Raw genomic sequence first — 64228 nt, 5'->3', positions numbered from 1 at the left:
CTCCATGTCACACCACACCTTTACTGCACCTCAATACACCATCACTCCATGTCATACCACACCTTTACTGCACCTCAATACACCATCACTCCATGTCACACCACACCTTTACTGCACCCCAATACACCATCACTCCATGTCACACCACACCTTTACTGCTCCTCAATACACCATCACTCCATGTCACACCACACCTTTACTGCTCCTCAATACACCATCACTCCATGTTGCACCACACCTTTACTGCACCCTAATACACCATCACTCCATGTCACACCACACCTTTACTGCACCCTAATACACCATCACTCCATGTCACACCACACCTTTACTGCACCTCAATACACCATCACTCCATGTCACACCACACCTTTACTGCACCCCAATACACCATCACTCCATGTCACACCACACCTTTACTGCACCTTTGCTGCTGGCGCTTTTGCATCCTTGATAGTTGTATTTATCATTAATTGTATTTTATACTTTACATTGTTTATATTTTGAACTTATTGCTTAGATTCTGTACTCTTTTTTTAATTTTTATTTTTTATTATTGGTGATATTTCATATTTATACTTTCATATTTCTTACTTTTTTTGTAAATATAAATGCACCGATTGAGGTTGACACAATTGCAATTTTGTTGTGCTTGCACAATGACAATAAAGTTCTTGAATCTTGAATCCACGTCACTCAGGTGACTCTGGAAGATCAGCCCAAAGTCCTGTCTCTGACTGGAGGTATCGTCAGTGCTTCAGGGGACTTTAGTATTTCTGTCAGTGAACATGAAAAGACAGTAAAACATGACCAGAGTCTTCAGTTAGAGCAAGATCTGTCTGCTTTTTTTTTACTATTCTAGACCCCCAGTGGAAAAAATGGCATGAAGCCAGAAGTTGTCAGAGAGATGATGAATTTCATCTCAACAGGTCTGTCACCACATCAGGGAGAGATGAACACAGATGTGTTTGCTGCTGCTGAGAAGGTGAGTGAGGCTCAGGGTATGCTGTACAGGTCTGTGTGATCTAATCACATTGTTTGTTTTTTTACAGTGAAAACACCCTTATGAGGACAGAGGACAGCACTTTGAACTGGTACAAAGTCAAAGAGACACTGATCTATGATTAGTCGAGGTGTCCCTCTTTCACTGATCTGTGATTAATCAAGGTATTAGTCTTTCACTGATTTGTGATTCGTGAACGAGTCTTTCCAGACACTTTTAGTACACTCTTTTCCCAAAAACCCAAAGCCCACCCAGTTCCCCCTCACCCTCCCCATTTCCCCACTCACACTATCACACCACACTAAACCCAACACCACCCAATTCCCCCTCACCCTTCTCATTTCTCAGTTTTAAGTCAAAGCATACAGTCAGTAAATTAACTGGTGTCACACACGAAAAAACAAAACATTTTTTTACATTTCCTCCCAAGATACATAAAAATTTTTCTCTGCCTCCAGACAGCCCAAAAGTTCTGAGTAAAGTACTGAACTCATTGTATTAAACCTTTGATTATTGTGGAGTGAAAGTATCAAAAAGTAATTTGCAAGTATTTATTGCATCATTAAATTGATTGAGACAAACGATCACTTGACATTGTCTGTGTCTGACAGCAGATACAATAATTATCTGTTAAGTTTTGTTACTTTAAACAATATCACAATATTTGAGAGGAGTTCAATTGTGGATTTGGGTCAAGGTCCAGTTTTGTTTGCTTAGCAGACATCCCTATCCAGAGATACTTATAAGAATGGGAGAAATGTGGAATAAAAGAGAACTAATGACATGTCCCGCGACCCTAATCAAGATAAACAGATTAGATAATGAGTGAGTGAGTGAGTGAGTGAGTGATGACATGTCCCCATCAAGTTTCAAACCCTCCCGTGAAAAAATGCCCATAATAAATTGTGATTTTTTTTTTAATAGTGAGAACTATAGCAGTTAGGGATATTCTTGGCTGAGGAATCTACAGCGACTGTCCTACCTGTTTCTTTGAGCCGCTTGTTTGGTTGTACAGACAACTTCTCAGGCTTGTGTGAAGGACATTTCAAGGTCATAAGAAAAAAAAACACCACGTGATCACCAAGATCAGGCAGGAAGACACGGAGGACCTTTGAAAAGTGGTTGCAGTCTGTTGACGGAGGAATGAAAAGGCACAAAAGTCCACAACTGCCATTTTGAGTGTCCTGGATCCGAGAGGTAGACCAACAGCCCTTCTGGACACTGACAAAATCATTTCTAAAAACCCAGGGAGACATTTACGTAAAGAAAAATTATTTTCTGCCAGGGACAATAAAATCCTATTTGACCATCCTCAAATACTGTCTACAATAAATGTTTATTATCAGTCCTCTATAGTATCAAACATTTATTATCAGTCCTCTACAGTATTAAATGTTTATTATCAGTCTTCTACAGTATTAAATGTTTATTATTAGCCCTCTACAGTATTAAATGTTAACTATCAGTCTTCTACAGTATTAAATGTTAATTATCAGTCTTCTACAGTATTAAATGTTTATTATTAGTCCTCTACAGTATTAAATGTTTATTATCAGTCATCTACAGTATTAAATGTTTATTATCAGTCCTCTACAGTATTAAATGTTTTTTATCAGTCTTCTACAGTATTAAATATTTATTATTAGTCCTCTACAGTATTAAATGTTTATTATCAGTCTTCTACAGTGTTAAATGTTAATTATCAGTCTTCTACAGTATCAAATGTTTATTATCAGTCCTCTACAGTATTAAATGTTTATTATTAGCCCTCTACAGTATTAAATGTTAACTATCAGTCTTCTACAGTATTAAATGTTAATTATCAGTCTTCCACAGTATTAAACGTTTATTATCAGTCCTCTACAGTATTAAATGTTTATTATCAGTCTTCTACAGTGTTAAATGTTAATTATCAGTCTTCTACAGTATCAGATGTTTATTATCAGTCTTCTACAGTATTAAATGTTTATTATCAGTCTTCTACAGTATTAAATGTTTATTATTAGCCCTCTACAGTATTAAATGTTAACTATCAGTCTTCTACAGTATTAAATGTTAATTATCAGTCTTCTACAGTATTAAATGTTTATTATTAGTCCTCTACAGTATTAAATGTTTTTATCAGTCATCTACAGTATTAAATGTTTATTATTAGTCCTCTACAGTATTAAATGTTAATTATCAGTCTTCTACAGTATTAAATGTTAATTATCAGTCTTCTACAGTATTAAATGTTTATTATCAGTTCTCTCATGTTCTGTCCCATGCTGCACACTGTAAGCACTGGAAAAAGGCGACACATATGGGAGGTAATCCCCACCAAAATTACAATGAAAATTAATGCCATGAAATGAAAGTTCAGAACCCAGTTTGCCGTTGATTACTATTCATGCATTGCTGGGAAGCATATTGTTCTCGCTGTGTTATTTTTCCTTCTCTTTTTCTCCCAGGCCAAACTCATAGAAATATAGGTCTGATTTGCACTAAAATTGATGGTGGGGGTGAGAGGGATTGAAGGCCCAGGGGTGTATTAATCAAATTGCACGGGGTTTATGGATGTCTGCCATAAGTTGGGAATTGTGTGGATCAAAAGCTCACCTGTGCCATGAAATCATAATTTCATATAGTTCCCATGGCTGTAACTCCAAAATGGTAACTGTTTTTTCTACACCAAATTTGCTAGGTCTGTGCCTTATATGTGTCAGCGATTGTGTCATAAAATTTACAGATATGGGGGGCGAAGCCTCCCCCCATAAAAAATTCAATATAAGATGACATCAAAATATAATGGGAATAGATGTACTAGAAAATCTGCCACAAGAGTGCACACCATACCCCCGTGTGGAGCACACAAACAGCCAGAAGCAGAGAGCTAAATGTGGCAGAATACCCAACCACCTCTAGAAATTAAAGTTTCTTCAGCTACGATTCTCAACTTGTCTTTATAAATGAGTGCATTCTTCTCCTGAATATACGTTGTGTAGTGAGTTTAAATCAAGTTCTTTTTAAACTATTCGCAATGTAACTATGTCATATGAATGGCATGGTTTGTGCCCATATATAATTTGAAACTCAGACACTCCGATACTCTTTCAGTGATCCACAACTATGTATGACGCAGTTACTGTACAAATAGAAGAATCAGATCCACAGAACATAGTCTACAGCAATTCAGTTCTGTCATTACATCATAAAGAAAATGTTATACACTAATATGACATCTGCTCACACTGTAATCTAAGTTGAACTGGACAGAACGTAAATAATCAGAGAAGAGCAAAAAGCCAAATGACTGCAAACCTGAGATGTAGCATATTGGGAAACAGTACACTTTAGTGGAACCTTCACTATTTGAGGATTCCCAGTTGTACCAGAAGTTTGTAAAACATAGGCTAATGGCTCCCTCTGCTGGCCCTTCTGTGTCAAAGACATGACGGGTTGGAGAGTGGTGCCATGATCTGTTTCTCCTGTTGTTTTTGCTTTAAGTGCCTCACTGTTTGATTAAAGTGATGATAATTCTTTCTTCATCCTCACTAAAATGAGCTTTTGTACTGACCATGTTGCACACAGGGCTATGGACAGGTGACATGAAAAAGACCATTACAGAACCCCACTGATCAAAGGGAGCTGTAACATGGTTGCCTACAGCACTACAGAGGAGGCTGTAAGTGGAGATTTATGACTGTCTGCGATGCTAATAACTGGTTTTGGGGGTGCAGTAAGAATATGACGCGAGCCTAGCGACATGTCAAAAGGGGCTCCGACAAAGGTTTTACATGTAATATAGTGGACAACATAAATAACTCAATGTCAATGAATGAGAATTTTGCCTACTCTCAAAGATGATGCTACTCTCCGAGATGTATATTTAAGCACTGGTCATCAAAGATGTACGTAGTTCTCTGTGAAACGTACCAGTTCCTGATTTTAGTCCCTACAGCATGTCTGCACTATCCTTTCATTTAACAGTAAACAATCCTGCTATCTTCACCTGAAATAAATCACTTTCGATACCACAGAGTGTCAGATCACACATCTCCATAATTCTCAGGGTGAGTAGTGGAGGTGAATCAGGGTTAAGGGGTACATATGCTGCAGGTAACTGAAGGATGCTGTGTATGGGGTAAGAAACACTGCAGGTGAGAACCACTTGTAAATGCATATCATAAACAAAATACCAAATACGTTGTACATAAGAGATCTAGACGAGGAACTTGTCGAGGAACAAGAAACCATAAAAGTGGCTACAGAATTATTGGCAGAATCCAAGGTTTGACATCAGAAAACAATTTGGATTACTGCATTGTACCCTAGGATCCAAACAGGAAGATTCATATCCGACTGACAGTATAACCCTACGGTGTATTCACTCAACATGACGTTCTCTCGAGAAGCGTGGTTAATCAGTTCCCTGCTGAAGCCAGTTCCTCATGTTAGCGATGAACTAGCTCCTGTACTGCTGTGAAACATCACAGCCAGACTGCTGTCATATCCAAGGGATGAATCGTGCACCAATTCATGAAGACCCCTTTATTTAAATTTTTCTGAAACTCTGTCTTAGACATAAGCGGTTACCCGCTGTCGATCTGATCACACTTACAAATTCTCTTCATTATTGTCATTGCATACACTACTTCAACTTAGTAGAGAATCTGAATTCTGCACTGTCGCAGAAAGATGACGATACACATGACGACAAACGCGAAATGTCCAATCACATTGCACTATTCTGTCACGACAAGCCTTTTAAAATTCTTGTGACTGAATTATTTTGCGTATAAACAACAATGGATACTTCTTTCAATCAAAACTGCACAACAGTAGCTGCAAAGAAATTGAGACGTTTTCAGAGCCACGATGGAGGGTATTTTTCGGAAAGGTGGGTCAGATGTTTTACTTTCTCGCAAGTTTGGAACTATGATAACTCGGAGATGGTTCTTTACGGAGATGGTTCTTTGCACAGATGGTGAGCGGCAGGGAACAATAATTTAAGTGGATCATTTAGATTCAAATAGTTATGTTACATTTACCTTGCCGTTAGACTCACAATATGAATTGTACCTAAATGAAGAAAATGTTAAGGAGATTTGCTTGGTCTGCTCTGTTTTATACTAGTATTCGAACCTCGATGATCCAGGGGTTGGCGTGTGCCTGAAGACGATGACATGCGGAACATCAGAAGGTAAAATAACGGTATAAGCCTGGATTCATAGCAGTGCATACCACCGTAGAGGATTCGCGCATAAATGATTTCTACACTACTATGTGGGATTCTTGCGTGGGTAAATTGCCTCACAGACAACCTAAAGCTACGAATGATGTTAAATCAACTGAACCGAAACAGAGTAATAAACACCATTTTAACAACATTTAAGAACTTGCATTGTATGAAATCGAAAAAAGGGCTGTGGAACCAGTTTCATCGGAGTGTTGTTCTGTAGGTGCTGACCCACTAGGCACCAAGGAGGCAGAGGAGAAGCTGGAGTCATTGCGGGTGAGACAAATGTGAACAAAGATAACAATGAAAACTTTTCGTGCAACTTTTATAAGGATAGTTGTACCTTTTTCTGTATGTGCTTTGAATAGAGAGTCTTGAATAATTCAAGAGTGAGAGTTAATCAGAGCAAAGTCCCTCTGCCATCATCCATAAACATATTTTCCTTTAATTACATATCGTGTAGCCCAGTAGACAAAGGGGGAAATTTGGACAAAGCCTGCATGCGCAAGAGAGTGACACAGACAATTTAGTATAGAAACATCCATCTGAGTGACCAACATGTGATACTTTGGTTGGTATAGCATTTGGTATTCCTCACCTAATCTCATTTTATCTTGTAGAATCATGCCAACAGGGAGAAGTCATATAGAGATAAGGAAAACTAGTCTTTCCCAACCAGTCTGGTGCTTAATGTTTTGTTGAATGTACCTCAACTACAGAAATACTGTGTTGCTAAAATTTGTATTCACTTATATCTTATCCTGTGATTGTAATTGCATTGTCATTCACAGACCTGAATAATTCTGGGAACGATCAGGGAGTTATAATGTAATGAATCTTAAAACATTAGGTATATTTAATATTACTGCCTTATTCTCAGTCTTAGATTTCTCACTGATTTATGCTACAATTACCAAAGAATATAAATGTTTAGAATTATTATTTTTGATGAGCCTCATGCAATCTTGCAATTTGTTTTACTTTTTCAGAGGGAAATCACCCAAGATCAGTCGGATTTCTGTGACAACATAGAGAAATTAATAACTTGAACGTAAGAGTTCTTTCTCTGGAAATCAGTCCCATAAACTAATTTCTGCCCAAAGACCAAAATCTTTTTCACGGCCACACTATGTCTGTTTACATATTTGATTGAGATTGCAACAGCTGTTCAGAAATCTCTTTTCACATATAAAACAAGTATAAATAAAGGATGTCATGTCAGATGTGTAAAATTTAAAATACTTTGCTCAAGTCGTTCATTTTTGTATTTGATTTTTCATTTGTGGTTTGTCACTTGTAGGATATAGTGGTTGTGAAGATTCACAGCTTCCCTTCAGCTCCATGAATGAATCTCTTGCCTGCCAGTGGGAAGAGCTGTCACAGCCTGAGGAGGAGAATGAAGAGCTGGGGAGAACACCGAGCAGCCATGGCACAACCCTCTCAGATGTCTATCCCAGCATGCTCAGCCAAATCAACAAAGCATACTGTTGACAACATGTCAATGACACCGCCGGTGCTGTGCTGCGGAGGTAGCGCTGCTACCACTGACATGTTAATTGACTAGCCAAGCGCAACAAGAGTTACAGCTGCAGACCAGCAAAGCTATAAGAGACCTCCACCACAAGCCAGAGTCCAGTCTATAAAAGCTTGGCCAGTCATGGTAATCCTAACTTCACCTTCCTGAAAACCTCTCCTCTCTGTGGGAGTGACCTACACTCGCCACTCAAAAGTCTCAAAAACACACCCCATTAAACCAGTGGTTATTTCTATAGTCCTTAGAGAACTTCCACTGATTGTTTATCAATAGGAAATCACTGGGGAGAGATGAAAAAAAAATGAAAAAGTCACATCCTGTTCTTGTGATGGATTCCTCCACACCCCCTTCCACATCTACCAATGACTCCTCTCCTATGTCCCCCATCTACAGTATCTTCATGCCTTCCAGATCTGAGAGTCATGCCCCAAAAAAAGGAGTTGAACTCTTCTCACTAAGTACCCGAAGAGGTGGGACGTTGGCATCCCCGTCAGCTCTCAGGACCATTTTTTAAAACCTGAGGCATCAGTCCAACTCACCTCATCGTGGTCAGACCCAGACTACCAAGCTCAGAGGTACAGTGTTATACCTCTGCATCTCGTGCTTGCAGTGTGCAGATGTATTCCGAACAAGCATCGCCTGTTTGTCGCGTAAGCAGCTCTGAGCTGTACAGAAAATCCCCCTTACCAATCCAGCAGGGGACATTCTCATCACCCAGACATCTACTGCACCACCACTCTGATCATCAGGAGACCAGCATCATGAATGAAAACCAGAGAACCAACCTCAGGCCAGCAAAATGCCGGTGATCATTCTCTAGGTCTCAGGCAACACCTGCCAACACCGTCTCTTTATTCTTTGAATGTCAGATTGACACAGAATTCTGAAAACTTTATCATCACATTGTCTGCTGTGGCACGTCACCTCCATACCCTACCTCTTCCTGTCACTTGTGTGAGAAAAGATTGGAGGAGCCAATCCGAAGCCCAACCTTTACCTCCCCCAGTCTGTCGGCCCTCGCTCTAATGCCTCTTCAGGCCTGTGTGAAGAAAACTCCCCAGCAGTCAGAGCCAGAACCCTCACTGTCCTTCAAAGGCTCCAGGGAATGGCACAGGAGCCCACTACACCATAGGCACCTCCTCCAGCAGCAACAGCCGCAGCAAGCAAACCAAGAAATGGCCTGTGATATGATGGATCTGTCTGAGGATCACTGCACCAGGAGCAGGGCCTTCCTGCTTCAATGCCTCAGCACTAACTTCCTGAGGGCCACTGGAAACCTCAGGAAAGCTCAAGAAACCAGATCTGGCCTATGTATCCACAGTATGCTTTATTCAGTGTAAGAGATATATGCTGGGTAAAGGGAATGTCTGCTGTTTGTTCAGAGGTTTTTAATTGCTCTTACATTGTTCTTTCTCAGAACACAATTAGTGCATATGAAGGTTTATTTGGTATTATGTTTTGTTTTTTTAGCCTTGATGAACCAGTGTCTACTCTGTACCTGTTGTGACTTAAGCCATTTAAGTCAATTTGTCAAGTTCAGTGGATGAATAACCTACACTTTGACATTTTTATTTTAAACTGTATTATATTTTAACTTAAACTGAATGCTTTGAGATACATAAGGTGGTATGTTGCAAAAAAATTAATGTTTGAGGCGTATATGTAAATAGTTCATAGGAATTTGGACGTCCTATGCATGTTTAAAAATGAGACTTTATTAATAAGGTTTTTTAAAAATTTAAAGCGAGATACAATTTAGACAAGATGAATACAGTTTTGTATTTTAATGAAACTGTTTCCAAATCAGTGAAAACATAGACATAGAATGTTTTCAACAAAAGAAATAAATCATCAAAAGCATCAAGGAAAAGAATGAGAATTTATTGGTGGGTGAGCTTTTAATGCTAACTTGGATTGTTGATTCACATATATGCAGTGTATGTTTTGTGCATATCCTAAAGACATACAACATAACTGGGATGTACAATTCTTTCTCCCTTTGATTATTTGGCACTTTTCATGTCTCAAACTTTTAGACATGTCGCAATGTGTGACATTATCACAAGCCTCAGAGGGCTGTTTGTAATTAGATACATTTTTACGTGGTTAAAAAGTAATATAACCAAACTGAGAAGTGATCAATGTGCCCAGCACTGACATACCCAAAGTTCAAGTAATGCAAACAGTGGTTTGAGATGATAACATCACTCAAGCTCACGGGCAGTAATGGTATTCCGTGTAAGTTCTAATGCACCTTTTAAACATTCCATCACTCATCTAAGTGACTTCGTCTGTCTCAGCTGACTGCAAGTATCCCCAACCTTATAAACAGCACAGATGCATAACGATCAAAAGGGCATTTAGGGGCAACAAACATGGACCACATGTGTTCAGTGTATGAAGATCACAACTGTATTGTAGCCTTAATCATAAAGAAACACTTTACTACACTTTGCAGGTACTTTGTAAGGAATACTGCACATGCTAGCTTAGTGTAAGGGTAGTTAGACTTGAGTGAGTGAGCACATGAACATTCAGGAGAATTTCCCTCAACTCAGTAGCACCTGCCTCCCTCAGTAGTTTAATAATGGGTGATATGTTGCTGCCTCTGACAGTAGAGTCAGCAATGAACACTACTCGTTCCCCTGCAAAGTTGTGTGTCAATGCTCCAAACTTTTTGGCCATGCCCCGCTGATGCAGCTGTGTATTGGGTTGAATGAAGGTTCTGCTGACATAATGGTTCTTACACAAGACCTTTAGATAGGGCAGGCCAGACTAAAACCAAAAGATAAATTTGATTTAATCAGAACAGTGTCAGAAAAACAGCACAGATTTAGAAGACAAAGGCATCAAGAATACAGATGAAACATGCAACCTACCATCAGTATTAAAAGGCAAACTTTCATCAGAGAATATTAATGCAATACATCATAATGAATGGCAGAGAATGAACATGGTAAGGAAGAGTGAGGAGTTTGCTTGAAATGGTCTCTTTGACACTCACCTGTAGTGCATAGCGCAGTGCTGCAGGGGTGGCAGACTCGGGTACTGTGATGACCACATCGGCATCAGTGGGGGCCTCAATAGCCAGCTGGTGTCCACAGCGCTGCCTAACAGTATATATACCATTTGGCCTGTATCACAAAAACAAATAGTAGGTATCATTTCAATAGTTTTAACACACCAATGAGGTTTCCTTCATGATCATTCAAAGTAGAAAAACACCATTTGTGCTATAACCATGAAAGCTAACAATAATAAAATGATAATAATAGGATATTCTGAGCCTCAAAAATTGAATCTGGTCTAGAAAAGTAAACATATTCAAATATGCAGAATGTAGGGGGGTCTCCCTCAGGCTGCATTACCACACTAAAGGTCTTCACTCCATACTTGGAGATCTGCACAATTTTTCCAGACTGCACCTCATGGTAATATCTGAAAGTGAAAAGGAGATCAAATATCTACACCCTTGTCCAAAAACAGTTACTTTCCATCCCTTTTGTCTGTCTAATTTGTGCTGGCTCAAGAAATGCAATCAAAATGACTCAATATATCATTGGTTTCTCCACTGACTTGGCTGAATGACAGGCTTGTTGATGTTATGCTTGAATGCTCAGTTCAGTGCTCAGTGAGACAAAGCTGTTTGAAGTCTTACTTTGGGTCGATTGACTGAAAACTGCAGCATTCTGAGGATACAACCCAGGCTTGTGTGTCATCTTCTCCAATTCCTGAATGAATACAAGAAAACGAGCTTGATGCATGTGAAATGCTACAATGTAAAAAACAGACAGAAGTGACAGAAAATCAAACATATCATGCACTGTGGAGGGGAAGTACACCAAACAAGCTTTTATATTTAGCCCTCTGTCCCTTTCTATTTGTCAGTTGGTTAGAGCCTGCCAACACGCTCTCTCTGGCCCCATCTCACTCCTTTCTATTCTTCTCTACCTTAGCCATGAAGTTTGAAGATGGGGACTAAATGCCCAATGCAGAGTGGTCTGTTTCCATATGGGTCCCTCACCGCATAAATCACATCTTTGTGCATCACCAGTAATGAGTAGGATGTGGGTGTCTCTGCCACAAGGTTCTTAATAGTGCAACACAAATGAACCATGGTAAAACATTCAACTCAAAATCATTGTACTTTCAAAGTCTATAAAAGGGAAACATCTAAAGTGGAAAATGGTTCTTATAGTTTATCTGTTTTAAAATAAATAGTGCCAGATATCTTTCTTTTCTCAGTTAAAAAGCATGTTATACACTAATTTTTATTGTCTTGCTTTGTCAGATATTAATTATGAACAATGACTATACCAGTAACAGGGAGAGGATTTTAAAGGCAAAAAACTTAACTGACAAAGTTTTGACCTAGACTCAGGTGGTACGTAACCGACTGGGCAACCAAATCAGGAGCGTCAAACTCCTACATGGGCAGTGTCAATGCCATCAGCTGAGTGATCAGCTCACTGTCTGAACTGGTGGAAAGGCTCAAACCATGACACATTACCTGCAACAGAAACACACACAAACATAAAATGTAAATCTCCATGATCAGTGAATTTGTCCTCTGCATTTAACCCATCCCACACACCAGTAGTGAGCAGACACCAGACACAGGACTGTCTGTTGGCTCTGGGAATCAAACCAGCAACCTTCTGGTCATGAGCCCAGTTCTCTAACCTTTAGGCCACGGCTGCACGACCCATGACTTTGTATATCAGTGGCTCTGAATATGAGTATATTTAGGATCTAAATGGAAAATGCTTTTTAGTATTTTAGTATACTAAAAATATAAGTGTCAGCATTTAATAACAGATTTTGAAGTGCACTGCTCTTGAAATCGCTTCTTTTGTCAATGGCACTCAAGCTGTTTCAGTGAAAACAACATCCCGCCTTCTAGTGTAATGCAGCTGCATTAAACAGTTCTCCATTGTGTGCTACTGCAGTTTTGCCGTGCAGAGTGTCTACCACAAAAGGTTGGCAGTTCTGCAGCTCTGACATGCCTGGTGTGTGTGGCTGATGCCAAGGTTACCATGGCGAAGCTTGAGCAAGTCCCCTGGCTTAAAGGCGTTGTTCACCAGCCCCATGCCCTGAGAAAGAGAGTGAGAGAGAGTAAGTGAGTGAGAGAGAGAGAGAGAGAGAGAGAGAGAGACCTTGTCGCTACACAAGACACGTGAAAGAATAACAAGAGTGTGAAAAAAGGGTTTTGAATGGTTCAATTCACAAAAAAAAAAAATTATATGTCCAGACAGAAATAATGACTACACATTTTGAACTGAATACATTGTTGAAAACATAATCCAGGACAGTACTGATGTTCACTTTCAATATGAACGGTGTTACAATGTAAATGACTAGTGCACCAGGTGTTTTACTCAGCTATGTGTGTTCTCAGCCCCTCTCTTTCTCAGTGATGCTCTGTGCTGTGACTGACTGTCATAAAGACACAAATCCACTAAAACAGTGAACTTGCATCGTTAACTGTGTGGCTCTTTCCTCTTGTGAAGTCAGTGGGGGGACTGAATCTATCACTTGTGACTATACCAGCCCTCTCTTGTCCTGTTCAGTAACAGAGACAAATGAAATGTAAAATTAGTACAATAAAGCATTTTTTATGACCTTCAAGACAAACACAGACATATGGTTTGAGCGTTCCTGTAGGGATTCTTATGTAGACATGCTGCTAATCTGTTTGTCTTCATCTCCCCTCCTCCATTCTCACTCCCGCTTCTCTCCCTCTCAGACACATTGAAATGAAACCAAACTCCTCACTGTGCATTTGTTACGACACTATGGATCAGAGGGAAAAAATATACAGGTTTGTAAGATGATCATTTCCATTTCCATTTCCACAGACTGACAGAGAAGCAGAGAGAGAGACACACACAGAAGAGAGAGAGAGAGAGAGAGAGAAGCAGAGAGAGAGACACACACAGAAGAGAGAGAGAGAGAGAGAGAGAGAGAGAGAGAGAAGCAGAGAGAGAGGGCGAGAGGGAGAGGAGAGAGAGGGGAAGACTGGAAAAGACTGGAGTCTGGAAAATCCTCTTAATTTCTCAGCACACAGACAAATTCATCTGAGTCTCCTTCAGTTGCCTTATTTGGAGGGGTTCATGCTGCGGCTACCGCTCATTCGCCAAGCCACTTCTCAGATTACCTTATACCCCTCCCCCACATCACACAGCTTAAGCCAGTAGTAAGGCTGTTCTCAGTCACGTGACACCCCTCACTGGCTCAACCGTCTGGTTGCCTAGGGAACTAAGCTGAGAGAGGAGGGGGAGGGGTGTGGGGAGAGTAGCAGAGGAGAAAACAACAGAAGCGATTTCCAGGGCAGCTTAAAACCATGGAGTCTAAAACAGAGCTGCAAATAAACATGGTAGATGAGAATGGGAATGGAGGAGTGGTAAGATTATGGAAGGAAGAGGAAGTAAAAGCTCTGCTCTCTGTGTGGAGGGAAAGAGCAGCATGGGGAGAGGTTGATGGTAGGGCCAAGTTTGAGGGCATTGCAGGCCGACTAAGAGAGATTGGGGTGTGCCGTGACTGGAAAGATTGCCAAACACAGTGTAAGGCCATGGGTCTACAAAACTGGATGCCCGAACTGCCAGGGACATGTCATGTCATAAAACAAGAAACAACAGATATGGAGGACATGAGAACAACCAAAGGGCCATTTGATGTGGAAGAGGAGTCAACCTGGGAGAATAATGAAGAACAACCATCTACTCTGACCAATCCTCAGGAAGGTAACAAAGACCTCTGGACTAGTTAGCTTAGTTCAGCTTGTGTGTGTGTGTGTGCATATATACTCTCTCTCTCTCTCTCTCACACACACACACACAAACCAAAAAACACAGGGTGAGGAATGAAGAAGAAAAGTAGGTGACTGCAACAATGGCTTAAGTCAGTTTACTCAGTAGAGCCATTATCTAGGAGTCAACATTGTAGAGTGTGTGTGTGTGTGTGTTAGAGAGACAAAGCGAAATATACAGACTTTATCTAGTAGATCAACTGAAAACTGGCTTCTTGCATAATGTAACTAAAACATTAAACACAAAAACATGAGGCAAAGCCTCTCGAGGGAGCTGAAATACTATGCTTGGCATGATACAGCCAACTAACACACAAAACACTTGCTTTCAAAGGAATACATCTTAAAATCTGTTTTACAAAGATTGAATAAGCATGATTTTCAAGATTTCTTGGATTAGTAAAAAAATATATGTGACTCCTTACCATAGACTTCAATCAATCAAAAATGATACCTAGTCAGTATTATTATTATTATTTTTTAATTTTTTAGAAACTTTATTAATCCCAGTGGCAAATGTGGCCTCTGCAATTTAACCCATCTAAGTAGTGAACACACACACACACACACACACACACACACACACCAGGAGTAGTGAGCACACACACACCCAGAGCAGTGAACAGCCACACAGCCGCAGCGCCACTTTGAGAAGTCACTGCCAACAGACAACAGACAATAAGTAAATAACAAGTCATTTCAATTCAGGTTGAATGCTTCAGTTTTAAACTGAATGATCTGTGTTACATCAGAAACTCTCCCTTTGTAAATTTCACAACCAGATTGCTTACTATGCTGGTAAATGCTGGTAGTATTAACTACACCTGGCTCCCCAACTTCACTTTGTTTTCTGAGTTTCTAAAGCTAAATTATTATGAAAATAAGTTATGGACATTTTAAATGTCTTTTAGCTGTACAAATTACAATCTAAAATTGCCTATTTTGTACCGATCTGAGCGAGAGAACCTGCAGATTTTCTTCCAAATTCCAATTTATATCTACTGCTGTTTTAGTTCAGTTTTGTTGAGGTTAGCGTCATGACAGAAACAAGAACATTTTGACTTTGACATGTGATGGCAGCCTGAATGTGATTTCTAGTCGTAATTCAGTTGTAACTGATCTTGATCATCCACCCACCAACAGGTTGTGCTGCAATGCAACATGGTCTTCAGTGTAGAATGACAATAATGGCTGTCCAGTTTTAATAATAATATCTTTACTAGATACTGCATTGTCTGGGATTTTCTTGCTAATTTGTAGGCCTTTCCCACTGAAACCTAAACAACGCATCGACTTCAGTGTAAACCAAGAGCACACAGATTAAAACTCATCTGGTCCCTACCCTTACTTACATTTAAGAGTCTTAACCCACCCCATTACTCACAAAGGCACATGTTTGTTTGAGAATGACTCATTATTATCTAAACACCATAAGTTCAAACACTTTTCAAAAACTAAGACAATAAGCTGTCTTGATGTCATATAACACACAAAAGTAATATTTCAGTATGCAACAAGGTGGAATACTCTTCCACAGTAGGGACACCTTGGAAGAATATTCTACACTAACTGATGCATCTTCCTCTGCAGGCCCCCAAACTATGATGGGCGGGGCACATCCTTACATAACTTACACAGGAGCTAAGGGAGGCCGACACTGGACAGACGAAGAGGTCCGGGCACTCCTCTGCATCTGGGCCGACCGTAAGGTCAAGGAACGTCTGAGCAGCACCCTCCGAAACAAGGCCATATTCCAGGAAATGGCACAAAGGCTGCAGCGGGACTACGGCGTGCTCAGAGACTGGGAACAGTGCCACACAAAGTGCAAAAACCTCAAGTATGAGTACAAGGTCTGCAAGAGCAGCCGGGGAGTCCCAGGCCAGGGTCGGACCATGAAATTCTTTGAAGAGGTGGATGCCATACTCCAGGGCAAGGATAGCGACTGTGTCGAGGAACCAGAAGTTATGCAAAGGGGAGGACATGATGGAGAACAGAGCGCTGTTAAAATAGAACCTGAAGGATGCCAGGTCATTAAGACTGAAGATGGTAAGAATTTAAAGTCAAGACAAGGATTGCGTTATTAAGTGTTTTGAAGCATGTCAGAGTGGATTTGAGCATTTTTATATAGCATTATTTAGTCTGGTCACTATTTCTCTTTTTAGATGAAAACCTGTCGGAAGTGGAAACAGAAACAGTGAAATCCGATGTTAACCATAATGATTCCAATGAAGCTGGTAAGTCCAATTTAACGTACAGACTCTGTAGAATATGGTAAAAGAATAATTATCTGTGTCTACATTTGCTTTTTAGATGTATAGAATTAAAGAAGTCAATAAAATATGAACAAAGGAGTTTTATAGTTTATAGTTTTTCAGACAGAGCCCTGGCAGGGACGCTGTGAATCAGCCTTCATCTCCTTTGGTTCAAGACATATGTAAGGCTTTCACTCTTCTAGCATCAACTGATCAAACAGTTGAATATCTTATGGTAAAAAGCAGAATGGATCTTGATGCTGCTATGCTGTTATCATTGATTCAGTATTTTTATAGATCTGTACTGTCCTTGGAAAAGAGCTCTGAGTGATCCATGTTATGTCATTGGTGGAGTAAGTGAAAGAGAAGATAGGACAGTGTTGTGATAAAGTCTCCAACGCTGCGTCTGTCTCATCTCAGGTCCTCATTCAGTAGCAGTGGACGCAGTCACAAGTGATCAGCTCAACGTGATCACAGTTTACGACTCGGTACGTAACTGGAGCGAGGAAGAGATGGCAGCTCTGATTCAGATCTGGTCTGAAGAAGAAATCCAACAGCAGTTGGAAAGCTCAACCCGTAACAAGGGCATTTTTGTGCAGATCTCAAAACGTCTTCTTCAGCTAGGAGTGGAGAGGGACTGGAAACAATGTCGGACCAAATACAAAAACCTGAAGTACATCTACCGCTCTCTTCAGAGGGGAAAGGCTGACATTGGAGACCCTCGTAGGATCATGAGGTTTTACGACCAGTTGGATGCTATATTGACCCGGTCAGGTCGAGCCTCTGACACAAGCCGTGACGAGTTAACTGAGACAGGGACTATGACAAGGACATCTAGAATATTCTGCCCTCTAAGGTCAGAGGAGCTTTCCTTGATGGACCCTCTTCCAGAAAAGGAGCTGGACTTTGAAACCACAGGTTATGAGCAGCAAGATGGCCCCAATCTGAAAGGGTCAAGTGCCACTGCTGCTTGGGGTTTTGATAATCAGTCTATGACTACTGCCACTCTGAGAAAGCCAGAAGAGGACACTGAAACTGTCAAGAAAATCATTTTTGATGAGGTGCCTCCAAATGAGAACCACACAGGTAAGCAAAAGAGAGAGATTAAAAAAATATTGAGTCTTTCTGAATGTAGGCCTAACCAAGAACTTTTATGTTTTATGCCTGTGACACTACACATATGATGAACAGATCAATGTTATTAATGGGATACAAAATTTAAAATATTCCAGAAAGAAAACATAGAGCACAATTCAAATTGAGAGACTGACAAAGTTTAGTTTAAACATTATTTTTGCACTCAAACCCTATTCAATTTCAGCTATTCATGACACTCAATGATTCAAATATACGTTTTATCTTTGAACCTTTCTTAGCAGTATAATGTCAACAGCCTAGTAGCAAGTTAGGCAGCAGAAAGCATGAACTAGAGAAGGTGAAAGTTGCTTAAGAAAATATCAGTACAGAAATATCATCAACATTTAAATGATGATTGTGGTGCTTTTTTTTTCTGTATTTCCAAAGTTCTTCTGAACTGCCAATAGATGTTTCTGACATATATATAAAAATAATCACATTTGGTTGTTAGACAGTAGAAAGTAATGTATGTGTGTGTGTGTAGACAACAGTGAATCAGTGTCCACTGAGAGAGACCATGTCCTATCGAGAGGAAAGAAGAGGAAAGCTCCAGATGAAGGTCTCTTTTATAACCATTTCACATTGATGAATTTTATATTAATCTGGAACCTAACATGCAACTACATGTCTTCAGTAAGCAAACATTCACAGTGTAATTGTGTCTTGTGACTAAGGTCTCGACCTTAACTGAATTGAGATCAGAAGGAATTGTAGTGTTACTGCAGACAGGGGGACAATATAAAAAGGAAACTATGCTCGCAAGCTCATATTATTGTTCACAAATGGCAATATCCAGGATTTATAATGAATGTTATTTTGGAAAACACCACAGAAATACTCCATCATATACTGAACAAACATACAAGTAAAAATACAAGAAAAATTATACTCTAAGTAACATCATGGTTACCTGTGAATGTATTAGGTAGATAGATAGATAAGAATCCTATGATTGCACACACGCACTGTGAACAGTGAGCAGTGAATTTATCCTCTGCATTTAACCCATCCTTACACACCGGTAGTGAACACACACACACCAAGCACAGGGGCAGTGGGCAGCACACCTGCGCCCGGAGAGCAGTTGGGGGTTAGGTGCCTTGCTCAAGGGCACCTCAGCCGTGGATGTTTCCTGCTGGTCCCGCGAACTGAACCGGCGACCTTTTGGTCACAAGCTTGATTCCCTGACCTCTAGGCCACAGGCTGCCTAATAGTTGTCCAAATCGAACAGTCTGAGTCTACAACTCAAACTGAAACTCAGCACAACACGTGTAAAGTATTTGCATTTTAAGGCGAGCGCTTACTGCGCTACCATATTGCCTAGATAGACAGATAGATAGATAGTTGACTTTACTTCCCCAGAGGGAATTAAATCGTCATAGCAGCCAGACACATTAAAATACAAATGACAACAGGTACATGAACACAGCGGTTAAGATGAATAAACAGTAAGAGTAGTGAATGGATAAGTGGGAGTACTGACTGAGGGTCTGGTTATAAATAAGGTACAAATGAAGGGATAAAGTGCTGAAGATTAATAACATATTATGATAATGTATTAATGCTTAACTTAACTATGAGTAGCGTATGTATGTAGCATATATGTTCAGCTCTGTAAACTAGTTCATCCAGAAGTTTCTGAAGCTCATTTGGCCTACCTGAAAATTCGCAAACATGCCTAAACAAAGTTTGTGGGCAAATGAGCAATACCATGGTGTATTAAACACAAGCATTGTGTTTGACTGCTCGGTTCATCCTTTTAAAGACTAAATTTTGGTCATAGCTGTTAATGTGAATTTTAAGAGGCTTCAACAAAAGGTGGACATTGGAGACAGCAGTACAGATTTTCCAGAGAATGGGAGAAATTACACCTTTTTTCTGCAAGCAATTGTTTAAACTTTGGCACAAAAAGTGCGAGGGCCAGGAGGAGACTCTGATGAAAGTGTTTTCAGTAGTCAGTCTGCTGTGGTATGAGGTCTTCACCATTGTAAATGCTGATTGACAACAGTATGTTGAGGGAAACATGGTAATAATTTGAAGGGCCATCTTCTGCAGGAGAGGAGTACTTGCTGCAGTAACCATCTTAGTCCAGAGAGTGACAGGGTCACAATGAGCTTCCTGCAAAACAAGGTTTTCATGGAGCTCAATCAGCTCAGTTTGCAGACAAGCAACACCAGCCCATCAGCAGATATTTTGTGCCTCCATTGAGAATTCTGCAATATTTCTGACAAGAAATGGATTTTCAATGCACAGTAGAACTTCTCTTCCTAGGGAGAAGTTTTCAAAGTGAGTTTTGAAATTTTCAGTCAGCTTCTCCAGTAGGAGCGGAGCCAAATCCGAATCTGGTATTCGGCAAAGCACAAACAGTGGGTTTTGACAAATTTTTATTTCGTATGAATATTTTAAAAATTATTTGTTTTTTCTGGGAAGCAAAAAAAAACATGTCAAAAGCTGGTGTTCCTCATAACTGTGGACGCGGTGGGTATTTGTGCTTCGCCTGCTTGAGCTGACGTGACAGGAATAAAATAGGAGAGTGGAGGGGAGAGAGAGCACAGACTGAGAAGGAGCGGTGCAGCCTGATTAAAATATAGTCGAAACGTAGTACACTGTTACGCCACTATTTTGTTTTTGATCAGGGGTTTTTTTTTTCCTTAATTGGTTTGCTGAGGTAGTTACTTTATTATAATGTTACTTGTCTTTTGTTTTCCTGTTGGACCTGCAATATGTGAGGTGGAGATTGTTTGACTGGGGGAAGGAGATTAGCCTACATTAGCTCTGGCAGTGCAGATTACTATTCCATCTGTTCAGTGTCCCCCAGTTAGTGCGGGTGGTGGTGGGGTTCACAATGTTCACATAGGCATTTGTTAATTTAGAGTTTAGTTTATTGGTTTGAGTGTGGATTAGGAACTGAATGTTAGTTTTAAAATGATTTTCTTTTCAATGATGTTTATGGTTATACATGTTTATTGCTGGGTTTATGAAAACCATAAACCAATATTACATTTAAGTGTTCATAATTACTATAATAGTTTAATGAAGAACACTCATATTAACACTTTAATATCCTAAAATTAGAAGTGTAACAAAACCAAAAACAGGATTGTTATGCCTTTTCCACTTTATTTGAATACAAATATAAATAATTTTGCTGCCTCAACAAATACAGATACAAATACAAATACTGGGCTCTCTGCACATCCCTACTCTCCAGGATTCAACATGATTATGATGGTGATGTTTCCCTTTGGTTTATTCCAAAAGTTTTGGGAAGTGAAGCAGGCCCCCCTGTATATCACATTTGAATTCCTCCAGCTTCCTCTGGAAAGAACGGACTGCTGACATGAGGTTGCACATTGTGTTGCTTCTGCCCTGGAGCTTGAAATTTAGGTCACTGAAATGGGATATCAGTCAGAAATGCAACAGCCTCCATTTTCTCTTTGTTTAGCTGTTTAGCTTTTGTACTCTTTTGATCCAACAGAAACATTTGCAGCTCTTTCCAAATGGCCCAAAAACTTTCCTACCTTTGCTGAGCCACCTGACATTGTTGTGAAGGAGCAAATCATCAAAAATTGCACAGACCTACGTCAGGAATGAAGCGATTGCTGCAGTGTAGACGGCGCTTTGAAATAGTTCACAAGTCTCATCACTGTTGTTGTCATGACTTCTGAGTACCTCTCTCCAAGACTGACTTATGCAGTGGCATGCTATCAGGTCAGGGATGTGAGCTTTCAAGCATGGCACTAATCCCCTCCCTCTCCCAGTCATGGATGGAGCTCCATCAGTAGCAATGGACACAACATGCTTCAGGTCTGTCCCCCTGTCGCTCAGCAGCCGCAAGTTTCAAGTTTATTTAGAGCCCAATATCACTATTTAAAGTCTCAAAGGGCTTTACATGCCCACAACAAACAAAACAGGACAGTACCCCCTGACTTAGTCCTCATAGCAGGCAAGAAAAAACTCCCCCAAAACCCAGATGTAACAGGGAAAAAATGGAAGAAATCTTGAGAGGGACCACAGAGAGAGGGGACCCCTTCCTGGCCAGACAGGTGTGCAATGGGTGCCGACACAGTGGGCAATTACAAGTAGGCTAATACAATCATAATGCAAAAGAAATCACACTAGCAGACAAAATAAAGATAACAAAAGCAGGACAAGGGGATGGCAATCAGGAGGAGGCTGACAGGGAGGAATGAAGAGGACGGAGGGGAGTGTGGCACACCTGGGAGGAAGACACTCACACTCACACATGGCACCCATACTCAAGCATATGAGTCACACACAGAAGATGAGAAAAGGAGAACATTAGTGGGGTATCAGGACTTAATAAAGCAAATAAAGAATGTAGTGCATAGATGCATTGATTATGATTAGTTATCATAGACAGAGGAGAACAGGTTAGTCAGAGAGAACAGTGCGGTTGATTTAATCCTACTACACTGTTTTTAAGCAACAACGCTACAATTCTTGTGTGTCCATGGAGGTTTGTGAGGCAGCCCAAAGCATCTTCACAAATTCCCCTTTTTTCTTCATCAAAAAATCTAACAAAGACAATCAGCTGTGCATTGTCTGTGTTGTCTGTTGATTCATCCACAGCCAGTGAAATGAATTTTGCCTTTTTAATAGCAGCGCTAAGTTGTTCAAGCAAGCCTTCAGTATTAAGTATTTCAGTTCGTCTTGCTGCAGTGGAATCTGAACAGGGTATTTGGTTTACTTTCTGTATAATTCATCTTTCTGTTTTCCCTCAAGCATGACATCCATAACTTCATACATTCCTTGATTATTTCAGCATCACAGAAAAGTTTCTTGTGTTTACCCCATCCATGCCACTCTTGATGAGGCCTCCATTGCCCACTCCTGATGTGTCACTGATTTAACTATTATGCTGCTTGTACCTTGATATGATGATTTTGGCTGGTTTGGTTTTATGGTTCTTACCTCTGTGCTCTGGGGATAATTTTGTTCAAAATGTACATGGTTGGTGTCACAGTGGTACCTAACATTGCCATTCTCCACAATGGCCACCGTCTCATCACAAATTTAACACATTAGTTTCATGCTTCCCCTGCGGGGGGGGGGGTCACACAGTCTTAAACGCCCGGGTTTCACTTTTAACCTTTCTTTTTTTGGTATTGGACAATTCTGAACACGTCATTTTTACTTTTTCAGCATGAATGCTTACATCTGCAAACTAGCGTGCTAATGCTGATGACAAATGACTGGTTGATAAATTGACCAGCTATCTGATTTGAGTGTAGACTGTAACGTTGTCACAGTGATGCTGTTACAACTGCTGTGATTTGACCTGATAGAAGACGAAACGTGAACATGCAAATGAAGTGCTTTGAGGAAGAGTAAACAGCGCGGAATCTCTTAAAAACGTAACAAAACAAACAAACAAACAAAGAAACTGCGCAGAATCATTGTGTGCGGCTGTGTGATATTAAAAACCCACCGAGATGACAGTTAAATTAGCGTGCCGATTTAGGTCTTGGTCCGGATTAAATTGTATTTGGGTCCGGATTCGGTCCAGAGTCCACCTGTTGAGTACCCCTGAGCCATCGATTAGGTTAACGAGTTCGGCATAACACATTCCATACGGGTCAGTTACCGGAGGTCAAGACAGAGGGCGCTGCTCATAAACCGACTCACTTTTCACAACGTTTACCTCTGAACTTGTTGGTGCTTGTGCAAGTCAATTGTTGAAAACAGACGGTATCTCCTGAAAAAGCTTCGTGTTCTGAAAATTTATTTATCATAAGATTCATAGTTGCTTAACAGTCATCGGGCCATTCTCCGTCCCACAAATCATTTTCATGGATACGACGGGATCTGCCACGAGAGACGAGGATGAATTCTCCGAATTCGAGCCCGACGAGGAGCTGGTGTGCTCGGTAAACGAAATAACTGAGCATCTTGGTAGAAACATAACAGTGGTACTTGAGTCGGCACTATCCGAAATACGAAATATTGTCAGTGTTCGAATCAGGGTACTTAAAGCAGAGCTTAGAGAGAAAACAGATGAAATCGAACTTCTCAAAGCAAGACTGGAGGTGGTAGAGAAAGAGGGAAAAGATGCCAACTCAGGCTTGCTCTCGGAGCCTTCAGGTCTACCCAGGAAATCGGAGTATCATCCGGGACAGAAACACAACCATGATCAAAAGAAAACGAAGCAGGGTATCCCCGTCGTTAAAAAAGAGAACATCAACGCGATTTGTGATTATTTGATGAAAGACAAGAACTCGCGGGGTGGTAGCGAAGCGGAGAATGACCAGAATAATCAGGCCTTTAACTGCTATAAGGACTCTGGTCACGACCCGCAGCCTCACGCATCTCTCAACCTCTGGATGGACAGCGGGGTGAGTGCCGGGGGCTCCGGAGAAGGCGAAACGGATTCAACTTCTGAAGATATCTTCAATATGTTACCGTCAGGTAGCAAACGGATTTACGATTACGACTGGATGACAGGCGTGGAGTTAAACTCAGAGTTTAAGGGTGCGTAAAGTAGCCACATATGTTGTACGTTATGTTATGTTATACGTAAGGCTTGCTCCTAATTTGTGATTTTTTTTCATTTCATTATCCTAAACTTGTTCAGCAGAGAGGGATTTTAGGTTTATGTTTGCTATTTACACGCTTTCATACTATGTTAAGTGGCCTCCCTTGACTAGGTGTCCAAGTCGACTCAAACTATATTAACTGGCATTCTTTGTTCAAGTGTCCAAGTTGAACCAAACTTAAGTTAAATGGCTTTCTTTGCGCAGGAGTCCAAGTCGAGCCAAAATCCGAGAGCGCCCCATCCTCAGGCATGGCTGATCAAGATGAAGGGGAAGAGGAGGAAAACAGTGACATGGCTCAGTCCTCAGACATGCATCCACCAAAGTTCCCACTTGTCCCACAGGGTTCTCCTGCCCAGAATGAGAGTAGCCCAGGGGATGGTAGTGAAAATGGGACAACCCCAGGTAAGCAATCTAGGGGAAGCAGTTTGTGACTGGGAGGGAAGGAGGTGTTAGTCAGTTAGTTAGTGTGCCAGTCAGAGGCAGGTCCATATCATGTGACTTAATTAAATGTTTAGTGGACTTGCCCATCGATCACTTGGTCTTGCTGAATGATCAGGGCTCTTAGGGCTGGTCAGTTTTCTATAACTAAGGTGGTATGGATCATTTCAGCATTTAAGGACATTTTTTTCACTTTGACATTTTAAAGAATTAAACAGTCATAGTTTACAAATACATTAAAAAAGCACCAAAAATTTGTAGATGCATTTGTTCGTCGAATACACAACATTTGTGATCCTAATGTCTGTTTTAGATATTAAAAACATTTTCAGAAGTCACAAATCTAGCAAAATGAAATGTCCCTTCGCTTAATCCAAGAAAACAACTCACAGTACTAAAATCAAATTGCTACTTAAAAAATGAAAACACTGGTAAAATGATAATCTTTTAGAAACACATTTAAAAATAATAATCATAGCTGTAAACTGAGGGAAAAAAAATTCAATAAAAATTTAAACTGTCCTCCAATTCCCTGATAACCCTGTTATGGAGGGGGGGGGGGGGGGGGGGGGGGGGGACTATAAGAAATTGCAGACTTGGATCACATCATTATAAACAAGAACAAAATGCAAAGAGGGGCAAGTTAGTTCTTTCCTTCTCACCTTTTTAAACTTGTTTTTCTACATGCGACACAGGGGGGCAAACAGAGCTCACCCCTGTTGCACTTAAATTGTGTTGAAAAGAGTGTAATCTTTAGTGAAATCCAAAGATGTATGAAAATGTTATTAAAATCTTAGATGAGTGTATGAGCTGCTGTGACATGTGCTTCACTGCATGGCTAGCTATGGCAGAGTTAGCGCGTTAATAGTCAACCCTGTTATCGCCAGCCTTAATGCTCTTTTGTAACAGCTTTGACGTTAATGCATGATGGCCATGGGTGAGACACCAAAAACATAGTTTCATCCAAATTGAATGAAACCAATGATATTAAAATGAATGTTGTCTAAGTGCGTGTAGAGTAGTTGTATAAATTTAATTTCAATTCATCCAGATTTCAGGAGGCCAGTGACAGCAGCAGCAGAGAGGCAGAGACAGTACCGTGCGCGGAGGGATGCTGACCCTGTGAGAAGGCAGCAGTATTTAGAGAGAGAGAGAGAGAAATGGAGGCAGGACAGATTGAGAGGAAAAAAGAAGAGCGTTCACGAACTCACTGAGAGAGAGCAGATGGTGAAACGAAGAATATGGAGAGAAGCCAAGCGGAAGTGTAGACTGAAGACAGCCACAGCAAACCACCAGTGGTTATCTCCATGAGAGAGAGCTGGTTCAGCACAGGTTTAGCAGTGCTTTCTAAGTCAGAGTCAGCAGAGACTTGTTTCAGTGAGGATTTCTCAAACCAATTTCCACGGATAGTGTTACAGTGAAAATTGGGCTTTGTGCCTTTAAGAGGGCAGCTGGGGATGTCACAGTACTGTATGACTGTCACTTTACCTGTCAGTCCTTCTTCACCTTTTTCCTCCTCACTTAGTTAACTGACTCTGTAGTCTATACCAAGCAAGTACAGAAACATTCACACATGAAGGAGACCTTAGATCAGGGGTCTCAAACTCTGGTCCTGGAGGTCCGGGGTCCTGCTGTTTTTCTTGTAGATCAACTAAATAGAATCTCTGATTGGCTGAAGAGTGTCCACACCTGTTTTCAAGGTGAAAATCAACAGGTAACTAAGAGGTGAAAACAAAAATCAGCAGGACCCCGGCCCTCCAGGACCGGAGTTTGAGACCCCTGCCTTAGATTCTGCATACATTGGCATTACTTGGCACAGCTGTGTCTCACAGCAGCGACAGGATGAAAAAGGTGAAAAATGAAATTATGTGTCAGAGTTGAAATCTGGTGGATACATTTATAAAATGTTACATCTCAAACGTTAATGTTCTATGAAAGGCTTTTTAACATGTTTAAGGGATTATGTTTGCTTAACCTTCTAAATATTCCTGTTTAAACATGTGTATGATTAATAAGATATTTGTACATCTTGTACAGTTTTTTTTACAGTTGTCATTGCTTCATAACTTCAGAATTACTTGAATTGTTAGAATAAATAAATCTTTTTCCCTGCATGTTTACATATGTGTTCATTAATTTGACGTTGCGCAGCTCACACGGAAAAACATTCAAACATTACTATTCCAGACATGCCCTGAAAGGTTTCGCGCACTGACTTTGTCCTGTGTCTAAGAATCACTGCTCTCATTTTAAACGTCTTTCATTATTCTGTCTCTGGATACGTTTCATCAGCATGCAATTTAAATGTAGCACTGATTTTATTTTGCGTGGCTGTAATGACTGCAGAAAATAATTAGATAATGATATTTTGAATGTATACGAATGGGGGAGAAACAATAAACAATCAGTTCTTCAGTAAAGCATTAGTTCTTTGACTCAATGAATTGGTTGATTAAGTGGTTCACTGCTACAGGTCATATCCTGATGTATAAACTCATTTAACTGCCCCTGTACAGTTTTGTACCTCTCAAATTAGTGGGTGACAAGACCTGGGCTCGAAATAGCCTCCTACTTCATTCCTGTCAGTAAGCTCTTCCCAGCATGTTTTCTCTACAGTTCAAAGACTTTGCCAGTTCAAAGACTCCTACAGATTAACTGAGATTACTGAAATAGAACAAGCACAGCCACTGTTTGCTGTTTGGGGTTAGTTAATTCACTATTGAAAGAGCGATCTGAGGTTTCGTAATTATTTTTAAAATAGGATTACCATAGGAGCAAAGTATGAAATTTGTCTTTACTAAAGGCCAAGGGTCTTCTGAGTCCTGGGTCATGATCCAGGCAAGAAATGTGTATTGTGACAAATTCTTTAGCTTCTTGGGCAGTCATAAACTTCAGTGATTGTCAGGCTCTGTAGTAGTTCTAACAAAGGTAATTCCACTTTATATGATGGTATCGTGACATGTCTCTTAACTCATAATCCATCTCTCTTAGTTTTTTATAACTCTCTCTCTCTCTCTCTCTCTCTCTCTCTCTCTCTCTCTCTCTCTCTCTCTGTTTCTTATCTTTCCTCAGGCCAGCAGTTTGCTTCTCAGACATACATTTGTGCTCTCTGTGGGGTTTTCTGTCCTGACGGCTCATTTTTGGAGGAGCATTTGAAGCTTATGCACCCAGATGAAAGCTCCCCGGCGTTGCAGTCCACGTCCGGCGGAGAGGGGAGCAGGAGGGTAGACGTGGGGCACGGCTCGAGGGTGGGAGGTGTCGGACGGGGTGCTCGGGAGAAGAAAGTGGAAGGCGGCTACGAATGTGGCGACTGCGGCCGACATTTCAACTACCTGGGTAACCTGCGGCAGCACCAGCGTATTCACACGGGTGAGAAACCCTTTGTTTGTCCTGAATGTGGGGAGCGTTTCCGCCACGCGGCCCGGCTTAAGAGCCACCGGCTGGGCCATGCAGGCGCCCAGAGCCCCTTCCCCTGTCCGCAGTGTGGTAAAGGCTTCCCCGTTCTCTCGGGCCTCAAGAGACATCAGCGCGTTCACACCGGCGAGAGTCCCTACGAGTGTGCGCAATGCGGACGTCGCTTTAAAGAGCTGGGCAATCTGTACACGCACATGCGCATTCACAGCGGTGCGACTCCTTACTCCTGCTACCAGTGTGGGCGCAGTTTCCGTCACCTGGGCACATATAAAAGCCATCGTTGTTTGCCGACCTCCTAAACATGCAAGCAGGCGAATACCTCCAAGTCGAGGCTGGGCTTGCATACCGCGGCACCGAGGTTCTGACTAAAGGATGAAGGGCATCGGAACGTTCAGCAGCGAAGGCTTTTTTTTCTTTTCTTTTCTTTTCTTTTTTTTTCTTTACCTTGGTGGTGCGTTGCCGTCCTCAACATCTGCCCGCTAAGCTGCCCGCTATGTTTTTTTTTGTCCTTGAAACATTCGTAAACATTGGCTCAACGCTAGAGATTGGCAGGCAATGGAAAACCAACTACTGTTGTCACGTAGGCAGTTGTAGGTGACTGTCTTCAGCCGAGTAATAATGGATAACAAAAACAGAACGGTTAGAATGTTTTTTAATTCGTTCAGTTGTGGCAACTGAAATTTGACATATTGAAATCAAACATAGTTTTGCTTGGAATGGGCAGTCTGCACAGTGAAGAAGAGAGATGATGACCTTGGTGTAAATTGAGAGGGACCGCAGGATGACAGACACTGGGGATTCTCCTGCTCAGATTATCTGTCAAGGCAAAGTCACACCACTCCAAAAGAAACTGACTCCATATATTATGTTGAAATACATCCAATAAGTCCAAATATGTCACCTTGTGACTAATTACGTGAACAAGAAACCCTACGCTGCTGTAGTGTACTTTAAGAGAAAATCCAATATTAATTTGTTTTTCCCCCCAACTTCACAATGTGATATGTTGATGATTCCCTCTTCACTTAAAATGTGCCACGTTGTTTATTAAGTGACAAACTGGGCATTGTAGTGTCACAGTGCTCTCTCTATTCTGGGTATTTCTCACAACTGGGTACATGTGCACATGTGCATTTGGAAGTGCTGTGTGGATACAGGGTGCAGTTGCCTGTTTGTACCACAAATCTAATTACCAATTAATTACCATCGAGCAATATGAAAAAAAACCTGTAACCATGGATACCTGCAGAGAAGCGTACTGCCTTAAGAAGTGGGTCCAGCATTGTTGTGGTAGAATGACTTGACGCCACGAGATCAGAACAGACGTTGGCTAATTGTAGGTGAAGTGTCTGTATTACTCCTTCTCAAGCAAACTTACTGACAATATCTGATTTAATTTCATTATTATTATTATCGTTACTATTATTATTATTATTACTTTTAATAAAGATGTTGAACACTTCTTGCAAGTCGCTCTGAATAAGACCGTCTGCTTAATAAACAACCTCGTAAATTGGGTGAATTCCTTAAATTTCACACAGATGGGGTCTGTAGCGTCAGTAGCCATTCCACTTAAATTTGGAAGATTTTTTTCTTAAAGGCTTAGCCTTCTAATTAATGACACTTCAGTCGTGCTGTAAAAACATGCGCTATTATACCAGACAAAGAAAACCATGGGGAAATAGCAATTTGGGATGCTTAACAAATGTTTAACAACATATTTGAAATGTGCAGACATGTGCTAAAGTATGAATTTGTGGCCTGTTGCTGAAAGGGCCTTTTCGGTTCCGCACAAGTAAGAGGTTTATGATTGAGTGACACGCTTTCACCGACACTTTTTTTTTTTTTTTTTACCCTGAAGAGCACTGGTGTAAGATAGAACTACAATGCTAATATCATTTAGCATGTCCCCGCAGGCGCAGTGCATAAAACCATTACTTTCCAGTAGCCTAATGATCAGTGTCTTCCAGCATTATACTAGCTTCAAATAGATGTCTTAGCTTCTTTTCGACAGATTGAGCTGCAATATTTAAATACATAAGTGCTTGATAACGGACCTCTGGTCATTTTTTTCTTTTCTTTTTTTCCCCCCCAAGTCATTCTACATATTAGTGTTTTTGGTCTGTTCCATTTCATTCTAATATGGGCAATTTAAATTTCTATATTGTCTAATTTAAACCCCATTATCAATTTAGTCTGAATCATGTTGAGTTTTAATGAACTTTTTTTTTTTTGTCTTTTTGGACGTTTTTACTAAAGAAGAGAGTGCTGCCACCCTGTGGGTAAAATATGCTAATACAGCACTTCTGTTTTTTTTTTTTTCTTCTTCTTCTTTTTTTAAACGGCATTACGCTGACCCGTGGCAAATGTTTGGAAATGTGGCAAATGTACTTAAATTTCTGCTTCAGGTATATCCACACATCTAATATTAGTGATGAATTATTTCTTTTTTTGTCATATTGGTTTTTACAGTGTACACTTGTCTGATGTATATTTATTTCTGATCCAATGGAGAATCATACTAATCTAAGCAGATCACATTGGAAAAGACTATGGTTGAAATATGTGACTGTTACATAGAAATGTTGGACTAATAATTCTGGACTGAGAAAACGAGCGAAATCACTTCAGATGAAACTATACCTGTTTATATGAACTGACACACTTATGTCTCAATACATAGTTATCAGAATATCCCGAAAAATGTGTTTGTATGTACAGTAACAAATGTCACTACTTTGTCAGTGAGTGATGATGATAAATTTGAATGGTTGATGTGTGAACTGTTGGGTAAGTAATCTGCACTCTAATAAATCTTCTGAAGTAGTGTCTGTGTCTTCTGTTTTGCCCAGTTTTCACCGCAGCCTGTGAATGGTCAGTACAGGCCATTAACCAATAAAGATTTTCGTCAGTTTACAACTGATGACAATTTGTGTCACAAAATGTGGAGATGGGAGAAGTGACAGCTGGGTGATTCTCATGAACATGATACAACTCATAGCAAAAATCAAAGACCATTGTATACACATATTTTAATCTCTTTATACCAAATAGGATCTAATTTCACTATTCAATTTCAAATTATGATCCATGTACACATTTTGAGGTATTTTCAGACATTTTTAGAGACACTGTGAGGAAATAAATTCATTACCGTAACGCATTTTTAATTGGAAATATGAAACACCAAAACAAAATTTTTCACTTTTTTTTCAACGGCAAGCGTTTCAATATGCTCAAGGATAGTGGGTATCACCAAAAATGTGTATTATTAACATATACACATATTTTAATGCAAACAATTATTTCATTGCTCTGACATGTAAACAATTCTTCACATCAATTTTCACTGTGATTTTGTTTTAAAACAATACATTAAAAAAAACAGTTCGAACACAGTATAACGAGTCTGACACATTTTATTAAGAGGTTGAACATTAAGGGTAATTTATTCATGTACTTTCAATAAATCATCAAATACTATACATTGCGGTAATGAAGAAAGCATATCGGTAGTGAATAACAATGTTTCGGCAGTGAACACTTCAATAACTACACAATAACGAACAATGCAATGCATGAATAATAAACAATGCAGTGCATTCAAGATGACGTAAGAGTTTTCCTGAGCTACAACAAGTCTGCAAGGTAGAGTGGGAAAAAATTCCTAAAGCAAGAACAGAAAGACTCTATGCTGACTACAGGGAATCTGTGATTGCTGACAAAGGGGGTGTTATCAAGTACTGACATACCCCTTTTTCCACCAAGAGGGAATGGGTTCCATTCTGGTTCGGATGGACATTTTCGACCAAAAATAAATTGGTTTGGAGCCTGAAAAGTTGGTTCCCAGATGGAACCAAAAGATAGCAATTTTTTCCAGTGCGAACCATGACGACATCAGCGGGTAATCAGTGTGATCTGCTGTTCTGACGATTCTTCCTACTTTATCGAAATGTCCTACCGTAGCGTCAACCGATAGTGTATATCTATCGATCTTTGCTACCCTTTTTACCTGATCAGAAAATGCTTCTAAGCTAATTACATTATTGTTTTCATTAATTCATCCAACAGCAATTTCAAAAAGGCAGTCAAGTAAATTTTAATAATAGGCATAGCCTACTTACAATTTATCCATAACATAAACTGTATGTATTTTGACAGTCTACTTTACATGCTGACATGTACATTTGTGGTCTAGGTTTGTCCATCAACACTCTAATCAATACCAATGTAAAACTTTAAGTAGCATATTTTGATAGTCTAAACCTTATCAGAAAAGTAGCCAACGATTCTGAGATTTCGAGAGGAAGGATGTAATATTATGAGAATAAAGTCGTAATTGAGAAAAAAAAGTCGCAATATTACGAGATTAAAGTCATAATTTAATGAGAATAAAGTCACAATACTTCAAGAAAAAAGTCATAATTTTACGAGAAAAAAAATGTTGCGAAAATTAAATCATAAAAACTCGAGAAAAAAACCCCCCATAATTTTTAGGAAAATATATTACCAGCAACCAACAAAACAGGCGAGAGGAATTTACACAGTTTATTGTGTTTAGGCACAGGAATAGACACAGTTTATTTACAGTTCTTTCTTCAGAATAGACACAGTTTCTTGAACAATCGTTTCAAAGTCCTGATACTTATGATAATGTACGAATTGCAGAACACCGCCATCTTGTTACTACTGTTTTCTCCATTGTGCATTGTGCAACGCCCTTCGCATCCTTGGTTACAATGTTTCCGCTCTAAAGTGGTGGAAACGCGGGCTGGTTTACTAGATGCCACCAAGGTTCAAAGAATCCTGAACGGAACTGGTTCAAGAACCTGTTTCCTGTTGGTGGAAAAGGGGTAACAGACAGGGTGCCAAAATGTTTTGATGGCGTTTACTTCATCCGCATCATCTGAGGGTGGGGTTTCGTTCATAATGTTTTGGAGGGCTCTTTTCTTTTTGTTGCATCCATTAGAATTTTCTCTCCATTTTTGTCTTTGTTTCTGCAGCTGTCTGGATGTCAGGTCTGCTGTTGCCTTCAGCAACCCTTTTTCCTTGTGCTTTTGATACCTATTAAAATATGATAAGCATCAGTATTGAAAACTGCTATGAAACAGATAGTGCCCCCACAGGCTGATTCATTCCAAATTCTACACAGTACAGTTGGCCCTCCTTATCCTGAATTTAACCAACCGTGGATCGAAAATATTCTGAAAAAAAAAAAGAAAATCCCAAAGTTCCAAAAAGCAAAACTTGAATTTGCCTCACGCTAAGCACTACGCTGAATCCACATGAATGAAGTGATGTGTAGGCATACCCTGCTGTAGCCTCCCACAATTTCACAGATCATCAGTCTCTCTCCAGCACTCACTGTTTGAGCATTGTTCGCCTTGCGTCTCGTTCGTTCGCTACTTGTGTTTTAAAACATTTATATTTTCTCTATTTATAATTATATTTTCTCTAAGTACTTGTATTTTAAATATTCTGTGTTGTATTCTATGTATTTCTCTGTTGGGTCATTGAATGAAAGCAATCTGTAAGTGCTGAAAGAAAGAAAATGTTATGTTGTTGCTGATGTGCATGTACTATGTAGTTAGGCCTATGATGGTTGCGTCTGTACTGAACACATACAGACTTTTTTTTCCAAGTCATAATTCACGAAATAATACAGTATCACAATACTATTAACTAACTATTTACATAGCATTTACATTGTATAGGTATTATAAATAATCTATAGATAAATTAAAGTATATGGGAGGATGTGCGTAGGTTATATGTAAATACTACGCTATTTTATGCAGGGGATTTGAACATCCGTGGATTTTGGTATCCGCTGAAAGTCCTGGAACCGGTCCTCCGCAGATACGGAGGGCCGACTGTACTTCAAGGTGCATACTTTACTTCAAGGACACACTTTTCATGCTGATATGCCACTCTTAACCCTGCCTGATGTTTTTACAAACATCACCTCATCCTTTCAAATGTTATTGGGGTTTTGTGCAAAGATAATGTGTGCAAAATTGCATCTCAATCAGACTGACAGCCAATGAATTACTTGCATTACTTGAATTACTTAATAACATCGTAATAACACTGTAATAGCACCAAATCCCACCAAATTTTGCATCACACCCCGAACTTGCCAACTGTATGCGTGTACCAGACTTGGTTGATCACATGCATACATGAGTTACATATTTTTTATCAACAGATTTTCAAATTCATATGGCAGCCATGTTGTTTTTAAAGTGCAACATTGTTAAGAAATCATAAAGGTGAAGGGGTCTGTGTACTCATTCTATGATCTATACTGTGTATCTGCTGGGTGTTCTCTACCATGTCTCTGTGTGTCTGTTCATCTGTACCTGTGTGTGTGTGTGTGTGTGTGTGAGTGTGTGTGAGTTGTGGAGGAATGGGAATCCTCATCTTATGTAAAAGAATCTGCTCTTCTCTTCCCTCATTTAGGCTTACCTTTCTCTTTCCTTTCTTCTATACTCCTGAAGAAGTTCTGGGCTGTTGTAAATCTTCTCTCTATGTTTTTGCACCCTAGCTCTTGATGCAGCCCTCTTAAGACCACTTTCCTTTGCTCTTCATTGTTGAGGAATATAAGTTGGCACTGATGATATGTATATAACTATATGTAATATAAACTTGTGCTGTTTTCAAAAAATAAACTGTTCATACACATCACCATAACATTACCTTTCATTACCGCAACAGGCCTCTGTATCACATGGTAATGAAAGCTACTGTAATGACCTCGCCTCCTCCCTCGCCGATTTCAGCCATTCCATGCTCAGCGTCGCCGGTTTACTAATCACCAATCTGATCACCTTCATTCTTCACACCTGCCTGCACTTTAGTTTTCACTGACGCCATTCACTATTTAAACCCCTCTGCTGGATCAGTCAGTGCGAAGTCTACACCGTCCATGTGTTTTCTGAGCCGTCTCGTGTTTTGTAGATTCAGTGTTCATTGTTCCATAGTCTTGTTTGACTGCCTGTTAACCTATTTTCTGTCACTCATTCTTCGGACCCCTGGTAACCTTGTTTGTGTTGAGCCTGTTACTGCTTATTTACTTGTCATTAAAAAACTCCCATTCACCTGCACTTGTGTCCAGCACCGTGGTTCCTCCTGACAGCTACGCATAACAGTAACGAATGACATTTAGCTAAGCTAGCATAAAATGGCAAAAGCCATGATGACTCAGCAAAAATATTTCCACCAACAGTTGGGCTCCTCAATACCTTCTTTACAGTAAACTATCTAATCGATGTCTTTTCAAGAACATGAAATATTACACATTACGGTAATGTTCACCTGCTGTGTGGAAATAGGGGTGTGTAAGGATAAACTTCACAGTTAGCCACATCAAAATGTGACAATCTTATCTTGCAGCCATTTTTTGTCTCCTCTTCTTTGTGGTGCATTATGGGTAAAGGTGTATTTCAGAAAACGCTGTGATTAAGACAGGACCATGAACACGGTGCAATTGTAAAGGAGAGAAAGGTCTATCTGCCGTTTCACAGACTACATAACACACCCACTTCAGTACATGACATACCCCCTGGGATAACTCCTGGATTCTAAAGCTAACCCTAACCAGAGCCTTAACCAAAACCACACTGGGCGTGTCATGTAGTTGCCGTGTTTAATTTTAAGTTTAATTTTCACTAATGACCATGAATGTGAATTGTTCTGTCTTGGCAATCATTAGAGTTATGTATTAATAATAATATTCAGAACTTCCTCTCTTACGTTTGTTGACTGATGTTAGGCCACATTACGTCATGTTAACATGAACTCGCGCCAATAGTTCTGTCTGAGTTTCGCTTGGCAGCTGCTTGGCAGTTGTTAAGTGCAACTATGGCTAAACAGCTATCACTGACCTGTTTTCTTAAAAAAACACGTCTGGAGGAAGGTCAGGTTTTTAATCTGCTCTTCAGGTAGGACATCGCAACAGTGACAGTTGTGGCTGTGTTACTGTTGCGGTCACCACACTGTATCTAATATCTAATCCTGTGGAAGAAAATGTGTGGCGATGAAGTCAGGCCCACCCGGATTTTTCCAGACCTACCCATCAGCCACTTTCTGTATCCGCCACTGTTGGAAACCATTGTATCTGATTATAATCTGTTAAATTATAGTTTTAAACAAATTTATATTTATTTTCATAAACTTGCTTGAATATTTCATATGCAAAATTGAGGCGAAACCATGATATTTTTCCCCGGATGCATTACGGTAATGAATTTGTGACTGAACAATCAGTTAAAAAACATATAAATACTACTTTGGTACCAAACAATGAACTGTGCCACATAATAGACATAGTGTACTTTCAAATAAAAGTTAATTATTTAAAGTTTGAGTGTGAGTATGAGTATGTCCCTAAAATCTTCACAGACATAGCATAGGTTGGCTTCATGAGAATCACTAAGATGTATTATACCTGCATACTGAACTGAGCTGACGTTATGACTACTTTATCTGTTGAGTAATCGCGTAGGCCTATTGTTTGCATATACTAGCCCCATAGTTTTTCTGGAACCATTATGCTAACTTATTTTCATGAAAAATTCTGTGAGCACAACTTTGATGCATGTGTGAAAATGGCGTGAACAAAACCGTCTTGTGAAATATGGTGAATTTCAGTCTTAACATCGATGAACTCAACATTGTTTTCTGTATGCATGTGGAGAACGACAAAAATGAACTGTGACTTTGGAATTTTTAAAGCAGTAAGCTGTCACAGGCAAAATCTTTTTTCAGAGTCGTTGCTGATTTTCATTCAGTGCCTGCCTCACCGCCTTCACCATCTCGGGCTAAAAGAGGACAAAGAAATATAGGCAAACAGCGAGCGACAAGATCGAGCCACAAAGTGGGGGTTAATATTGTTGTATTGTGTCTGGACTGAATGAAAATAAGCCAATCCAAAGCGCACAGATAAAATTAGCCTCGATTCACTCCGTCTGATGTTTCCACCATATGTGCAGGTCAGAATTTCTTTTACAAAGCATGAGCCCATTATTCGGTGTTCACTTGTTTCACAGCAACAACAAAGCAAACGAAAGTACTTGTTCATACCTTTTCTATATTAGTCCACCAGCCATTTTCTCTGGCTCTCGAGAAAGTTCCGTTAGCTGCAAAACCTTATTAGTTTACTCTACGGCTAAAAAACAAATTGTGTACACTTATCACACTGCTCTCCTCTTCTGCCATTGAATTACACAGTGGCAGTTAAAGTTTTCCAGATGATTATCAATGGTTGTATGTACACATATAAAAAAACACAAAAGATGAGGTACTGAAGTAACTAATCAGTAAGGACATTTGTCGTGAGTGGAGAAGTGGCGTCCGCCAGTGAATGATCTGATGAGTACACGTCTGGAGCAGACATTAATGAGGGGGGGTTATGACATTTACAAAGCGTGGCCGCTCTGTTTCGTCTCCCCAGATCCTTAAAAAGAAAGAGCCAGAAAGGCCGTGTCACACCGTGGCCGTTGGAATGAGGGCCGTAATGGGGGTGTCAGGATGTCAGACAGGGGGGGGAGGAGCAGACGGAGAGAAAAACAGGCTTTTGTCTCAGGTGTAGTTTCTCTTCATAAAGGACTGACAAAAACACTCCCTGGGTAATTGCTCTGTTTGTGGACTAAAACACTGACAGGGCTTGTCACTTTTCATCTCTCTCTCTCTCTCTCTCTCTCTCTCTCTGTGTTTGTGCGTTTGTGTGTGTGTGTGGGATTGTAATAGAGAATAATAGGCAGTGCACTTTTCAAAAGAGATCTCCACCACTTTACTATAGTGGACCAGAACAAAACTCCCTATCTTCCATTATAATTGACAAAGAACAGCAAAAACACACCCACACACACACATATGGGCAGGCTCCGTTGTACAGTTGACAGTTCCTGAAGTATCTCTCTGAAGTATCTCAGTAAAGGTCAGATTCTGAGTCGGGGCCTGGTAACACCATTCACTGACAGTCACTAGTCAGGTAACAGAATGAGGAAATAAAATTGGACATCAGGACATAAGGAAGGAGGACTGAAACAGTAAGGCTTACAGGGTGCTGAGTTGTGTGAAGCAGTGAAAAGATGGAGAGTAGAGAAGAAACAGAGAATTGGGTGACTGTAATTATTCATTATTCGCTATTATTGCAGATGATTATTACTACTGATGATTGCAGGGACAGAATTTCTTCTGAAATAAAGTCATATCATAGTATTTTGTTGCAAAACCATAACTCAGAGGATTTTATTAGGCACAGTCTCTCTGTTAATGTTTGCTATTGCCATGTTTTATATTGCCTTTCAGTGAAAATAAAGCATTCTTGGTGCATTAAAGCAACAAAACTACAGCTTTCCTACTGGAAGCCTCCATCCCTCTGTAATTGCTCTGTGTGTGCGCGCGTGTTTTTTGTCATAATGGCATGAACCGTTTGTGTGTCATTGAGCATGGACAGAGTCCAGTCCAGAGGGAGGATTGTAGCTCTCAGGTTTGGGCTCTCATGCATGGCAAGCTCCACCTCAGAGGATGCATGAAATCACACAGTTCAGTGTAAAACATTAGAGAGGAGAAAAAACTCTAACATCGTAAGGTCATCACTGACCTTATGGACTTTAAGTGTGAATTTTACAAGTTGTCGTTCTAGCTTATGTCAAGATACGTGAAAGACTGCAGAATGTCCTTGTGTTTGCTCCAATAAATAAATAAACCAACAAACAAATCCCTCTTTGCTTCAGAGATTTTCCACCTAGTGCTGTGTTATTCTTTACACTTGCTGTTTCTCAGTTCTCTATTTCAACTCAAGTCCAAATAACTGCGTTTTTTCTCATTCCACACTTCCACATTCAACTGTAAAATGTCACATATAGCAATCTGACGGGAATATTAAATACAAAAATATTTAAAACACTGTCTCACAATTCCCTAACAAGCTCAATACATTTTGCAAATACACAGCATAATTTAGAACAAATAAAGAAATATGGCACAGTTTGCAGGTAAATCACTCCTCACAGTCACAGTGTGTTTTATAAAAACAGAATCAAACAAACAAAAACCAACAAAACAGCAGATGAAAGAAGCATCACATTTTGCAAAAAAAAAAAAAGTGTTTTACAAAAGCTTCAGCATGATTTGCAGTGGCATACAATGTATTTTACAAAACCTTGACATGATTTGCCATCATATAAAAATGTGTTTTAAAGATATATTCTCTCATGTATGTGACTTTTGGAGTGGTTCTTTATCACAGTATAACTGATACATATTTCCCTTAGGAACTGAGCCAGTTTTGCAAATGTGTTGGGCTGACTGCAGTCCATTCCAGCAGGTGGTGCTATTACGCAGCTTGCAAGTTTCCTGAAGGTTCACTGTAATTTTTTTTTTATGACTGGCCTTCCAACTCTCCATTGCTCCCCTCTCCATTCTTCCCCTCTCAAAGGCTATAGAAATATAGTAGTCCAGTACTCTGAGCAATACACAGTGACAGAGAAGTTAACAATATGTGCTTAATGTATAAAATTCAATAGATTCTTCATTGCAATCATTAAAAAGCTTATTTAAGTCACATACCAAGTGACTTAAATTTCAATGTGATCTCAATATAATCTCAATGTCTGATATTCAATCATTATGTAGTCTTTTTTTTATGTAGTGGTGCACTCATTTGTGCAAAGCTACAACCAAAATAAAAGCTACAACCAAAATAAAGCAGAATATTAATGACAACACGACGGCACAACAACATTTTAATCAATCTTAGGTTAGTGTAGGGTTAATCACCCCCAACTATTCCAATATCTGTAAACACCTGCTCACTCCACAGGCACCCGGTCTCCCTGCTCCTGAGGATTGATTGGACTATCACACAAACGCACGGGACTTAACATGGAGGAAAACTGACAGTTGTTTTTGAAATGGTTAGAAAAAGATTGCTTTAGGAAAACTGGAAAGAAAATTACAACTCTGCTAAACAGGCCCACAGCACAACCTGCTGCTTTGGACAGTAGTTTGACCAACACATTTGCAAAACCAAGATGATCTTTGTGTGCTGTGGTATTTTATGACAACAGTGTATTGGAAATTACACAAAAATTTCATATCATATACACAAACATGTCATTTTTTGGACGTATTACCTAGGGAAGAGGATGTTGTTATGGAGGATGGAAAGAGAGCAGTCTGTGAGAGACTAACTGCCCAAACACTTACTCTGTCTGGCCTCATACTGTCAGACTGCCCCAGCCTGAGTGGAGCTTGTTCTCCGCTGCTTCCTCTCTCCTTCCCTGCTGCGAAGGAATATTTACAGGTTTTTTGGGTGGGCCTTAGGACCCTGCAAAGAGCATTACTGAAGAACTGCTCTCTCTCTCTCACTCTCTCTCTCTCACTCTCTCTCTGTCTCTCTCTCTCTCTCTCTCTCTCTCTCTATTTCTCTCTCTCCCTCTCTCTTTGGACATATAGTGCACTCATTTCAGTTATATGGGTCATTCAGCACACATGCCTTAATACTGTATGACACTTCAGATGTTATCAGCATGATACACCCTGCACTACAAAGACAGTCTGTGTTTCAGAGGCTCAAATGCTCCAAAGAGCTGGAGAAGGGCAGCTCTGTACCTGGACTAGGGCAGCTCTGTACCTGGACTGAAGAACTGCAGTTCAGTTCAGGGCTGAAGGTGGCGTGTGTCTGTAATCAGAGTGATTCATGTTATTGTAAAATGAACACAGAGAGGAGAAACAGGGGTAGGATTCAGACCAGGAGTCAGGAGAGAGCTGTTAGTTGAGTAGATAGTGGAGGTACGGCAGTGTCCACCATGAGGACCAAGAAGTTGTGAATGAATGTTTTTTTTGACTCTGCACTTGAACATTGTGTGGTGGAGAACAGGGGAGGAGTTAACAACACACAAGAAGCTTGCTGATAATCCCAGAACCTGTGGAAAAGACAGTGATTAAAGCCAATGATGGAGACGGATTTTTGGGGACCATTAAAATAAACCCCTTCTCCAGTGGGTTCTTTATGAGAGAGATGGATCATTTTTACCCTCAGGTTGACAGCCCATATGGGCTCACTAGGAGACTCACACACACACATATACTCTCTCTCCCTTTCTCTTTCACCCACATTCACACACACACACACACACACACACACACACACACACATACACACACATTGTTCCAACAATGCCCCTGAGGGGCCTAATATTAATTGTGACAGTGTGTGAGGAGCTGTGCATGCCTGAGACAGTCCAGTCTCTAAACACCCAACAGAGTGGCAGGTTTGTGGAGAGCTTTAATTGCACTCATGCAGTGTGTAGCAGGATGGTCATTGCATGGGGCTCTGGAAGATTCTGGAAAGGACAAGAGAAGAGGTATCGTGGCTCTAAATAACACTTTAGTCTCACTCATTTTGGATCCTCCAACAACACCAAACATCTCACCCCAGATCCAAATAAACAATGATAATTCATGTACAAACTCAGGCATCTCTGAATCACAGGTCTCAGGATTCAGTGACACCCCCCCCCCCCGACCCATAAGTCACACATGCTCTTTACCCCAGATTGATGTTCTTTTATCCCAGATTGATGTTCTTTTACCCTGGAATGATGTTCTTTTACCCCAGTTGGATTCCCTGAGCTGCAGCTGGGTGAATTGTTGTGCCATTACCTTGGCGACGGAGTTTTGTGTACTTTGTGCATTCCCTTGATCCTTTGGAGTATTAATAATGCAGAGGCTGTGTTGTTCCTAGCACTTCTGGGCTTTGATGTACATGTAGACTTGGTTTTCACAAGGTCAGTCTGTCAGTATGTCTACTGTTTGACTGGTCAAAAGAATATCTGGAATGTTCTGTTGCCTGGCATCCCTGAGGTCTATTAAACAAATGACTTCCTTGGTGTGTGTATTTTAATGACCTTCACCAAGATGCATCGTCATCGTCATCATCATCATCATCATCATCATCATCATCATCATCAAAACCACCTAAGAAATAATGACATATGTTCATGTCTTAATGTACAACAAATCTGAAGTGATATCAACAGTACATTTTCTGAGTCAGTCCTATGGAAAGCCTGTTGGAGTCACTAAGTTTATGAAAACTGAGGAGTCGTCCTTTCCATCTGCTCTCTCAGCTGGAGATTAGACACACAGCCAACTGGACCAAGTGTCTTTCTGCTTTACAGCACTTGTCTGTGTGTGTGTGTGTGTATGTGTGTGTGTGTGTGTGTGTGTGTGAGGGAGATAGAGAGAGAGAGAGAAGGAAAGAATGAGAGAAAGAAGAAAAGTAGAAGGAAAGAAAACAAGGGAAAATTCCTGAGCTGTGGTGATTTTTGGTCAAAGTGCTAAGGTTGGGCAGTGGTGTAAAGCATTAATTCCTTGTCCAGCCCAAACCCCAAAACCCTTCTCTCTGTTTCATTTCACCACAACATGAACCAGACAAAAGACAGAGTTCTCTACTTGATAAACATAGACACAAAAATCACACTCATGGACAGAGATGGGCAGTATTTCAATTACATGTATTTAAAATATGTATTTAAATACTTTTGAGTATTTTGTGACTTGTATTTTGCTGAATGTAAAAAAGTCAGATGTAATTCTCAAATAAGACAAGAACTTTCATCACCAGGCTTACTATAGGACCACTAAATATAGCCTATCACAGTCTTTGGCTAGATGCAAGTAAATCACATGACACATCCTTCTTGGTCCAGCACGCTCGTCAGGAAATGTTTGTTTTCCTTAATGAGCAGTAACCCAAGGAAAGAAGCTGCTTTGGTGCTCAGGGCAAATTGCCTTAAGGCAGTGGTTCTCAACTCTAATCCTGGGGGTATTTCAGAAAGCAGGGGCCTAAACTATGAAGTGAGGTAAAGGTAACTTCTGGTTAAGTTAACTCAGAGTAAGTAGTAAACCTCCTAATAGAAGAACCCTGTGGCTTCATTCTCCTAGCAAAACAAAGCCATAGGGCTCTTAGGAGGTTTACTACTTACTGTGAGTTAACTTAACCAGAAGTTACCTGGATAAGCCAGTTACCTCGCTTCGTAGTACAGCCCTCAGATTTGGTGAAAAGTCAGAGTTAGTTAACTCAGAGAAAGTAGTAAACCTCCTAATAGAAGAGCCCAATGGCTTTGTTTTGCTAGGAGAATGTAGCCACAGGGCTCCTCTATTAGGAGGCTTACTACTTACTCTGAATGAACTAACTCTGAGTTCTCACTAAGCCTACTTTCTGAAACACCCCCCTGGGGGCCCGCTGCCCTGCACGTCTTTGTTTTAACTCTCCTGACCTCAGGACTGACACACCTGATTCCTAATTCAATTAATCATCAAGCCCTTGATTAGCTCAATTAACTGTGATAATGAAGAGTTAAAACAAAGACTTGCAGGACAGTGGGCCTTGAGGTCTGGAGTTGAGAACCACTATCTTAAGGTAAAGTATGCAGTACAATATACTATCAGATATTGCTCACTGAATGTCATTATAGGACAGAAGAATACATCAATTAGCAAATAGCTGTGCTCTACAACTTGTTAATTTACTTGCTACCTTGCCAGTAGCATTCTAGAAAACATCACAGGCATACTCAGACAGCCTGGGACAGTGGTATCTTGTGGTCAGTCTTATGGAAGCCTTTATTATCGATAAAACAGACTAGCTACTTTTGTTCCTAAGGACAAAATTAATTCCTAACAGCTAAATTTAGGCGTTTTTATAGCAGGTAATCTCTTATACTAAATGTGTTACACTTCTTCAAATGATTGCTTGTAAAGTTAGAGATCTGGGAAATTAGCTTACTCCACTGTTGCACTTATTGTAAATTGCTCCTGAAAAAGGCATCTGCTGAATGTCTAAAATAGAGTTACAGATCATTATGTATGTATTTTTGTATTTTCAAATTACACACACACACACACACACACATATACACACAGTATATACAGTGTGTATATGTATATATATGTGTGTGTGTGTGTGTGTGTGTATAAAAATCTTAATCCATGTACTTTTTCCCTTGATTTATCAAGTCGGAGTTCTGTTCAACGGCCCGGCTGTGGAGCTGCGGTGCATTGACATGCTAATGCCTGTGTTTCAAATTAAAATCCATTCACCTGCCGGCATGCTCTCGCTGGACCAGATGGGCCCCAACTGTGTGGGGTGGTGCATTCATCAAACCAGGCGACCTGGACCGTGTTGCATAGCCCTGGTCATGTCATCACTCACCGTTTATTTCATGCATAATGACTTTATGAATAAACCATAAAATGTGATTGTTAACGTTGATCTCTTTACATTTCTAGTTTATTTATAACCTTGTTTTTTTTGTAGTATTGGCCGGTGATGACGAAACGTCTGTGCAAAGCAAAAATGCATTCAAACATTAGTAAAGGAAATATCGCAGGGTTTTATTCCATATGCATGTGGTTTCGTATGTCATATTTACTTGTCTTGCCCACAAATGAATAGTGAAAAAAGTGTGACATTTAATTGAACCTGTAAGAGAAAAGGTCAACTCAAGAAATAGACGTGATTATGGAGGAGAATGGGGGAAAAAGAGAGAGGAAAAAAAAAAAGGCCCAAAGAGTATAGCACAGCTTTATTTGCTGCTCTGCCGTTTGACGTCCGACATTTAAGAGCAGGCCTTCAGTTCCTTTCACCTCTTTGCCATGTCAGCTATTCTGAAGATTTCTGTGAATTGTTAGAGCTGCTAATGGAAACTGTGAAAAAAAACCCAAACTATGGGACTGTTTTAAGGTCATCTGGCTATAATGCTTAAAAAATTCTAAAACAAAAAAAAAAGAAAGGAAAAAAACAGAAAAATATCACTACAAAAAGTCCTGCACTCTCCAGAGTTCCTAGCATTTTATGCATGCTGCTGTCCTAGTTTCTGCTCCAGTGTTCTTAGGGAGAGAAAAATAATTCCAAGATTCAAATGAGATTTATCATTTTATCTTTCAATTGCCAGGTTTAAATGAATGCAGGGTGATTGTGAAGATTTAGCTTGAGACTCTGTTTGCAGTGTGTTTCTCTTTACTCACAATATCTCTCCAGTGGTGTCTGCTGTAAAATGGCCTTGAACACAATGGCTTCTCAGGTGTGAGTTCGCTGAGCTCTGCTGATCGATGCAGGTTGGACTGGGAGATGGTTACACAAACTGCTATTACTCAAACAAATGAGAGGCAAAAATAAAAATAAAGTTGATGTCTTTAGATAAAGCTATGGCATGAAAATAAGATGCTGGTATAATGTTTATTTGGGAACCAGTTACTGATTTGTCACTATAGAATAGTATTTGTTAAATTATGACGTTATATACTATTACTGTTTTACTTTAGTTTGTCTTTTAAAAAAATATTTTCTCTAGGGGCTATTTTCTTTTCACTGCTTATTGTCAGAGAGATAAAATAAGTTTTGTTAAAAATTCCACGAGCTTGAATATTTAAATTACTTTTTTTCCCTTCTGTTTTTGTTTGAAAGGCTTAGGGGAAAATAAACTTGTACTTATGGCTCTCTAGATGCATTTAATCTGTTTTTTTTCCTTTCTCCGCAGAGATCTTCACAGTCCACAGCCCATAAGACAAGTCTCCACAAGAACTGGGCCCTCTGTATCAGCTGGTGAAGCACCTATCAGATTTTAAGGCGTAATAGGTGGGCGGGGCCTATGGTGAAAGGCTACATGTCCGGTGGGCTCTGGACCTGTATGTTTTTCTGTGATAAGAAGTGGCCAGAGGAGGAAATAGTCACTAACAGCAATAGCATACCAACACTGAACAATCAGACATGGTTGCCGAATATTGTAGTTGGCAAATTATGCTAACAGCTGGCGACAGTGGTAATAGCATCATTAATTCAGGCATAGTGAGGTGACAGAGCACAGACACACAGTTGGCCTGAGGCTTCAGTAATTTTATTAATGCAGCTAGGAGAGAATACAAATGTATTAGTGTATACGCAAACAACGCAGTCAAGAACTACCGCAAACATCTGACACCAGACAATCATCAAACATGCAACACACCCACACACACGTGCTTACATACCAAGATACAACCCATGTTCACGTCTGGACCAATGGTGTACAGCCATTGGTTCAGACGCAGGCATACGATGATTACAACCGCCATTTTTAAAGATCCGTGCAAAATGTAAAGTCTTAGATTACATTTAGATTACATTTAGTTTTTGATATTCATGTCTTAAAATGTCTGGAATTGTAGGAGGGGAGACATGGTTTTTATGTTTTATTTTACTGGTATTTTATATCCCCTAACAATGACCATTTCTGCAACGTCCAATGTATATTTGTACATTGAAGAGGCAGCGTATACTCCGCTTCGGTGGGTGCTTGTGTGTCCGCTTGTGTGGCTGTGATCCGCATTTTAACCTAAAATAAGAATGTGTTTATCCAGCTTACGATTTGAGGGGTGCGGCGGGGAAAAAGGAAAAAAACAAACAAACAAACAAAAAAAAACACGATGCTGCGAGCAAGCGTCAGACACAAGCGCTATGCTAAAGCGCTATGCACCCGAAAAGTACTATGCCCATTGAGTCATTCACTGATACTGCGGTGGTAAGTGCATAAATGCAGGGGGACATTTTTTTTCCCCATTGGACTGGGTCTATCGCCATACAGTTTTATTTTCATTAATGAGAAGGCAGTTATATGTTATCTAATATGCACTCAATATTTCTGTCATTCAAATTCAATAAAACTCATTAATTGTGTATACTGTAGTCTAGTTTGTCGATTTCTTTTGCCGCAGTAATGTTTTTTTTTTTTTCTTTTTGGAGGTATTTAAAAGGTCTTAAAAGTCATTAAATTTGTACTTAAAAATGTGCAGCTATCCTGGTTAGTCATAAACAACAGCTCTTAGCTGCTATACCATCGGCCAGCTTACGTCACTTCAGTGTTCCTACTGGCGGTGCGAATGCAAACAGAAAAAAAGCCCTAGAGCGTATGTAGTTCTAGGGGAAGCTCCCCAGGGGGTAGTTCCTATCAAATGAGACCCTAGAACTGTTCGGTCCGGAAGCGCCTATTGTAGTTGCTAGAAGGGTGACCAAAGTAAACAGTCTGTGTCAAAATCAAAATGAATAAGAATTAATACTATCACAGTAGTCCCACCCCCATAACATTAACCCTGCTGGTGGGCCTGCCCCTGAAGTACATCAACCAAATACCAAAGGCCGTAAAGCAGGTCTCATTAGCCTAGGCTGCACAGGCACACTCATGGAGATTAATGATAAAGGAATAAAATAGCTAGAAAAACTGGGTCTGACACCACACTGTAACTGCTGCATACACCTGCATTACCATAAAGCAATAATTGAGATAACAGCTGGCCAAAACTTTTTGGTCAGTCGGGCCAAAAATGTAACTAATGGCGAGCTGAGCCGCAGGCCAAAATAACCCATCAAAATAGATGGGAACTAATTCGCGAGATCAAGAGAGTTTATGATAATCATGCCCATTGGCAGGGAGGTGCCCCCCCCCAAAAAAACAGTGAAAAATAAAAACAAAACAAAACAAAGCAAAAAAAAAAAAAAAAAAGAGTCACAGACAGATTTCTTGTTCAAAAAACCATTTTCATTTTACACTCCTCACTGAGAAGAAATCTGACTTTGTTTTGTAGATTGACAAAATGCTTTTGAGTTCTCTGGAGAGGACTGCCTTCACTATATTTATACTCTTGCATTATATTTTTAGGTTTGATAGATCATGCTCACAGCTGCCCTAGGTGATGGATCCACTGGTGACATGGGTGGCACTGGATGAAAGTGGGGTAGGGGTGAGGCTTGGGGTGTGTATGTATGTGTGTTGGGGAGGATGGCTTTAGCACTCCCAAGAATTGCAATAGCATCCCCACAGCACCTCTAGAAATTTGATCATAATCAAATGTGACAACATAGTGCTTCATAGTGTTTGTCCTAATTAGCCTGTACTCACTGTAGCATAGTCCTTGTCTTAGGTCTCTCTAGTGATATGTAGGACTTAAGGCTCTCTCCAATGGTGTGCAGGACTGACTAAAGCCAATACTTCTGCAAAGCAGCAAAAGGAACTTCGCTTAAGTTGGTACACTGGTGACCTGAGGTAAACTCAGGCTGACCAAACAACACAGGTGGGTTTCCAATTCACAAACATGCCACTGTGAGAAAAGTGTACCATAGTCTTAATCCAGTGTGCTCACACCATGGGAATCACCTATTGTGTTGTGTAACACTAGTCCCTAAGGTACTGACAATGTTCTAGCTAGGTTGTAGTGTCCTACAGCAACACTTCCAACACACTTTTTTTGGGTGGTTTCAACCCCTTTTCACCTGAATTTAGAGGTGGCCAATTCCCTTGTATTTATGATCCCCATTGCCTGCACAACCCCCTTGCAGGCCGTGGAGAGTGTAGACTACCACATGCCTCCTCTGATACATGCAGAGTCAATACATGGGGAGCCCACCAGTAATCTGGCAGCCCAATGGACCGGTGGGATTCACTATCACAGCAATGGGGAGACAATCCCCTGTCAGCTTCCGGACCCCAAACACTGCCACTTGTCTTTGAGTGAGCATCTGGAACACGCCGTACTTCCACAGTCCATCTTTACACTGTGCTTTCAAAACTTAGGATCATGGACATTGCAAAACTTACCTCCTCTTGGATTTGATTGGCCACCTTACCCAAATAACATTGTCCTTTTAGCTGCAGCCCTGAAAAGCACTCAGTAGGCTCAGAGAATGTTTCTAGAGGTCAGGTAAGGTAGGAACTGTTTCACAGGAAACAATGGATTTTGTAAGTCGTGAGCCTCAAGTGTTACACCATGGGAGCCAAAGAGAAAATGTCCTGAAATACATCGCATTTCAGGTTAAGCTGGCAATGGATAACTACAGATAAATTCAAGACGAAAGGCACACACTTTTGGGCATATTTGTGCCCATTGATGTTGTGGTAGCATCTGGATCTTCCTAGACTACCAAGATACCCATCTAACCTTCTCTCCATCTTTCAAACATACTTTAAAACCTCAGAAGGAATATGGCCAGAGCCACGCCCACTGATTCTTTGATTTGATTGGCTGTCTCAAGTATAACTCACATTGATGGGTGATACTGAAGTGTGCCATTCAGTGAGCACTAATGCTAAAGTCTGTGGATGCCATTTACTTTTGCAAAAAGTGACAAACTGAGGTATGACAACATAAGACCATTTTCTGACTGGAACACCTTTGAACAGTGGAAGTTAATCTGACCACTGCTTCCAGCTGTTAGAGGCTCTGAGAAACAGCAGTTACTCACAATAAACACCATTAAAATTCAAATGGACACATTGCAGCATACAAAACATGTATTTGTACCAGTGTTACTATTAACTATTATATTACTTATCAAGGTTAAAACGGCTGCTCATTCAGTTAAATCACTTGTTACGTCACCAAACGGATGAATGGGACAGGAGAACTCTGATCTCATGTTCTGGAGAATTGTCATCTTATTCATATTGAAATCTGTGGATTCAAGGACTGTCAGGCCTTGGTATTTACAATATAACATAAAAAACCTTCAAAATGTGAAGCTTCAAAATCTTTGGGACCTAAACATTGAATTGTTACTTATACAAAGGTAAAATGCAAGCTGAGATTTTGGCTTATGCGATGATTCCATTAACTGTAAACTGCACATTTCAAGACTTAAGTATTTCACTTGACTGTTTAGTATGGCATTGAGATCCCTGGGTTAAAAAGTGAAAAATGAGGACCCATACTCATATAAACATTTTATCAGAAGAAATGAACCTTGGCAGACAGACAGCGTATTGTCTGTCTGAAGAAGGACAAATGTTTCAGTGTGAATCATCCTCAAGGGTTTCAAAGAAACATTACCAAGCCAAAGGCATTTAAAAAACACCACTGCTAATGTCAAAATTCATGTCAAAATTCAACAAGTATTAAAAACACAGTCATCAAATTTAATGGCATAACAGAATGATTACCAAATGCACCTTTAAACACCAAAAGCTGTTTTCTAAAGAATGGGAGAAACAATTAGCATACTGACCCAAACAATACAACACAAACACACACACGCACACACACGCACGCGCACACACGCACACACACACACACACACACACACACACAAAGACAGAATAAAGGAATTTCTGAACTATGTTATTTTTCTATTTTTGTCTGTCATCTAAAATATGCTTTTGCATTTTGGTGATTGGACTGAACAGACCTTTCCCACAATTCACCACTAAAACTGTAATGGGTTTCTCAACCATCTCCTCACTCCAATGGATTCCTTAGGCCATTGGCAAGCACAATTCCAACAGAACAACTGCAGACCTCCTGATCACTTTTATCAGAAGTGGTGATACAAGACATCAGTAAAAACACGGTATACCTTGCAGGTCCCTGAGGGGAGAAATGATTGCTAGAGTAAGCAAAATAAAGGTATTCTACCACTATGCTTGCAGTGTGCTGTCTCTGACCTCCTCTATAAGCTGTTGCTGTGGCAACAGCATCATCTAATTGATGTTGAAATGCAGGCTGCTGCAGCATCGAGAGGTCCGGCTAGAAAAGGCTGTATTAGAGGTGTGTGAGCCTCTGCTCTGACAACAATCATAAAAATTCATAGGCTATTCCTAGACCAGTAAGATGCTGTTATTTACGATACTTGGTTGTGTTCCAACGATAACAAAAGTGATGCAAATTGGTTCCAGTGTGTTGGAAAATGACCTATTTAGTGTACATGGTCATTCCTATGCAACTGCATTACAAGAGTTCGTTTCCCTAATATAAAATGTGTGTTTTTCGGTCACTTACATTGAAATAGCCTATTACGGGGAAAAAAAGAGAACAGTTTGATATAGAAACTGTGGGTGGATAGTTTTATTATATGGCATACAACAGAAGAAAAAAGTCATAACCATGCCTTGCAAGCTATTAACCAATGTTTAATAAGAAAATAATTGTGCCTTTATTTCTCCTGGGCCATATTAATTGAATAACCTATTGCCATGTGAATTTTGGCTTTGTCCATTTTAAGTAATGTTTATGTAATTGTTTATATGACAGGAGTATGAACATATGATATATTGAGCCTCTTACGGATTAGATTTGAAGATGTCGGTGATGAATAAATGAATCTGAGAACATCTGATCACTGGAGCTTTTGGCCTCAGTCTGATGGGGCCATTCTGAGATGGTCTTTGTTTTTCAAAGCCACGGTGAATGAATAAGTCATTTTTTATAGTTAATAACACATCCTCTTCCTTCTGATTGGTATCTCAGTGTTAAGACAGTCATATTACACAAAGGTATCCAAGACATATTAAATATTGAGATAGCTTTCTGAAAATCTGGAAGTAAAATATGTTAAAATGTGTTTATAGTCTTATATTATTTAAACATAGTGGACGTGTGTCTTGCACAACATATTTTCCTTTGTTGACAATAGACACACTCTTACATATTGCATTAATTTTTTCCCCATAATCCCCCAGTAGTCACTTTTAAAATTATTTGATGAACAAACATCTGCTGGCTTTTTTCCTAAATTAAAGGATAGATAATGAATATTAAACAGTGAAAAATAATACAATTTTGTATCTATTCTAAAACATTAGAATGATTTTACCATGCATAAAAATACTGTGGTTTAGAATCTAATTATTGTGAAGAAAAGCTGCCAAGATATAATAGCTTAACCTGTCAAACTTAATTTCAGCATAAATATTGATTCTGTTTTTACATTACTCTTTCAGATTACCCCACATAATTAATATGTTTTCAAGCTCTTCACACAATTAAAACATAAGAATGAGAATCACTGGAATGCTATACTGGTTATGATATAATATGTCTTAAGATCTTTCCATGGATCTTGTATAATTTTTTACTGACAGCCAAGTATTTTTGTTTGCAAGCAACATATTTCCCTTAGGGCAAAAAAAAAAGGTAAAAAGTGAGTAAGCTGTGAATGTGCTATAGAACTCATATTTCTGACTCAGTTTTTCAGTTGTGTTGGAAATCAATACATTTTTAATTTTTAAATTGCTGGTTGTACCATCTGACCATAACAGGTTATCCTACCTGACACTGTGCTAAAATTGGGTTGATATCTCTATAACAACACCATTAAACCTCTGAAGGTGTTTAAATAATGCATTCAGATGGTTCAGATTTAGGCTGAGAGCTTCAAAACAATCTTAATTAAAGTCTTATCACTGCATCATTCAGAGAAGAAGAAGAAAAGACAAAACACCAAACATCAAAAGTGTAAAGGAACACATTTCAATAATGTACAAAATAAAACATCTTTGTCCTAGAAAAATTCAAAGAGCCAGACTGAAAAAATGAACTCATTTTTTGTGAACATTAGTTACCGTAGAACAATATTTTCCCTCAAATCTGAAGCAAGATAGTTATTTTTGTTAAACTGAACAGACAGAATTTAATGTGTACATATAGAGAGGCTGCTCATAGTAGCACCAGGGCAGAATCTTTTGAGCAGTATGCTGGGAAACACTGGTTGCACTGGTTTCTGTGTACCTCATAGGGGGGATCCACAAAGATGAAAAACAAGAGAAAAAACTGAAAAGTAATGTAATATAGTTGGCTTTATGGAGTGAATTGAAGATATTAAATGTCAATCATAGCCTGGATTTCCAGGATTTCGTGAGCTGATCCAGTAGTGCACTGTCGGAGCTAAACATAGCCAAGATAAAGGAGATGGTGATAGATTTCAAAAGAAAGATGTCAGAATAATATTCACCTACAGCGAAGAGGTGGACACGGTGGAGTAGAATGCATATCTTAGTACCATCAATGATACCTCCTTTCAGTTTTACCAAAATAAAGACTTGGTTATCAAGTCAACACACAATAGTAAGTGTTATCTAAGGTAAATGAGTTCATTCACCATCTACATATCCATGCGTCCATTCCTACATTGCTACTTCACTAAAAATTGCTTTGAATTTCTCCTTTATGAACTGAAAGCGCCTGCAGGCCATAGCGATTATCTGCCTCACGATTCTCAGGCTCCCCTGGGAACCCATGCCTTATTTCATGAACTGCAGGCCACAAGTGGAACTGACAATATCCTGAGGAGGAGAATCCAAGCCCCCCAGTTCCAGCCCAGTTCCAGCTTCTGCCCTGAGGTTGTGGGTTGAGCTTTCCTAATTGCTTAATAAAGAGGCACAGAGCTTTCTCTGTGTCTAACATCATGAGAATGGTTAAAACAGCTATAAGGGAAAGACCTAAAACCAATCCAAAAGAGTCCATATTGGCATTTCGCACCGGAAAAGTTCCTCCGGTGCGAAAGCGCCTAATGTCACCACGAAACATTTAAAAAATGTCACATTATTTAGTACTTGTTGGGAACTGAACTTTTTGCTTTGTCAAAAGATCCTTTAGGTTCTTCTTTGTTATATCCATCATATTTGTTATGTTCTTATCGTTTGCTTGAAGTCATTTGATATAAAATAACTTTCTTTTTGATGGTTACTCCATCTGACATTTGCAAAATTAAATCTTTTGGACCAGTGTTTTTCAAATAATAGACTTTTAAAAACAACCTCCACGCTAATTTTTCTTGTTTATTCAGCAGTCAAACATAAGATTATGCAAAAAAAATCAAGTTTTAAAGAGAATTTTTGCCTTTTTAAAGCAGATTTATTTATTTGAAAGTTTCCTCATACAGGCACCCCACCATAACATTTCTGACATTTCTGTAAGCACTAAAACTCCATAAATAAATTACATTCTCAACAAATAAGCAATGTTCCTAATAAAAGAGTTTTTTTTTATAATAATTTTAATGTATCAGACATATTAACTTTATATTTATTTGATGAAAAGAATATATCCAGACATAAAAAAATGTCATGCCAGTGATATGTAAACATTATAAAGTGTGGCTACATTCCAGATGTGATGCTGAAATTTTATTATTGGGATGTGTGTTATTTCCTTGTTATTTTTCCTGTGGTGACTGGTTAACATGGAAACAGATCAAATGTAATCAGTGTGATAGTCCATTGCTGCCTCTAAATCTAAAAACATGCATAGCTGAAGACATAATGTTTTCATTACCTCAGACTTTCCAGATTTATCTCATGTTCTTCAAACTGGAAGTTTTCACATGCTCTACAGCAGCCTGGCTTAGTTGTCCAGCTCTGTATCTGCACTGAAAGAAAACACATACGTTTCCGGCTGAACAACCATTGAAGGTGCTCTGTGCATACTCTCCTTTTGTGGTCCAGCACAATGGACCTGAAGCCAAAACAGGTACAATACTACACTGTCCTTCTCTTGGATAGAAGCTGTGTGTTGAAAATGTCTTTGTACAGTGCGATGGACTGGCGACCTGTCCAGGATGTCTCTCCTGCCTTTTGCACAATGAGCGCTGGGATAATCTCAAGCACCCCGCAACCCTAATCAGGGTAAGCGGCTTGGAAAATGAATGACTGAATAAATGAATGAATGAATAAATGAAGGAATTTATGAATGAATCAATGTCTTTGTACTCTCAGTCTCCTTCCCATGCCGGGTCAAGGAGAGCAGAAGTCTACATAGTCAGGATCAGTGTTTGGAAGTAACGCGTCACAAACTAACACATTACTGTAATTCCACTACTTTTGGCGGTAACAAGTAATGTAACTAATTACCTTTTCAAATTAAATAACGCAATTACAATTACTGAAATTTAACTGGGCTCGTTACTTGTTATTTTTGTCTTGTGTGGAAATATTAATAGACAGCTGCAGACTATAGCAGACAAAGGCAGCCTATTCCCCAAATTTCCTGTTTATGATTTAATACGGAATCAATCAGCATTAGAATCAGAATCAGAATCAGGTTTTATTGGCAAAGTATGTTAACACACACAAAGAATTTGGTTCCAGCCATTGGTGTCTTTCTAGTACTACGGGCAATATACAGACAATGTACATGTTATTTACAGACCAGAGTACACAATACACAAGCAATATACAGACCATGTGAGACATCAATATACATAAAGTGGGTGTGGAAATTAGCCCACACAATGGCCGACAGTTCGGGCAATGTGAGCTTGCTGCCCTGGAATTATGGACATTATTTTTCCCTCCTCGAGATCAAGGACAAAAATATACTGGTGAGTTGTACTTTATGTGCAGGTGGGAGAACTTTATCCATATCAAAGAATAGTAATTCTAATCTTCTGAAGCACCTGGTAAAACAATGCGCTTCTACAAAGCTAATTGTGAAAGACCCCACTGCTAGTGCCGCTGACCAAGAAGCCATGTAGCTATGTATCCATTAATAAGAGAAGTGAGGCAAACATTTTGAAATAATGCAAAATTTACTTTCCCTATTAACTAATTACTTTTATATACAGTAACTGATAAAGTAATTCAGTTTCTTTTGAAAGAAGTAACTAGTCACTGCATCTAATTACTAATTCTCAGTAACTTGCACAACACTTGTCAGGAGAGACCATCAGCATTGTCATATAGATCTTGAACCATCTACTTCAGGAGCAAGACAGCTTCTCTCTGCACTGTGGAAGCTTCAGCTCCACCTTGGGCCCAATTTGGGATCTCCTAATGGAGGCGAGTGGAGGAGCTTACCCATCAAACTCTTACTGCAGGACTCCCAGCTTAACCTATGAGGTTTCCTCTTGTTGACGTTTGGAGCATGGAGGAGTTTTCTGATGAGACAGTTATCATCAGCTCATTGAAGCAATATATCAGTTTCTCTCGTCCTGCAGTTGACCCATCCCAGTAAGTTCTGATAGAGAAGAAGCTCCAGAGGAAAACGGACGGTTGAAGTGGCTATAAGATCTTGCCAGTCCAACAAAGGTCATGTACCTGGGTTGGTGATTCTGATTTGTGGCTATGCTTTAACAGCATGTTCCTCATTTTCCTGAAATTGTTACCCTCAGCAGATGGTCAGGGTACTGGGCTTCCACCAAGGCAGTGATGCACTGTTGTGGACTTTACAGTCAGTTTTTTTCTATATTGTCACGCTGGTGGTGTGGTGCAGGACCCAAGTGCAAAGACACAATGATGAAGGTGACAAACGGAGGACTTTACTGACAAAATAAAGATGAAAATACAAGTGCAAAACAGGAACAAAAACCGATAACAAAAGGTGCAGCATAACAGAGCGCAAAACACACAAACAACGATAGACCAAGGACAAGGCAAACACTAGGGCTTAAATAGAGGGAGAACTAAACAGGGCAAAACAGGATTGGTTCAAATTAACAAGGTTAATAATGAGACAAACAGGAACAGGTGAGGGGTGGAGACAGACACAGAACAGGCACACAAAGACATATCAAAACAAGAGTCCAAATATGAGGCGCAGGCTGTGACATATATACAGAGCTATCTGTCCACTAGTGACTTTCCTACTGAGCTCTCAAAATGGACGATGGCTTTGTGCAGTTCACCACCAGAGGACTCATGGTGTGGCAGAGTAGAAGCCCCATGTAACCAGAGCTGCAACAGACAGTGCTGTCTTCAACTGCTGGGCACAGAAAAGTCGGTCTTCTCCCTGGTTTAGGAAAACATGTCTACAGTCCTTTGGTAAATCCAGAGTCAACATTATCAAAAATTAACCAACAACTGGATAACCAACAACTCGTCCACTCAGGGTGTAGTGTAAATGTTTGCTGACGGAAGGCAGATGTTCAGCTGCAAGAGGCCCTGCTGGGCTTTTTACCTTGCCTATAGAGAAAGTCCAGCTGGCTTCTGGATGACTCTTCCATTTTATTTGCATTTCAATGGCTTGGCATTGAACCTTAACAGACAATAGGGAGGCTCTGCTGAATGACAGTACTCAGAAGGGGTAATGATATCATGGGAGATCACCCTAATTCTGCTATGGAGAGAAAAAACCCCATCTTCATATCTGCAGACTAGTTCCTGCACCTGTTGCTTCTGCTGTGTAAACAGATCCTTTCTGGTACCCGCCAGGTTTCATGCGGCAGGTTGAGTGGAAAGGTTATCGGCTCCATATGAGCGATGTCAGTAAATATCTCTTTGTGTGCACCATTGCTTGACAGCCAGGGATGTGTGGATATTCTCTGTCCCAGGGGATGGTTGGGGGGTGGTTGGAAAGGTGTCATCCCTCAGGAGTTTCTCACCTGAAATGAGTTCATGCTGGTTCCTTCAACTTTCTGACCTTTGCCTGTTGCTGTGGGGTGACATCAAGAATCTCACTGTCTTCACTGACTTCAGTAACCAATTAAAGTCTGTATATTGTCCAATTTGGGGCTGTCACATTCCTCCCCAGTAGTGTACTTTCAGTGACTTTCAGTGGGCTGATTTAAGGTCATAGGTAAGTGAACGCAACTACATTAAGATGACGAGAAAATATGGATCTCATCACGTCAGCACATGCAAACAGCAAATGCAGCAGCAAACACAATTCCCATTAAACCAAAATATCATTACACTATTTTAGATTTGGGCAACACAGTCACCATGGCAACCATTACAAACTGAATTTGCAGTTGCAATTTTTTTTTTTGAATTACAATAAATGTGAACACCTTTGAGCTCCACTTACTGTCTGGCCTTACTAGGACTGGATAAAACACCATTATACATGCAGGTATATCTTATGAATGCTTTTGTGTCTGACAAAAATGAACTGCTTGATGAAAATGCTCAAGTTCATCCATCTCTCAAGTCATGTGACCCTCTGATTAATCCATGGAAATAAAATGTGGAATCAGGATTTAAGAGGGAAGAGGGAAGAGGCTTGGTTTGGATAATTTTTGGTGTCTGATACATTCTTCTGTTAAAATGTATAGCCTAAATTAAAATAAAAGATAAACAAACATTGCTTTTAAGATATTTGTTATATCATTTTTACTGTATAATGGGAGCAGATTTGTAAGTATCTTTGCATAGCAGGGAATAATTTGGTATGGGTGGCTGGAGGTACATAGCTGTAGTCCCAGTTACTTTTAAAGCTGTCCAGTGAGTAGCATATTGGGTTATATTTGCAGTTATGGATCAGTGAGTTCAGATTCGTATGCTGTCATTTACCTTGCATTTGCCAAAGACATCTGATTCTAGGTCAGTAGAATGTACTTAATTTTCCCTACATGAGAAAGAGAGAGAGAAAAAAAAGCTTTAAAAAGGTATAATGTAATATGGCCTCATTCATCATAAGCGGATGTCCTCATTACTTAGAGACGCAGTCTGAGGTACACAGTTCGGTTTCAGAATATTCTAGACTGTTTTGAGTCATTCTTTGACGACACTAGTTTTTAAAAAATGCTCCCCAGTGTCTCAAATGACCAATGTGTTATTGTTGCAAACATATTTTCATATCTAATGTCACTCATGCTGAGCAAGTTACATGTTTTAAATTGTCTCTGGCTGGTTCCATCTGACCTGTGTTAATTGTTATTAATGACTGTTATTTTATAACTGATCAGAATGTGAATTTGCTCTTTTAATATTGTCACATAGCCAGTGCTTTTGTACCTATAGCCTCTTGCGTTGCCTGTGTGATCAAATTTAGATCGTTTCTTAATCATGTTTTTTATTTCTATTTTTGTATGCTGCATTTGTATGTAGCAGAGTAGTTCTTAAAGGTAATTTAAGTCCATCCAGGCTCAGTGTTTGCAGATGTAAAGATTTTAATTGTCATGGTTATGGCTATTTTGTCAATCTATTCCTTATGTTTCTAGTGTTTCCCTTTTCCCTGTGCCCCCTGTGCTCCCTCTGTTGTTTTGTCTTCTCTGTTTTGTGTGTGTGTGTGTGGTGTCTCTCTCTCTCTACTTCCAAGTTGCCTACACACCTGCGATCAGTCATCTCATCACGTTACAGTATTCAAACCCCAGTGTTTCATCCACCCTTCACCAGATCGTTGTTTCAGCCTATGCAGTAGAGCTTGCTTCTCGGTCACTCTTTGGAATTCTATTACCTTTTTTTGTAGATTACATGTCCGTGTTTATCTCCCTGTTTTTTCGTAAGGATTACTACAGTGCCACTCGATCTCTCCAGTGTGCCCTTCGCCTGCCTGTCACCCTTCAACTCCGTCTCCTTAGTCCAACTACTCCGCCTCACTCACAGCTCAACTCCGCAACCTCTCCCATCATCCGCTTCCTTGCCCGCTGCCTTTCATCTCCTCTACCTCCATTTCCATCGCCATACTACAGCGTGTCAATAAACTCTCATTCTTCATTCTAATCCTGAGTTTTGTTTCTGCTTTTGGGTTACCTTAGCAGATTGCCACATTAATGTAATTGAAGTGTGATTTTAATGTGATTAAAGTGTAGCTTTTCTACATTCTGGTGTCTTTAGATCTTTGAGATTGGCACAGAGTTGCTGACGTAGTTCATCATCACGATAAGATGTCTTGCTTTCTACCTGACAGTGACGTAGCTGGAGCATAAGATCAGACAGCGTACTTATTTGCCACTGCAAACATTGATGCGAGCTGATTACTCTACTCATGGTCATTACGGCTGAACTGACTGTTCTATGGGAAGAGGGAATGGAGGCAGCCTTGGAGAGAAAGAAGGGAAAGTATGCAGAGCTGGCAACCAGTTGGGTTTAGTGAGCTGGCAGCTGCGTGCTTTCAAACAGGGTGGAGGGCGTTCACCTATCCAGTGGAGGTTGGTTGTAGAGGCTACACAGAAACATCCACCCAGTGGTTCCTGAAGTCTCCTGGAATCACTGGCTCCAAGCTGAGGAAGGCTCTCAAAGACCTGGTGGAGGAGACAGAACAAGGGAGCTTCTGGCTCTGGCTCCAAAGAAAGGACAAAGTGTGGGGAAGCCAAGGATCCTAAGGCTGGCTGCAGGGGGCGGTAGGGAGACATCCCTGCCCCTGCTCCACCACCTTGAGATGTTCTGGGATTAAAGGAGCTAAACATCAGTGAAGGGGGACTCCCAGCTGACGACCTTGCAGCAGGCACAACGGCACCGTCGGAGGTGCATCATGCAGAAATGCCCAGCAGGTGTACCCACCTGTGCCTACATCCACTTTGAACTAGTTTTCTCATTGAAACTGCATACTGTTGAGTGCTCATGAATATTTACTAAGGCTGCAAAAAGAAGTTCCACACATATCTACATTGACAGCTGTAAATGAATTATGTATTATATTATTACCATTGATTCAGCATATTTAATGCTCATATGGGAAGATCAACAGCAAGAGATCTAATCAGTTCACCATCTCTCTCTTTCTCACCTCCTTTCTGTAATCCATGCTGTAAATCCAAGACATTCCTCTACAGAGGAACTTTCCGCATCGGACTCAGGCATCATAAAAATTTTAGCTTGTGTTTACTGACACACCGGTAACTTAAGAGTGTGTTATGTCATATTAGAATATTGGAATGTTTTTGTGCATTCAGTTGGCTGTCAAAATCTGACAGCCAAAGCCAGTCTTGCATGCCATACACAATTTCATTAATCAAAAGTCATTAATCAGCAGCAGTGACCTGATGCTAACAATGTGCTGTTAATCTTACAAACAATTACTATTTGAGGCAGACTCGGACATCCCCTTGAAACAACAGGAGTCACTAAACCCAACTGGCCTCTATGTATATGAGGGTGTGTGTGTGTGTGTGTGTGTGTGTGTGTGTGTGTGCATGGGAGGGCTCATGGGTGAGGGTAATGAAAAGTGATTGAGTGTGTGTTCATGGGATAGAGATGAATAAATGAAGAGTGTGTGTGTGAGAGAGATTGACAGAGCAGTGATGAAGCCAGAGGGAGAAATGCTGAAATGACGAATCTGTGCATGTGTTCGAGGGAAGGTAAGTGAGAGAAGAGGAGTCGCAAGTGGATGGGGAACATCAGTGTGCATGCTGACAGAGAGAGAGAGAGAGAGAGAGAAAGAGAGAGAGAAAGCGAGAGAAGGAGAGAGAGAGAGAGAGAGAGAGAGAGAGAAAGCGAGAGAAGGAGAGAGAGAGAGAGAGAGAGAGAGAGAGAGAATGAATGAGTGCAAGAGAGCAGCAGAGCAGCGGATTGGTAGATGATCCAGAGCGTGTGAAGGAGAGAGGAGGATTTGACATGCGGATGCTACACTTAATGTGTCTCCTCGTCACTATGACAATGAAATAAGGTTCGTACAGAAAGGAGAGAGCGAGAGAGAGAGAGAGAGAGAGAGAGAGAGAGAGAGAGAGAGAGAGGTGGAGTTTTCTCACATCTCATGTTTCATTTGATCTCTACACTTGTCAGGAGCAGCTCACCTGGCCAATACACGGTAAGACAATGCTTTTAACTCATATGTTGCACTGAAACATTTTACTTTAAATGTACTTAAAGGTGCAAAGATACTTCTTTTTAAATCTTTTAGGGCTTTATCTGCATGTTGAGGAAAGTACATTCAAAATATATGTCTATCAATAATTGAAAATATACAATTATGATATTGTCAGCAGGCTTTTTTTTTTGCTATTTTTGAAAGAATCCATGCAAACTAAAGCTTTGTTAGATAGAATTGAAACTTTCATGTGAAAACGGAGGATGTGGTGCACGGGTAGATTACTGAGAGGGATCAGGTGGGGTAACATGCTACTGGCAACATGTTGTTGGTAACATGTTACCGGGCTCTTCTGTGATTATCCATAGCCTTGTCTGTCAGCCCTGCTGAATGTTTAAGCTGTGAATAAGGATGAGAAAGAGAGAGAGCGAGAGAGAGAGAGAGCGAGCGAGAGAGAGAGAGCGAGCGAGCAAGCGAGAGAGAGAGAGAGAGAGAGGGGGGAGAGAGAGAGAGCTGAGAGTACAGTGCTTGTTTTAATGTGAGTTTGTGCATGTGTCTGGTGTGTATGTGTAATACATGTGTACATGCATATGCAGATGTACAGACACACACACACACAAACAGACACACGCACACAGAAACACACACACACATGCATGCACACAAAGGCACGCACATTCGTACATGCTAAAATTTCAGATAGTTTTCTGCAGTCCTCTCCTAAAGAGAGAGTAAACGTCTCTGCCAAGAAAAGCCATCTTCACACTAACCACTCCTACGTGGATGACAGAGTCTTCATCATCTTTCTTCCATAGTCTTCATCATCTTTCTTCCATAGTCTTCATAATCTTTCTTCCATAGTCTTCATAATCTTTCTTCCATAGTCTAACACTCTCTGCTCAGAGATACAGAGTGGAAATAAATTAGTTTTTAATGATGCATTTTTTTCTTTCTTTCTTTCTTTTTTTTGTGCATATCGTTGTTCACAGACTCATGGGAATTGTGTGAGCGAGCTGTCTCATTCCTGCTGTGCAACTTCATAAGCATAAACATAAAGGCCTCTCATCCCATACCCCCACCCCCCACCCCACCAGTGCACCAGAGACAATGCTTACTGATTCTGTTCAAAACTGACCCCATGAGCACTGCCTCTCTAGCCATCTGGCATAGCTCTGATTGGTTCTCAGTTTCCTACAGGTGTGCACATAATGTGAGAGCGCCTAATGTGCTGTGAGCTGATGGGTACAGATCACAGATCTCTGAAGGTAAATTGTACTGCTCCAGGTAAGAGATTCAGCAGACACTTTGAATCGTAGGTAAACAGGTCAACCACTTGTTTTTACTGAAGCCGTTTGTTTATATAAATCTGTCTCTTGGCTGAGTGAGAATTGTCTCATTTGTCAAATAGCAAAACCTGAAATTCAGTTTGTCTGTGAGTTCATTGCATGCTATCACACACACACACACACACAAGTACAATAAGAGAGAGGGAGAAAAGTGGGAGGGAATTATATTCTTTTGGACATCTGTCAGCCTGTGAAATAACCTTAAGAGGATAATTCAGTGAGAGCGATTCTAACACAGTGGCATCGATCGGATATCCAACCTCTTCAGGGTGTTTCTTTTTGGTCATGGTCTGATATGAATCTGGAGCCCAGGTTTTTTTGCTGACAGCCCACTTAACATTAGAACTCAACAGCATGTGAGAGATAAAAATAACCTAAAACAGCCACATATTGGAAGAAGGGAGGTTATATCAACAGATGCTACTTGCAGTCTTGTACAGAAATCCTCTTCAAAATGCAAAAGTTTGAGTCTTGGCTTTAACACATAAATTTAACACAGTGGCTCAAATGGGTCTCAACCGACACATCGTTTTTCCTTCTCGCTGACAGTGATGGAGTGTGACTTAGCTTCCCTCCAACCCATATATCTGTAATTGTACCAAACTGACAGTAAATCAAGAGTAAATCAGCGATTAGATATAAATGGCTCTGTTATGGTATCCAGGGCCTGCAAAACAGAGTATCAAATAAGAAAATGCAAATACAACAAAGAGGAAACCAAAATGCAAAAACAAGTACAAAGCACGACGAAAGAAAACAAATCTGGAAAACCAGAAAACACAAATGAAACAAACAAGGAAACAAGGAGAGAGAAACACAAAAACATTCAAGATTCAAGAGATTTATTGCCATGCACAGGTACAAGGCAGTACAGGTACATTGGAATTTTTGTGTGTATCTCTGGAGAACATACATGCTTACATATAGACAGATACATATAACATATAGACAGAACTGTGAGACATATGTGGAGACATCAACTGCTTTAAATGAAATTGTGATGGTATTTACAGAAAAGGAAAACACCAGAAAACACTGCATTTCACCTGAGCCCACGGGGACAGTGTGTAAAAGTGAAAAGACATTTGCCTAAATGTAAGAGAGTGCCTGGAGGAATTTAGAAAATGCAGCTTAACCTAATTTTCGAGGCAACTCCAAGTAGCAACGAATGAGCCAAAAGAAAATATGAAAAACAATATGCCCTCTCTGTGAAATGCCACACAATACTTTAACCTTCCTACTACACATCACTTCCTCCACTAAGCACAAGGGTTTTAACCAAAATCTGTCACACTGTCA

The 64228-nt window shown here is 40.1% G+C and overlaps 1 protein-coding gene and 1 pseudogene across 1 annotated transcript; one reads left to right on the top strand and one right to left on the bottom strand.

The window, feature by feature from the left end:
• Nucleotides 1–10239: 10239 nt before the first annotated feature.
• On the bottom strand, nucleotides 10240–13537 carry LOC115816155 (amidophosphoribosyltransferase-like; annotated as a pseudogene).
• Nucleotides 13538–23765: 10228 nt separating this feature from the next.
• On the top strand, nucleotides 23766–28760 carry znf16l (zinc finger protein 16 like). The gene is made up of 3 exons (XM_030780875.1): nucleotides 23766–24444; nucleotides 24714–24911; nucleotides 28020–28760. Exons 1-3 carry the CDS (start codon nucleotides 23766–23768, stop codon nucleotides 28658–28660), a joined length of 1518 nt encoding a protein of 505 aa, XP_030636735.1. The 3' UTR covers nucleotides 28661–28760.
• Nucleotides 28761–64228: the final 35468 nt, after the last annotated feature.

The sequence above is a fragment of the Chanos chanos genome, chromosome 7, assembly GCF_902362185.1.
Source record: "Chanos chanos chromosome 7, fChaCha1.1, whole genome shotgun sequence".
Classification (NCBI taxonomy): Eukaryota; Metazoa; Chordata; class Actinopteri; order Gonorynchiformes; family Chanidae; genus Chanos; species Chanos chanos.
This window is presented reverse-complemented; position numbering and strand designations above follow the sequence as displayed.

What these genes read in the sequence shown, in the direction of transcription:
- znf16l (XM_030780875.1), top strand. Translation starts at nt 23,766, where the DNA reads ATGGATACGACGGGATCTGCCACGAGAGACGAGGATGAATTCTCCGAA. An exon ending in GTTAAACTCAGAGTTTAAGG is followed by an intron (nt 24,445 to 24,713) that starts GTGCGTAAAGTA and finishes TTCTTTGCGCAG; the next exon opens with GAGTCCAAGTCGAGCCAAAA. An exon ending in TGAAAATGGGACAACCCCAG is followed by an intron (nt 24,912 to 28,019) that starts GTAAGCAATCTA and finishes ATCTTTCCTCAG; the next exon opens with GCCAGCAGTTTGCTTCTCAG.